This window comes from Rhinolophus sinicus, chromosome 14 (assembly GCF_057876585.1).
Source record: "Rhinolophus sinicus isolate RSI-liver-muscle chromosome 14, RSI-T2T, whole genome shotgun sequence".
Taxonomy (NCBI): Eukaryota; Metazoa; Chordata; class Mammalia; order Chiroptera; family Rhinolophidae; genus Rhinolophus; species Rhinolophus sinicus.
In genome coordinates this window covers 177,989,929-178,062,017 of record NC_142514.1, presented here as the reverse complement: position 1 = coordinate 178,062,017, position 72,089 = coordinate 177,989,929, and the positions used below count along the sequence as shown (strand labels likewise).

Here is a 72,089-nt window from a genome sequence, read left to right as displayed (position 1 = left end):
ATTATTTGTACCTTTTTCCTGAGATGAACTTCTGATTTCAGACTCACATTTCAAGATTGACTTTTTCTTCTCTCAAGGAACATGGTAAGTTTTTATAGTCAATATACTCTTTTAGTGATAAATGCAATTCATGCAGAAGCAATGGGGTAGCCACACATTTTGTGATTTTTTGAGTTCAGATCTCTGGCTGTTTGAAAACTTTTTCTCAAATTATGATACAGACCTAGCATTCAAACGTGAAAGCATTTCATTCAGCAGATAATACAGTAATAATTATGAAGTGTCATGCTGCTTTCCTTCAGAGGATGAGCAAAATCCTAGGATAGATGATGCTCTCATTGAGTAGATGGTAAACGCATCCTGTTCGCTATGTATAGGCCTGTCCATGAAGGGGTAACTAACACAAACGATGAAACACCATGTTTAAACTCCAGAAGGGTCATCAGGAAACTACCAAAGTTCTTGCTCGATTTTCAGTATCATTCCCTATAATGTCCCTTTTAATTACTTGCACATTTAGAAAATCTAATAGTGCAACGATAAAAGTCACAGGTAATGGTAACAGCTGGAGAAGGGTTTGAATCTTTTTTTTTCCTTTTTTTATGTTTTCTTTTTCTTTTTCTTTTTTTTAATTAAAGATTATTGGGTGACAATTGAATAGAGTCAAACAAGGTAGAATTTTAGAAAGGTACATAATCTCTCAAGTCCTCCATTTTCTTAACTGTAAATGAGCTTATATGTATATGTGTGTAGATATGTATACACACACTCTTTTTCCATCTCCCCTTCCATTTATCTATTCATGCATCATCCATTCATTGATCCATCCATCCATCCTTTTTCTTTCTGTCTGCCTGCCTATCTGATTGTCTGCCTTGTCTGATTTCTGTCTATCTATGAGATAAACTAGCACATAAGCATGGTGTTAAAACTGTTACTGACTTCTAGATATCTAATTTGGGAATACATTCATTCCAGATATGTGACCTTGGACAAGTTAATACCTCTTCCTGCCCTTTTGCTAATTAATATACACAATTACGAGGTTGGCCCGTGATCTGTGAAGATACCTCAGCTTCAACAATCTCTTAGATAATTTACCTATTACATATTCTTTTTACATATTTTTTACATATTTTAAATAGATAATTTACCTATTACATATTCTTTTTTTTCTCATTATGACAGTCTAAATAATGACTCTCAAATATGCACACATTCTAATCACTGGAACTTGTGATCATATTCTCTTACGTGGTAAAACGTATTGTACACATGTGATTAAGTTAAAGATTTTGAGATGGTAATAGTATACTGGATTGTCTACGTGGGTCCAATAAGAACACACCAGCCATCATAAAATCTAGCAAATGCTAAATACAAAACTATAGCTTATACTATTATTTGAATGATGTGTTTATAAACACAAACACTGGAAATTCCACATACGTAAAGTAATGTGTGGAGGGGCCAAGAGGAAGATGGTAGCAAATAGTAGCTTCCCAGAAAATGGATGTCCTTCCAAAGATTTCAAATATATATAAAGATTTAAAATATTGTGCTTGCTCATGAACAATCTGCAGGGCTAGAGTCAACTCCGCAGACATAAATTTTCAAATCTCAGTATTTGTGATCCAACTAAGTGTTGACACTAATGACAGTAAGAATGAGTGTAAAATAAAGCATGAGTCTTTCAACACAAACTAAAATGTTGATCAAAAGGACAAAAATAAACAAGAGATCTTGAAGATCCCTGGGTTCTCACACAAACTGGTTGACAAAGCGACTAATGTAGGAGAGGTGGGACAGAATAAGAAATACTGGAAGAAACAAAAGATCTGAGTGAACATAGTGTGTAAAAAATGCAAATCAAAAATAAAGCTGCCGGACTTCAAAATCCACCCACACTTTGAACCTCTGCATATTTCCACAAACCTTTCCTAAACAGACACTATCATCCCATTCTAATTATAATATTATAGATAGCACTCATCAGGAATGCACTGAACACACACTGTGTGAACTGCTTGTCATGATTATTTCATTTAATTCTCACAATAATTCTGAGGTAGGTTCCAATATCACCTTCATTTTACCGATGGATAAAATGAGGCTCGGGAAGCTTAGTTTAGGACCAGTGACTCCCAGATAGTGAATGGTAGGGCTTATATGTGAATGCATACACACATCACCCTACAGCCCAAGATTTTACACCCAATTCTACAGCTTCTCTTTAGAGTTGCCTTAGTAGGCTGTATTTCATCTCTAATGCTGCATTTATGAATTACTCAACTGTGCAACCCCAAGGATTAAACTTGGTAAAAAGATTCAATTATTAAATGTAAATTGAATAAAATTAAAATCAATTCAAATTTATTGTAACATTTAGTTTGGGAACCATTCTGTTTGGGTCTAAAGCATGGCTTTTGTGTCTTAATAATCATGTAAATTTGAATAAATTACTCAATCTCTTTGTTGTCTAGTTACCTTATGTATAATTGGGCATAATAACTAATCAATCTAATGGGGATAATGAGAGTATTGAATGAATACACATGAGCACCATAGAAGTATAAGCTATTAAAAGACTCCAAAAATCTGGTTTTGGAGATCAATCCATTCCAGGTATGTGACATTGGATGGTTCATTACTCCTTCAATTTGGTTGACTCACATACAAAGTTAAGAAGTTGGGAAGATGATCCATTAAAATCCTTCCTCTACAAAACTCTATTATTGTATAGATAAGTTATCACTAAATTGTAATGTCATTCCCATGCAGTAGAAATGAGGAATATTGAAAATCTAATCATTGCTATAATAAAATAATGCTTATGCATTTTGATTTCTGTGCAACCCTTCTTTGTTCACCACTGTATTCCTTTACTTCATGTTGTTACAGTTATCTTGTGGTTCTCAAGTGACATCCATGAAGAATAATACAGAGGTGACTGATTTCATACTACTAGGACTAACCAATGTCCCAGAACTTCAGGTCCCCCTCTTTATAATGTTCACCCTCGTTTACCTCATCACTCTGATTGGGAATTTGGGGATGATCATGTTGATCCTGTTGGACTCTCGTCTCCACACTCCCATGTACTTTTTCCTCAGTAACTTATCTCTGGTGGATTTTTGTTACTCCTCAACAATCACTCCAAAGGTCATGGCTGGATTCCTTATAGGAGACAAGGTCATTTCCTACAATGCGTGTGCTGCTCAGATGTTCTTCTTTGTAGTCTTTGCCACTGCGGAAAGTTACCTCTTGGCCTCAATGGCCTATGATCGCTATGCAGCAGTGTGCAAACCCCTGCATTACACTACCACCATGACAACAGGTGTGTGTGCACGTCTGGCCATAGGCTCTTATGTCCTGGGCTTTCTGAATGCTTCTATTAACATTAGAGACACATTCTCTCTCTCTTTTTGTATGTCCAATGTGATCCATCACTTTTTCTGTGATGTTCCAGCAGTCATGACTCTGGCTTGCTTAAATAAAGACATTAGTGAACTAATTCTTGTTCTCCTCTCAAGCTTTAATGTATTTTTTGCACTTCTTGTTATATCTATTTCCTACTTCTTCATATTTATTACTGTTTTGAAGATGCACACGGGTGAGGGATACCAGAAGGCTCTATCTACCTGTGCTTCTCATCTTGTTGCAGTTTCCATATTTTATGGGACTGTCGTCATCATGTACTTACAGCCCAGCTCCAGTCATTCCATGGACACAGACAAAATCGCGTCTGTGTTTTATACTATGCTCATCCCCATGCTGAACCCTGTGGTCTATAGCCTAAGGAACAGAGAGGTCAAGAGTGCATTCAAGAAGGTTGTTGAGAGGACAAAATTTTCTCTAGGTTTCGTCTTAGTGACATAGAATCTACAAAAAGTTGTTTCATTCCTCTTAGATCTACTCCCTACAATAGCTCAGATGTTAATGGTCATTTGGGATATTAGAACAAAAGTTTGTCTAATTTATATTTTTAGTTGAATATAGTTCCAGTCATATAAAATGCAGACAAAAATAATGATAGTTTCATGTGAAGTGTATTTAATGAAGTTCATGCTTTTCTTGGCACATTTTATCTGAAGGTAAATAATTATAACAGCTTAATAAACTAATGCTTAAGTCATTACTGGGTGATTTGGAAAGAAAAAGCATACATATGCATGTGAAAGTTTTCAAAGGTAAATAGCCATATTAGAATAAAAGGAGGGATATGATTGTCATTTTCACCCTAATCATTTGAGTACCAACTCTTCACATTTTGTTTTAGAAATTGCACTGAAGTTAATAATGTTACTCATTTTTTGGCAGTAAATGTTTTGAAATAGTTAATGCCACTCGCTCATTTATACTTTAGTTAAGCTATATTATGTTTTATCACATTCCTACCATTCATCCCATTTCATTCACACTGTTTTATAGCAATACTGGACAGCTCCAACCATGCCCTTGTCTTAGCTTCTTTGTATTAGCTGGTTCCTCTGCATGGGATATTCCCACACTCATTTCAGATTGCTGATTAAATGTTACCCACCCAGGTTGGTTGTAGAGGCCTGCCATGAACTATTTTATAAAATAGTCACTCCCCTACCATGAACTTTTTCCCTAAACTTGCTCTTCACAGTCATCAACATTCAGCTCCCTTTCTTTTTTCTTTTTCTTTTTTTGGTATTTAATTCACCTGTTCATCTACTTCTCTCAATTTGAATGGAAAGTCCCTTTGAGCATTAGCTTAGTCTGCTTCTTTCACTGGAAATAAAGCTTTGAGACTTGATTTCAAAATCATTTTACTGAGCCTTAAAACAACTCCAGAAATTCCAAATTATATGGGTAGAAGTCAGGTGAAAAAGCTTTGTACACTTCAAGGGGAGAATACCACCGATATCTACTTATTAACAACCACAACTTCTTACAGGAAAATAGCAGTCTCAAAACACTCTCCACCCCTAACATTGAATAATCTTACCTTTTTTTTAAATTCTCCAAACTGCTTACCTGCTTAAAGCCAACCAATGATTGACAAATGTATCTGAAGACCATTTAGGAGGTCTCTCCTACTTCTGAAAACCATATCTCAATAAAACACTTGCCAATCATATGACTCAGTATTTATTCATTTTCCTCAATAAACCTACTCTTCTAACCAGCTTGACCTCTGCTGAAATGAAAGTGATTGATGATGGTTTCCTTTGCAGAAACTTTATGAACACACCACCTTTGTTAATTTTATGCGGGATATAGTTTTGTGTTTGGTATACTTCAGAATTGGTAATGAAGACATGACATCATAAAAATGGTGGCGTGAGGTGAGCCTCTTGAAATCTTCCCTAGAATTTACAACAAATTGAACAACTATAACTCCACAAAGGATTCCCTGTGCAGCAGACAGGCAAGACTCAGAGGCACACTACTGAAATCATCTAATGGTAGGCTGTAAACATAATGTGAGTTAGGTTCCCCTTTGTGCCTTCCATCAGGGGAACGCTCTGTCCAGGTGGCATCCGGACATTGACTCCCCAGTCAGCAGGAGTAAAATCAGGAAGGCCTCGCCAGCCTTCCTGGTTGAACAATAGCTGACCCACCCAGTGGAATGCATGAATAGGATCACGTAGGTTGCCCTGTGGCCATAGAAACCTCAGGTACATGCCGAAATTATGTCCCCTGCTTTCTACCCTAGATAATTACCCTGAAACTTGTGATTCATTGTCCCCATGCTTGCTGATTATAATTGCTATGGCCTAACATTCCTTTCACTGGTAATCTATTGGAAAAAACCTTATAAAATTAGTTTCCCAGGGGAGCCCTAGTCAGAACTCTCTGACGGGGATGCTCACCAGGCACACCTGAAGCCAAGATGCTGTCTCGGTTCCCCCAGAGCCCTGGAAACACTCTTCAGGTGGTGAGAACTCGTTACTCTTTGTCTTACTTTGCTTTATTCTGTCTATCTTACTTATTGCCACACTTAATAAATAGTGTTTTGCTCCTTAAACTCCATCTCAGTGTGCATGGTGAATGTATGTTCAACACCCAAATTCTGTGGCCACATAAAACATAGCCCCTTGCTGCTACATGGGCAAATTCCATGAACAGGGAGGAGGGAAGGGAGAAGTGCAGTGATGGGGCTGCGTGGGTGCAGACCTAGTTCATTGCTCCAAGCTCGCTGCATTCTGGACATACCACAGCTGAGGGAGAGGGAGAACTCAGACTGCTAGGGCTCCACTTATGGCCCACAGGGCTCAAGGGACAGTACAAAACACGGCTGAACCCAGTGCTCACGGCAGAGCCCACTGGGCAAACACTGAGGGAAGAAGGCTGAAAATGGAGATTTAAGCCCTCACTGCTGAGCAGAAAATGGAAGGCTTAGGCACTGAGATTAGCCAACCTCTCCCTACCCTCCCAGAGCTCACCCCGGCACCACCGGCCCAGTGATAGAAGCAGAACAGTAGCAGTGTCAGATCAAAAGAACAGAATATTTGCAGTTGTGAAAACTGTGATCTGCAGACACCGATTCATAGCCCAACTAGCTCCAGCAAAAGGGAGGGAGCCATGGAAGCAGGACTGGCTGTGGTGGTGGTCACTGCCATTGCTCTGGGCTACCTCTCACAACCCACCCTGCCTCTGTCCCCACTTATCTGGGTGGATCCCTACAGGAATAAACAGAGCTGCTAAAACACGTGGTCTATGAATCTGGTGCAGGAAGAGCTTTGGAACTTAAGAAGCTCTCCACATCACCCCACAGAGGTCGGAGCCCCATGACCCAGGTAAACTGTTCATAGAGGAGAAGCACGCCTTCCAGGGAACCCCCCCATTGTGTGAGAAGCCGGAATAGTGCAAAGAAAATATAACACTACAGTGTGAGAGAGAATAAAAGGCTGTGGTCAGAGAGAAAATAAAACATTCTACCAACACCTACTGGAAAACAAAAGAAAGACCTCCTTCTATCAAACTCTAGCAGAACCCACTCCTGAAGATGTCTAGGAAGAGAAATAATAAATCACTAATTGCTGTGAATAACCAAGATAACAAGACTGCTCAGAAAGAAAATGAAAAGTCTCCAGAAAATGAACTTAAAGATATGGAAATGTGTAAGTTAAATGACAGAGAATTCAAGATTGCAGTTCTTAAAAAACTAAACGAGATGAAGGAAAACACAAGACAGGCAGTTTAATGAACTCAGAAACACAATCATAGAACAAAATGAACATTTTACCAAAGAGATTGAAATTAAAAAAAAAAAGACAAATAGAATTTCTGCAGGTTAAGAACTCAGTAAAAGAAATGAAGAATGAAATAGCCAGCTTAGGTAGTAGAGTTCAGCAGATGGAGGAAAGAATCAGTGACATCGAAGATAGATGTCTGGAAATGACAGGGATGGAAGAAGAAAGAGACTTGAGACTTAAAAGAAATGAAAGAACACTACAATAACTTTCTGACTCCATCAGAAAGAGCAATATAAGAATAATAGGCATACCAGAAGGAGAAGAAAGATAGAAGGAAACAGAGAGTATATTCAAACAAACGGTCGACGAGAACTTCACAAACTTGTGGAAAGCACTAGATCCTCAAATCCAAGAAGCAAATAGAACACTTAATTGCCTCAACCCCAACAGACTTTCTCCAAGGCACATTGTATTGAAGCTGTCAAAAATTAATGACAAAGGAAGAATACAATGGCCAGGAAAAGAAGATAATAACCTACAAAGAAAACCCAACTGGATTATCATCAGATTTTTCAGCAGAAACTCTACAAGCCAGGAGGGAGTGGACTCATATATTCAAACTATTGAAAGACAGAAATAATGAGCCAAAAATAATATATCCAGCAAAGATATCCTTCAGCTAGGAAGGAGGAATAAAGACCTTCCCGGACTTACAGAAGCTGAGGCAATTTTCTAACACACAACCTACACTACATGAAATACTGAATGAGGCTATTCAAATCAGCATAAATAGGGATAATTTGTGACAACAAAAAATTAAAGGGGGGAGAGTAAAGGCATGAACTGGAATATGGGAATGGAAAAAGTCAGCATGCTGAAGAAAATAGAATACTGTAAATATGAAACTTTCTTTTACATAAACTTATTGGTAACCACTTGTATAAAAAAAACACAACCAGAACTAAAACATACAATGTAATAAAAGAAGAAACAGAGGAAAAAATCATAGAATACCACCACACAGAAATAAGAGACAACAACAAAAAGGCAAAGTAACAATGGAGACAGAGTCTTACCAGAAAATCAAAGATAGAATGAGAGGATATCCTCACATATCAATAATCACCCTAAATGTAAATAGACTGAACTCATCAATAAAAAGGCACAGAGTAGAAGATTGGATCAAAAAACTAAACCCAACCATATGCTGCCTCCGAGAGACACATCTCAGCTACAAGGACAAACATAGACTCAAAGTGAAAGGGTGGAAATTGACACTCCAAGCAAATGGTATCCAGAGAAAATCAGGTATTGCCATACTGACATAGGTGAAACATACTTCAGGATAAGAAAGGTAAGAAGAGACAAATATGGACATTTCATAATGATAAAGAGAACTATACAAAAAGAAGACATAACAGTCATCAATAGTTATGCCCCCAATCAGGGAGCACTGAAATATACCAAGCAACTACTAACAGAACTAAAGGGAGAACTTGACCAAAATACAATTATAGTACGGGACCAAAACACATCGTTGACAGCTATGGATAGATCATCCAAACAGAAAATAAATAATGAAATAACAGACCTAAATGACACATTAGATGAAATGGACATAATTGACATTTATAGAGCACTTCGTCCTAGAACATCAGACTATACATTTTTTTCTAGTGTACATAGAACATTCTCAAGGATAGACATACATTGGATAGACATACAACCAGCCTCAGCAAACTTAAGGAGATTGAAATCATACCAAGTATATTCTCTGATCACAAGGCTTTGAAATTGGATATAAACTGCAAAAAGAAAGCAAGAAAAAAAAAACAAATACGTGGAGATTAAACAACATACTTTTAAAGAACAACCGGGTCAAAGCAGAAATAAGAGGCGATATCAAAACATACATAGAAACAAATGACAATGAAACTACATCCTACCAAAATTTTTGGGATGCAGCAAAAGTAGTTTCAAGAGGGAAATTTATATTATTACAGGCCTATCACAAGAAACTAGAAAAATCCCAGAGAAATAACCTTACGTTACATCTTAAAGAACTGGAGAGAGAAGAACAAATGAAACCCAAGGTCAGCAGAAGAAAGGAAATAATAAAAATCAGAGCAGAACTACATGAAATAGAGAACAAAAAGACAACGGAAAAAATTAATGTGACAAGAGCTAGTCTTTGAAAAGATTAATAAAATTGACAAACCCTGTGCTACACTCATTAAGATAAAAAGCGGAAAGTCACTAATAAGCAAAATCAGAAATGAAAGGGGAAGTTTTCACGGATGCCACAGAAATACAAAGGATCATCCAAGAATACTATGAAGGACTATATGCCACCAAATTCAATACCCTAGAAGAAATGGACAAGTTCTTAGAAACATATAGCCTTCCTAGGCGGAACCATGAAGAATTGGAACATCTAAACAGACAGATCACCAGTAAGGAAATTAAATAAGCCATCTGAAACTTTCCCAAAAGCAAGAGTCCAGGTCCAGATGGCTTCACTAGTGAATTCTACCAAACCTTCAAAGAGGATCTAATATCTCTCCTACTCAAACCCTTCCAAAAAATTGAAGAAGAGACAATACTCCCCAACTCACTTTATGAAGCCAACATTACCCTGATACCAAAAACCTGGTAAGGACAACATAAAAAAAGAAAACTGGAGACCAATACCGCTGATGAATACAGATTCAAAAATCCTAAACAAATTCTAGCAAATCGAATGCAACAATGCATTAAAAAGATTATTCATCACAACCAAGTGGGGTTCATCCCAGGGGCCACAAAGATGGTTCAACGTATGCAAATCCATCAACGTGATACATCACATAAAGAAAATAAAGGACAAAAATCATATGACTTCTTTATCCATTCATCTATCAAAGGACACAATGGAATACTATTCAGCGGTAAGAAAAGATGATATAGGAACATTTGTGACAACATGGATGGATCTTGAGAATATAATGCTAAGCAAAATAAGTCAGACAGAAAAAGCAGAGAAATATATGATTTCACTGATATGTGGTATATAAACCAAAACAACAAAAGAACAAGACAAACAGATGAGAAACAAAAACTCATAGACATAGACAATAGTTTAGTGGTTACCAGAGGGTAAGGGAGATGGGGGGTGGGAGATGAAGGTAAGAGGGATCAAATATATGGTGATGGAAGGAGAACTGACTCTGGGTGGTGAACACACAATGGGATTTATAGATGATGTAATACAGAATTGTACACCTGAAATCTATGTAATTTTACTAACAATTGTCACCCCAATAAATTTAATAAAACAAAACAAAACAAAACAAAAATCATATGATTCTATCAATTGCAGAAAAAGCATTTGACAAGATACAACATCCATTTATGATTAAAACACTTAATAAAATGGGTATAGAAGGAAAATACCTTAACACAATAAAGGCCATATATGACAAGCCCTCAGCTAATATCATAAGTAATGGTGAAAAACTGAAGCCCTTTGCTCTACGTTCAGGAACATGACAGGGATGTCCCCTATCACCTGTGCTTTTCCATAGTGTTGAAAGTCTTCGTCAGAGCAATCAGACAAGAGAAAGAAATAAAAGGCATCCAAATTGGGAATGAAGAAGTTAAATTGCCACTCTTTGCAGATGACATGTTGCTATATATAGAAAACCCTAAAGACTCCACCAGAAAGCTATTTGAAACAATCAACGAATACAGTAAAGTTGCCAGCTACAAAATCAACATACAAAAGTCCATTGCATTCCCAATACTAATATTTGAATCTCAGAATAAGAAAAAAAAAATTCCTTTTGCATTTGCAACAAAAAGAATAAAATACCTAGGAATAAACTTTAAAAAAGGATGTGAAAGACCTATATGCTGAAAACTATAACAGATTTTCAAAAGAAATAGAAGGAGACACAAAGAAATGGAAAGACATTCCATGCTCATCAATTAGAAGAATCAACATAGTTAAAATGACCATATTACCCAAAGCAATATTCAGATTTAATGCAATTCCCATCAAAATCCCAATGGCATTTTTTAAAGAAATAGAAAAAAAATCATCAGATTTGTATGGAACCACAAAAGACCCCAAATAGCCAAAGCAATCCTGAGAAAAAAGAACAATACTGGAGGTATCACACTCCCTGACTTGCTTGTACTACAGGGCAACAATAAAACAGCATGGTATTGCAGAAAAACAGACACACAGACCAATGGAATAGAATTGAGAACCAGAAACAAACCCACATAAATATGGACAGATAATTTTCAACAAAGAAACAAAAAGCATACAATGGAGAAAAGACAACCTCTTCAATAAATGGTGCTGGGAGAACTGGAAAGCCATGTGCAAAAGAATGAAACTGGACGGCTATCTTTCACCATGTCCCAAAATTAATTCAAAATGGATCAAAGACCTAAGCATAAGACCTGAAACAATAAACTGCATAGAAGAAAACATAGGTACTAAACTTACGGACCTTGAGTTCAAAGAGCATTTTATGAATTTGACTCCAAAGGCAAGGGAAGTGAAAGCTAAAATCAACGAATGGGACTATATCAAACTTGAAAGCTTCTGCACAGCAAAAGAAACCATTGACAAAATAAAGAAGCAACCAACTGAATGGGAGAAGATTTTTGCAAACAGCACCTCCGATAAGGGGCTAATATCAAAAGTATACAAGGAACTCATACAAGTCAACAACAAAAAAACAAACAACCCAATAGAAAAATGGGCAGAGGACCTGAATAGACATTTTTCCAAAGAGGACATGCAAATAGCAAATAGACATATGAAAAAATGCTCAACATCACTAATCATCAGAGAAATGCAAATAAAAACCACAATGAGATATCACCTATCCCAGTTAGAATGGCTATCATCAACAAGACAAATAATAACAAGTGTTGGAGAGGCTATGGAGAAAAAGGAACCCTCATACACTGTTGGTGGGAATGCAGACTGGTGCAGCCATTATGGAAGGCAGTGTGGAGGTTCCTCAAAAAATTACGAATAGAATTACCATATGACCCAGCAATCCTTCTCCTGCGTACTTAACCAAAAAACCTAAAAACATTTTTCCATAAAAACATGTGTGCTCCAATGTTCATTACAGCTTTATTTACGGTGGCCAAGACATGGACACAACCAAAATGTCCTTCGATAGATGAATGGATAAAGATGTGGTATATATACACAATGGAATACTATTTGGTGGTAAGAAAAGATGAAATAGGACAATTTGTGACAACATGGATGGATCTTGAGATTATAAAGCTAAGCAAAATAAGTCAGACAGAAAAAGTAGAGAACCATATGATTTCACTGATATGTGATATATAAAACTGAAAACAAAATAACAAGACAAACAAATGAAGGAACAAAAACTCATAGACATAGGAAATAGTTCAGGTGTTACCAAATGGTAAGGGGGGAGGAGGGCTCTAGAAGAGGGTAAATGGGGTTCAATATATGGTGATGCAAAGAGAACTGACTCTGGGTGGTGAACATACAATGTGATATATAGATGATGTAATACAGAATTGTACACCTGAAATCTATGTAATTTTACTAACAATTGTCACCCCAATAAATAAATAAAATTTTTTTTAATTAAAAAAATAAAGATATGGAGAGGAAAAAACAGAAGTGGTAATGAAGAACAATGAATAATAAAAAGCCATTCAAGTGGTTGGAACAAGGGGTCAAGGAAAACAGTGGAAAATTGAATTATGCCCAGAGGAAAAAAAATCAGGTCTCATAAAGAAATATCTCCCATTACCAGGTTTAAGGGGCTTTTGTAATGTAAATTCATCAAGATTTCTAAACTGGCCAGTGTGTCTTTCATTACTTTCCGTTAAGGTGGGAGGTTTATCTTTTCTAATTATCTTTACCATGGTCCAACAATATTTATTTACTTGGTGTGCATGTAGAATGAACTAATTTTATTTTTGGTTTATAAGTTGCTCGACCATAAGGAGCCGTATCTGGACTAGATGGAGAGGATCATTTAACTTATTCAATAGCCTAGATGTGAAAGTTCTATAATAATTACTTGAACTTTAGGTTGTCTCCCTGGTTGGAGGTGAACGATATGTCCTCTGTATGGAGGAAATACAAACAGATATTTGCTGATCAAAGCATTACACTAAAACAAAACAGGTTAATTGTTTTCTAAGCTATTTCCTTTTTAGTCCTGAGCGAGGCTCAATTTCTCAGCCTTCAGTAAGTTAAGTGAGACAATGTGATTGTGTTCCTGTCAGTGAAATATGAGTGTGTCGTATGTGCCACTTTCAGGTCTCTCATGAAAGCTTCCGTGTGAGCCTCTGCTCACTCTCATTCTTTGTCATCAGCTGGATAGAGAGGATTCAGACCACAAGAGATAGTATAACCACTAAACAGAAAAAAACAAGGTCACTGAATCTCCGTATGATTTCCCATAGCACAACTAATTGAACAACCTCTATGACCATGGCCCTGGAATGTTGGAGTTTTGCTTGTATAGCAGTTAGTATTATTTACACTAACTAATATAGAAAGTTTCCCAAAGGTCAATCTATATGCATTGGGAGTGAGTCAGGAGTGAGGGGCTATACAAATGAGAAAAACTGTCAAACTGCTCTAACACAATTTAATTCCACAATTGTTTATTTGTGAATCTTCCTCCAACTTCCAAATCATAACGGAAATGGCTGACACAAATAAAATTAGCGCAGTGTTTGGAGATGGAAAAGAGCTCAACTTGAATTCCATTTCAACACGCGTTTTGATATAAAGCAAGTCAATTAAATGTTCTGAACTTCAACCAGGGAAAGTAATGCCTACCTCACAAAATTATGTACTGATTAAGCCAGAACATATACTGAATAAGCCAGAATATAGCACCGTGCTTTAAACAAAATGGATGCTCAAAACTTTCCTCTCTTCTCCTTTCTTCTCACCTCTCATTTTTTTACCTTTCCCATTTCATTCCCTACCTTTCTTTCATTTCTCCTTTATATTGTCACTTTTCTCCATATAACTATTGAAAAACAGTTATATTGGTTTGTATTTATAATTACTGTAGCACTAAATTGTGAGTCCTCTGAGATCAGTCATGTCCTCTCATTTAGGTCTGTATTCTCAGAATCTAGTCAAATGTTGATTACATAGAAAAACTCAAGTGTCTAATGAAAATGCGATTCAGTTAATGAACAAACTTACATTGGCTGACTTCCTCAATATTGACTCTGTCATCTGTTCCTTCATATTTTGATCAAAATGTATAATTGTATGTTTATTTCTGCATGTATTTACTTCTTTAGTTTTTGTTCCCTGAAAAAATTAAAATTCTGCAAACACTGAAAAAAATTTCTGATTTCTATTCTGATAAAAATTCATGTCTAGAAAAGAGTTGGGGCTCAGTGAAAGATTTTAATGAGTGAATAAATTAATGATAAGGGGAAGTGAAGCAAAAGACTCATCATTTGTAAAAACAGAACACAGAGAACAAAACATGTTAGGTCATTCGGCAGTGAGAAATTAAACAAAAAAATTCAATTGTTTAAAACTACAAAGATTTTATATTAGTTCCTTATGGCTGCTGTAATAAATTACCATACACTCAAAGGCTTAAAATAACATGGATTTATTTCTCACAGTTCTGGGGGCCAGATGTCAGAAGTCAGTTTCACTGGAATGAAACCATGGTATGTCTCCAGGAATTCTAGGGGAGAATCTGCCCCTGTATGTTGCATCCTCAGGTGACTTCCAGCATTCCTTGGCATGTATCGACATCAGTTCAATCTCTGCTTTTGTGTTCACATTAGTTTCTCTTCTTATTATCTAACTTCTTTCTTTCTGTCTCTCTTTAATTAATATGAAATTTACATAACATAAAATGAACTACTTTAAAGTGTACAATTCAGTAGCATTTAGTACATCCCCAATGTTGTGCAACCATCACCACTATCTAATTCCAAAAGATTTTTCACTCACAAAGGAAACCTCGTACCCAGTTAGCAGTAACTCCTCCTTCTCCTCGGCTCCCCACCCTTGGAACTAATACTCTGCTTTCAGACTATGGATTTACTTTTTATGGAAAAATATTATAAATAAAGTTATACAATATGTGACTGTTATGGATTGAATGACTGTGTTCTCCCAAAACGCCTATGTTGAAATCCTACCTGCTAATGGTATTAGAAGGTGAGGACTAGGGCACGTAATTAAGATTAGATGAGGTCATGGGAGTGGAGCCCTCATAAACGGGATCTGTGTCCTTAGCCCCAAGAGAGCTTATTTATGTGCTCTGCCATGTGAGGATACAATCAGTCAGCCATTGGCAACCAGAATAGGACCTTCACCAGAACCTGATCATACTAGCACCCTGATTTCAGACTTCCGGCTTCTTTACTGTGAGAAATAAATATTTTCCTTATTACCACCAAAATTTATGTTGTTTTGTGATAGCTGCCCTAACTGACTAAGACAGTGACATTTTATGTCTAACTTCTTTTACTTAGTGTATGTATACCGATCGCCATATGGCACCTTCCCCTTTTATTCAGAGCAGTGCACTGATTGGCTGGGATGCTGGATGTACACTCCACTCCGGGCCTTCCTTCCTGGGAAGATGTCTCATTGTTGTGGACTTAATCTCACAGAGACATGCAGGCTGCTGCAAGTCTCCTGCCCCTTCTCTCTAGGACAGTGCACTGAAATGTTGGGATGTTGCATGCCAGCTCCACTTCTCTCCTTTTATGTTGAAATGGAAGTTTCAGGACTGTGCACATTCTTTGAATCCTGACACAAGATGCAGGCTGCTAAGGGCCACAAAACCCTTTTCCTGGGGGAACGCATCAGAGATGCTGGGAGGATGCGTGCAAGCTCCACCTCTCTCCCTTCTTCCTGGAGGAGAAATATAAGTATTGTGCAGTTTCTCTCAATCTGGCAGGGCTGGGCAGGCTGCCAGGAACCTCACTCCTTTTCTTTGTTCTTTATTGCCCCCAAGAGATTCTAACGATATGGGTTGCTTCTGTCTCTGAGTGATGTGAGACAGAAGTAGGTCTCTTGGGTGGTATCCCACAAGGCTGGTGATATCAGATGCATGCCACATTGCCTCTTTCTCTTGAGGAGATATCAAGAGCCACATAGATCTTTTTTGGTGCTGAGCTGTGCTAGCTTGGAGGGAGGGAGGGAGCACTGTCACAGGTAAAATGAAACTGCTCTTCTTACCCATTTCATAGCAGCTTTACTCGTTTTTGTGCTCTTCTGAGATGTGGCAACTTCTGAATTGAATTCTGAAGCTCCCATAAAGTTATTTGAGCCCCAATATCTTTGTTTTATTGATTTTTCTGGTGGGGGAAGAAGACTGGGACTTCCTATTGTGCTATTTTGCTCTACAAACTCTTTATGTGTTCTGTATATCAAAACCTTATCAGATTATGATTTGGAAATATTTCCTCCCATTTTATAGGTTGTGTTTTCACTTCCACTTTTGTCCTTTGATGCACAAAAGTTTTGAATTTTGATGAAGTCCAAGTTGTCTATTTTTTCATTTGTTGCTTCTGTTTTCTGTGTCATACCAGAAAAACATTCTGAAATCCAAGGTCATGAAAATTTACCCATATGTTTTTTGGGTGTTTTTTTTTTTTGTATTTACCTTTCATATTTTGGTTTCTCTTCTATTTTGAATTGATTTTTATACATGGTATGAATAACAGATCCAAACTCATTCTCTTTGTGGTGACAAAGACACATAATGTGAGATTTACCCACCTTACAAGTTCTAAGTGTATGGTACAGCATTGTTAATTGTAGGCACAATGTTGTAAGCAGATCTCTAGAACTTATGTATCTTGAATAACAGAAACATTACAATCATTGAACAGCAGCTCCTCATTTCCCCTCCTCAAGCCCCTGCCAACCACTATTCCACATTCTGCTGTTATGGGTTCGATTACTTCAGATACTTCATTATAAGTGGATTCGTTCAGTATTGTCCTTCTGTGACTTACTTCACCAAGATAAATATCCTCCAGGTTCATCCATTTTGTTGCAAATGGCAGTATTTTCTTATTTTAAAGCTGATTAATATTCCATTTTATGTATATACCACATTTTCTTTATCCATTTATCCACCAATAGACATGTGGTTGTTTCCATTTTTTCGCTATTGTGAATAATGCTGCTGAGAACATGGGAGTGCAAATATCTCTTCAAAGCCCTGATTTCAACTCTTTTGGGTAAACACCAGAAGTGAGATTTCTGGATTATATAGTACTTTAAGTTTGTTGAGGGATCTACATACTGTCTTCTATAGTGGATGCATCATTTTATATTCCCAACAATGTACAAGGGTTCCAATTTCTTCACATCCTCACCAAAAGGTATTTTTTGTTTTTTGATAATGGTCATCCTAAAAAGTGTAAGTAGTATCTTATGGTGGTTTTGATTGCATTTCCCTGATAATTAGTGATGTTGAGCATTTTTTTTTACATACCTACATGTCTTCTTTGGAGAAATGTCTATTCAACACTTTGCTTATTTTTTTTATTTTTTTAAAATTAATGTTTATTGGGGTGACAATGTTTAGTAAAGTTACATAGGTTTCAGGTGTGCAATTCTGTAATACATCATCTATATATCACATTGTGTGTTCATCCCCCAGAGTCAGTTCTCTTTCCATCACCATATATTAGACCCCGTTTACCCTCACCTACCACCCTCCTCCCCCATTACTCTCTGGTAACCACTAAACTATTGTCTGTGTCTATGAATTTTTGTTTCTTCATTTGTTTGTCTTGTTCCTTTGTTGCTTTCATTTTTATATTCCACATATAGTTCTCGACTTTTTCTGTCTGACTTACTTCGCTTAGCATGATAATCTCAAGATCTATCCATGTAGTTGCAAATGGCAGTATTTCATCTTTTCTTATGGCTAAGTGATATTCCACTGTATATATGTACCACATGTTCTTTATCTAATCATGTATGAAAAGACACTTTGGCTGTTTCCATATCTTGGCCATTGTGAATAATGCTGCAGTGAACATAAGGGTACATATATTTTTACAGGTAAATGTTTTTGGATTTGGGGGATAGATACCCAGAAGAAGGATAGATAGTTTAATACCTGTTTTCCTCAAACTCTTCCAAAAAATTAAAAAAGAGGCAATACTTTCTAACTCATTTTGTGAAGCCAATATTACTCTGATACCAAAACCCAGTAAAAATAACACACAAAAAAAGAAAACTACAGACCAATATCTGTGATGAATACAGATGTAAAATCCTAAACAAAATACTAGCAAATAAAATACAACAATACATTAAAAAGATTATACATCACAATCAAGTGGAGTTCATTCCAGCGGCATAAGGATGGTTTAACATATGCAAATTGACCAATGTGATACACCGCATAAGCAAAATAAAGGATAAAAATAATGATTATATCAATAGATGCAGAAAAAACATTTGACAAGTTACAACATCCATTTATGATTAAAACACTTAATAAAATGGGTATAGACATAAAGTACCTCCAGAGGGTAAGGGGGGTGGGAGATGAGGGTAAGGGGGATCAAATATATGGTGATGGAAGGAGAACTGACTCTGGGTGGTGAACACACAATGGGATTTATAGATGATGTAATACAGAATTGTACACCTGAAATCTGTGTAATGTTACTAACAATTGTCACCCCAATAAATTTAATAAAATAAAATTAAAAAAAAAAATTTAAAGGTTGAAAGTGATCCCTGAAAAATTTTCAGCTTCAACACTGTGTAACTCTATAGGTAATTTGTGTCTTAAATCTTATTGCCTAGTTCATACTTTAGATCTGGAAATCTTGTATAAAATATTACTATAATAAAAAATACATATAATAAGAAATGAATTTCACTTCAATCTCTTACGCATTTATCACTCTGTTCCCTTATTTCTCATTGCTACAGGGCCTCCTGTGATTCCCAAACATTCATGGAGAACAACACAGAAGAGATTGAGTTCACCCTGCTAGAACTATCCAATACCCCGGGACTGCAGGTCCCCCTCTTTATCCTATTCACTCTCATTTTTCTCACCAGTGTGGTTGGAAACCTGAAAGTGATCCTGTTGATTCTCTTGGACTCTTGTCTCCACACTTTCATGTACTTTTTCCTTAGTTACCTGTTTGTGGTGGACTATGGTTACTCTACAGCTCTCACTCCCAAGGTCATGGCTGGATCTCTTATAATAGACAAGGTCATCTCCTACAATGCATGTGCTGCTCAGATAGATATTCTTTTTTGTGGCCTTTGACACTATGGAAAATTTACTCTTGGCATCAGTGGGCTATGATTGCTACACAGCAGTGTGTAAACCCCTACGTTACACCACCAACATGACGACAAGTGTGTGTGCACATCTGACCATAGGCTTCTACGTCTGTGGTTTCCTAAATGCCTCTATCAACATTAGGGACACATTCAGTCTCTCTTTCTGTGAGTCCCATCTGGTCCATCACTTTCTGTGGTTTTCTAGCAGTCATGTCTCATTCTTGCTCTGACAGACATATTAGCTGGTTATCTTGACTCCTCCCTGTTCATATTTGTCACCATCTTGAAGATGTACTCAGCTGAGGGATAGCAGAAGGCTCTACCCACCTGTGCTTCTCACCTCACTATAATCTCCATCTTCTATGGGACAGCCATCTTTACATACTCCCATCCCAGCTCCAGTCATTCCATGGACACAGACAAAATGCATCTGCATTCTATACTATGCTCACCCCCATGCTAAATCCAGTGTTTTATAGACTGAAGAGCAAAGAGGTCAAGAGGGCATCAAAGAAGGTTGTTGAGAATGCAAAATCATCTCTAGGCTTCACCTTTAAAGCTGTAGTATCCACAATGACCTAATTTCATTCCTGTCAGATCTTCTCCATGCAATAACTCACACTTGACAGCCTACACCTCATTTAAATTACTGAGGTGATACCCTTTCCTCTTTAAAAGTCTGTCACCTAGGAAAAAGAAAATATTATGTTCAGATATATAATATCTGAATGAGGATGACCAAGGGGATCTTAAGAATTTTTAGATGCTTGTCATAAACCTTAATTATGTTTTATTCGTTTATGTGTTCAGTTTCTCTACAACATGCCAATGCAAGCATAGATGTAAAACAGGGCTCACACAAACCCATGAATAGAAGCACATGCAAAGATCCCATGTGTGCCCATACACAAGAGTGGACGTTTGTTAAAGGAGTTGGATGAAGTATGGCTAGTTTTTAATTAAAAAGTTAAATAACTCTGGTATTAAAATGTAAATGTATGTCTAACTTTTTAATTTCTCTTGTTTAAAAAAACTATTCCAGGAGTCCAAAATGAAGAAAACCATGACCTGGATAGTTTAACTAAGGTATTCTTTCCATTGGTATATTTTTTAGAGATATGTGAGTATAGCATCTTAAAGGGGTTAATATTTCTGTCTTTAGTAAGTCATTTGGTAGAGAAAGTATGGTCATGTGATGATTTTCAAAACTAAGAAAACCAGAGTACCAAAAAGAGCATAGATTGATAATAAAGGTATTTCTCATTTTTTGTGTATATAGACTACCAACCTTTAAACTGTGTTTTAAAAAAAGCATCAAATAACAATAATGGTATTCTTTTTTCCTCTGGAAATACTATGAAAGCTGTCTAATTTCACTCATTCATGGATACTTCAATTTTAGGTAAGCTCTACCATGTCTTACCTCTCTCCTACTCATTCACTCCAGTTTATTCATACTGAGTTCTTTGCTTTTCCTAAACAACTCCAAGCATGCTCCTGCCTCAGGGTCTTTGTACTTGTTGTTACTGATGCTCAGAAAGCTCCCTCACTTCCATCAGGTGTTTGCTTAAATGTTACCATATCATAGTCACCCCACCCCCTGATGGACAGTGTTCTCTCCTTGCTCTCCTTGCTTTATTCTTCATAGCCCTGATCAGTACTCTATTATTATTATTACTATTATTATCAATTTATTTGTATATTCACTTGTTCATCTATCTCTCTACCTAGAACGTACACTAAACTAGAAGAATGACTTTGCTTCTTTACTAACATCTTCCTCCCAATACAAAAATTATGGCCTAGTTCAAACGAATTTCTCAGTAAACATTTGTTAAATTAATAAATCAATTAATTGATTAAGTCGTGAGTCCAGCAGTCAAAATACTTGAACCACTGATAATTTAGCTCACTACCTATTGTAGAATACTTTAGAAAAGAATTTTGGAGCATTTCATGAAACACAATTAGTGAAAGGATGAAAAATATTACACCATGGAAATAGTAACGAAAAGAGGGCTTGGATAACTATATTAATATCAAACAAACTAGACTTTAAATTAAAAAAAAACACCTTTACAGAGACACAAAAGGATTTTATATGTTGATAAAAGGATGGCAAAACCAATCAATAAGGAAAGAACAATCTTTTCAAGAATGGTATTGGGACAATTATATATCCATATCCAAAGACATTGTCTCACACTATATACAAAATTTAACTCAAAATGTATCAAAGACCTCAATGTAAGGGGTGAAACTATAAAACATATAGAAGAAAATATAAGTATAAATCCTTGTGTCCTTGGATTATTCAGGAATTTCTTACAAATGACACTAAAAGCACAAGCAACTAAAGAAAGAATAAATAAATTTTATTTTATCAAAATTTAAAAGTATTTGCATCAAAGACATTATCAAGAATGTGAAAAGACCACCCACTGAATGAAAAGAAATCACCATTATTCATATATCTGATAAGGAACTAGTATTCAGAATATATAGGAAACATTACAACTCAATATTAAAAAGATAAACAACCCAATTTAAAAATGGAAAAGGTATTTGAAGAGACATTTCTCCAAATAATCACTAACTTCCAATAAGCACAGAACAATATACATAGCATATTTAGTCACTAGAGAAATGCAAATAAAAATCATAATAAGGTACCACTTTACAACTGATAGAATGGCTGTAAAAAAGAAATCAGAAACAACAAATTTTGGAGAGGTTGTAGACAAATAGCCTTAATAGCTTGCTGGTGGAAATTAAATATGGTGCAACTGCTTTGGAAAACTGGTACTTCTCAAAAAGTTAAACATAGAGTTACCATATGACCCAGCAATTTCACTTCTAGGCATATACTGAAGAGAATTGAAAACATATGTTCAGAGAGATCCAAGATGGCAGAGTAGATAAACACCATACCTGTGTCCTTCCATGAACACATTAAAATTACAACTAAATTATATAACAATCAACTCAGAGAACCATCTAAACTCTAGCCAAACAGAAGTCCTATAACTAAAAAGGAGCCACATCAAAACTGGTAGGAGGGCCAGAGACACACAACAGGCCCGAAACCTCCTTGTGGAAGTTAAGAATCAGGAGAGATATCTCAGCCGCGAAGGAACAAGGGACCCCAGGCCCCCACATCAGGGTCCCCAGCGCAGAACACTAATACTGGGAAAAGGAGCTCCCACAACATCTGGCTGTGACAAACTGTGGATTTTGACCATGCAGATGGGACAGAGGCAGCGGGAAACCCAGGCGTCTTCTTAAAGGGCCCACACACAGACTCACTTGCTCACAGGCACTTACCTTGAGCTCTAGCGGAGGGAAGGTGACTCAGGGGGGCCTCGGAGATATATGGAGGACAGACTGAGGTGTGTGGCTGCAGGGGAAGGACTGGAGGACAGTTGGCATTTTCCTGGTGAGAGGTCCTCTAACTCGAGCAACCAGCAGGTGGTCGCCATTTTTCCTATTTTGAGCCCGCCCCCACAGGCCAGATCTGAATTTGATTGGCCTGGTGAGCTCTGCTGCTCCACCCTGCTGACTCATCTGGGACCCTACTCCATGCAACTCATACACCACCAGAGGCACTTTCTGTGTAAGCAGACAGTCCCTCCCACATTGCACTTTCTTGGAAAACTATAGGAGTCCATGGGCCCCAGGTGACAACTGGCCTCGGTGTGCTCTGAGAATTGCTGAGTGGCTCCAGGCTCAGCACTGGCACCAAACCAGAGTCTACATTAACCTGGTGACCACAACGCCTCCCACTCTAGTGACTCCCTGAGACCTTGCCTCACCCAACTTGTGTATCACAGGAGGCTTTATCAGTGGTTGAACCTTAAGGGAGCCTGCAGGTGGCAGCAGGCCTCCGGATGTCTGGCTTTTTGCAGAGTTACCCCAGGCCTGGTACTAGTGGCAGCTGTCCTCGAATTGCTATTTTGCCTCTCCCAGGGGCCTCCGGGTTTAGCACAGGTAATGACCAACCACAGATCACTTTGTAGCTCCTACTAAGGTAGCCCCTGGCCAGTCATAGGCTGTGGCTGACATGCCTGCACCGGAGCCCCTCCCAAGTGGACCCAGAACCAATATACTTGGAGGTTGGCTTCAGAACACAGCAGAGAACTACTCAATTAGTCCTGGCACACATGAAGGGTAGTCTCAAGAGACACCAGAGCCCACTGGGCCAAATCCCACTCAGTGGGGTAAGCTTCAACCACAGCAACCCATAAGCTGTAGATGTGGCCAAAACCCACAGCCAGTCAGTCTTACAGTCAGTCCCACCCACTGACGTGCCAATAGCAATCGAGGCTCAACTATAACTGGAGGGGACACACAACCCACACACAGGACACTCCTGGACAAACATTTCAATTGTCCACCCAAAAATTCATACACAAATGACATAATAGTAAAAAGAGTAAAAAATGAAAACAATCTAAATCAATCCAAAACAAATCCAATGTCTATCTATTGATGAATGGATAAATGATATGTGGTATATCCTTATAATGCAATTTTTCAGCAATAAAAAGAAATGAAGTATTGATACATACTAAAAATTGGATGAACCTTGAAAACATTATTCTAAGTGAAATAAGCCAATCACAAGTGACCACACATTGTGTGATTCTATTTGTATGAAATTACATACTGGGTAAATTTATAGAGACAGAAAGTATTATAGATTAGTCATTTCCTACGGCTAGGGTAGGGGTGAAAGGAAATGGGAGTGACCAGTAATCAGTACAGAGTTTCTTTTTCAGGAGATGAAAAAGCTTTTAAATTGATTGTGCTAACAGTCACACAACTCTGAATATACTAAAATCATTGACTTATAAACTTCAAATGAGCGAATTTTACAGTCTTTTTGTTTGTTTTTGCTGGTGGAATTTGTTTTTTTTAATTAAAGTTTATTGGGGTGACAATTGTTAGTAAAGTTACTCAACAAGATGCAAGAAAACACAGAAAGGCAGTTTAACGAAGTCAGAAACACAATAAAAGAACAACATGAACATTTTACCAAAGAGAATGAAATTTTAAAAAAGAACCAAATAGAATTTCTGGAGATTAAGGACTCAGTAAAAGAAATGAAGACTGAAATAGCCAGCTTAGGTAGTAGAGTTGACCAAATGGAGGAAAGAATCAGTGACATAGAAGATAGAAATCTGGAAATGACACTGATGGAAGAAGAGACTTGAGACTTAAAAGAAATGAATTTTATAGTTTGTTAATTCAAACAATAAAGCAATAAACTTTAATGGAAAAAAAGAATAATTGATAAGAGGACAAGTACTCAATGATCTGTTTTAAAAAAAGACATACTGACAATGAAACACATGTAGCTTATCGTATTTGTTTCTGTATTAGACAGGACAGACTACATCATGCTGCTGTGGCAAAGCCCCAAAGCCCAATGATTTGACATAACAAAGGTTTATCTTATTTCTGCTACTACACGGGCATCACAGGTTGTCCCAAAAAGCAGAGGTCTCTCTGCATGTCTGCATTCAAGCACCCAGGCCAATAGTGGCTTTGCCATCTGCAGCTACACCCACTGGAACATGCAGCCTCTTCAGTTACCATGGCAGAGGTAGAAGCATTAGACAGTTGACCACTGGATTTTCTGTCCTTCAACCCAGAAATGACACACATCACTTCCTCTCCAGCCCCTTATACACAACTAGTTCATGGCTCTACCTAGCTGCAAGAGGGCAAGGACACGTGTAGAGTAGATGTAGTGTCTGAGAACTTCTATTTTTGTTCCACAGGATATATCAATTGTTACTGATGATAAAATAGTAATACTTAGATTTATTGACCTCTTGATATGTGCTAGACATCATACTCAGCTTTGTGTGTATGTCATCCGATTTAATCTTTAGGACTCTCTTATGAGGGATATGCAGTGTTATTATGCCCCTTTTTATAAGTGACATGCTGAAGTTTGGAGAGATTAAATAATTTGGCCAAGCTCACCCTGTAACAGATGACAGAATTAAAATTTGAAGGCAGGACAGTTGACTTCACAGCTCAAACTTGTAATAGCTAAGCTTGATTCCATTGATAAAAGAGAGATAATTCTTCCTGGATGTTTGGGGTCAGAGATGACTATGCAGAGGAAAGAATGGATCCATCTCCTTAGTTCTAAAAATAAGGAAAAATATCTCCCCAAAGATCCCCAGACCAGCTCTGTAGTAGTAAGACAAATGGGTATTTTGTTAGAAGAGAATTCCTGGAGAGATTTCTAGGCTTTTAAGAAAGAACTAGATATGAGAAAGCCTACATGAGGACCTAACACCCCCTAAACCAGAGATTTGGGTGAGTTTTAATTTTTGTTGCCTAACTTTTCGGTGGCTCTGCAGATTTGCTCATTGGAGTTTCTTCCCTCTAAGCTTTCATTCCCCCATGTCTTCATCAGCACTCTCAGCTAAAATACAAACATTATCCTCTGATATCTCCCATTAGGTTCAGGGTCAATCTGGGATCAGGAGCCTCCTGAGATACCCACTCACATGACACTAAATGTTTCCCCCGAGATTTGCTGTGCGAGAAGGTTGTTGTCTCTGCCTTGATATTTGCAAGAGCACAAACCTGTCTCCACTCCACAGGTGGGGAAGGGGTTTCTCCAGCATGATGTTGTTCTGAATGCAGAAGTCTGGTCTATAAATTAGGCATGACGGTTTTCCATACTCTCTCCTTTGTACCCTCATTTGCCTGTTCTTAGGACAAAAGTAAGTATCAAGAAAACATATCAACATATCCTCATAGCCACTTAGAATGGGAAGGGGCTTTAGAAGTTTCGACAGTTTTTATTTTGCAAATGAGGAAAATAAAGGCCAATGATGTTAAACGGCTAGACCATAGACACCCTGTCAGACAGTTGTCTCCTCACTCCGAGCCCACTGCTCTTTCCACTCTACTACTGTGTTTCCCTGAAAATAAGACCAGGTCTTATATTAATTTTGCTCCAAAAGATGGATTAGGGTTTATTTTCAGGGGATGTCATCCTGAAAAATCATACTAGGGCTTATTTTCCAGTTAGGTGTTATTTTCAGGGAAACACGGTATGCTGCTTTACAGCATCCAGATTTCCACGTTCATTACAATCAGATGTGTTGTATAAACGGCTGGGGTGATGGTTAGACTCCAGAGGAAGATTGCACTTTCTGATTTTCTATTTAGAACATGCTATATAGTTGGAGCAGTGCAACTATTATAGCTCCCTTTCTGAATTTCAGAGGTTATAGAACTGGCAACATCTATTTGGGGATCTCAGTTGAAAAACATTTCCTTCAGGAATGTCAGAGTTTGGACATTTAATATTGCTGGCTGAATATCTCACCGTAACCAAGAAGAGATGAGATAGACTATGAAAAGTAAGGGCTTGGATTGCCTGATTTTAAAATGTTAGTATCTTTTATGCTTTTCAAAAAACTTTCATATTCATTGTCACCTTCACATCAGAGTAGAATAGCAGCCTATGATGGAGATAGAGGATGTTTTTCATCTTGTGAATTAAGAACATCTGACCAAGTGGCAGACCTACACCCAGCTGATTATCGATAGAAGAACTAGGATTAGAATTAGCCTTGTGTTTTTAATATAATCCTATCCACACTCCTACGCCTCTGAATCTCTGGATCAAAAGGAGCTGTTTTGTGTCCTTTGTACCTACAAATAGTACTCGTATAGATAAGAATTTAGTCAATACATTAGTCGTTCTTGGTTTATCATTGGGATACAAAATTATCTTATTTTTTCAAAAGTAAATATAATCAGATTCACATGTTTATGCATTTGGCTCAAATCTGGCAACTCCAGCAAGCACAGAGGTATAAGAATGGATACACCAGTCTGAGGAGGAAGTAACTTCAGGGTCAGTAGGGTGTCCTGGAATATTTTGGGTACTTTTATGATCAATTTGTAACACTTTATATGTACTTTTATTATAGCACTTATCAGTTTTGGGGAGTTAGTTTGTAGATCCGGCTCTCTCTACCCCTTTAAAAAGTCAGGAATTATGTTTTTCATTTTGTACCACCAGTTCCTGGTACAGTTGGTGTACGTACAAAACCAGCTAGGAGGAGAACGCGAAGAAGAGGAAACTAACACTGAATACACTCCACATGCCAGGCATTCTGTTAGTAGGGTTCCATATGTCCTTTAATTTCATCTCTGTAAAACAGATACATTGGGTATTACATGGACTGGGTATTTCGTAGACAATGAAACTGAGATTCTCAGGCTGTAAGTAATGTTCACATCCCATCTAAATTGATAATGAGTGAATGACACGTCTGTACAATGGGGATAAAAAGTAAATTCTTGTATTATATTATACCTTAGGCTCTTCTTCTAAGCAGTTGTATTATAGCTAGAATCTGACACATTTTTTCCTGTTTCTTTTAGGATTCAATCCTATCTGTCTTATTTCTACCAATTACTTTTTCACATCACACCCTAATCGAAATTGTGATTGTGCCATGTATTTTACTAATTAGTAATACCTGTCTGCTTATAATTGCCTGTTTACAACGTTGTGTTTACCACTTCATACTTTTATCCATGATGTGTTCTCCTGCCTGATATAATAGTAGCAGCAGTAGTAGTAGCCCTCATGAATTAGAAAGAGTAGTGTGGGTGTCCCTAAAGCTTGGCTCCAAATCACTGTATATCTTCAGCTATTATTAACAAGCTGTGAGGCATCCTTTAGAGATGAGAAATCTATGTGACAGGGCTTGTTAACATCACATGCCAATGACTGACCAAATGTTTCCTGTATTTTACTTTCTGTTGTTAAGCTTTCTATGTATATCTTAGACAAGGGTGCTTGCAAGATATGACAATGGGTCCTCTGTGGTTTAATGTAATAAAGTATACCATGCAGCAAGCAAGCTGAAATGTGTCCTGGAGTCATAATGTGGTAGCCAGTTAGCAGGGAAATTCCAGTGTCCTACCATACTACTTCGAGATGGATGGCCTCATTCAACCCACTCAAAACCACCAGTTAGTCCAACTTCTTGCACACGGACTCCTGATCTTTACAGAAAGCTGATAAATGTAAGAGACTCTCTTGACACTTCAGTGCCCATGATAATCATCAAATAGCATTACCTTATGTTTGCTCATTTTGTCATAGGTGTGTCTCATGATGATTCCCAAATGACTTTAATGGAGAATATATCAGAGGTAACTGAATTCATTCTTGTGGGGTTAACAGATGCCCTAGAGATGCAGCTCCCACTCTTCATAATCTTCTCAGTCATCTACCTCATCACTCTGCTTGGGAACCTTGGGATAATCGTGTTGATTCTGTTGGACTCTCAACTCCACACTCCCATGTACTTTTTTCTCAGTAACCTCTCCCTGGTGGACTGTGTTTATGCCTCAGCTGTCACTCCGAAGGTAATCATGGGGTTTCTCACAGGAGATAAGGTCATCTCCTACAATGCATGTGCTGCCCAGATGTTCTTCTTTGCAGCTTTTGCCACTATTGAAAGTTTCCTCCTCGCTTCAATGGCTTTTGACCGCCATGTAGCAGTGTGTAAACCCCTGCATTATACCTCCACTATGACAAGTACTGTGTGTGCCTTACTGGTCACTGGCCCCTACATCTGTGGACTCTTGGAATCTTCCATCCATGTTGCCTTCACTTTCCACCTCTTCTTCTGTCATTCCAATGTCATTAATCACTTTTTCTGTGACATTCCCCCACTGCTGGTTCTCTCTTGCTCTGATATCAACACAAATGAGATTGTGCTCTTCACATTGGCAGCATTGAATGTCCTTTTCACTCTCTTGGTTATCTTGACCTCTTACCTGTTCATTTTTATTGCTATCCTGAAGATGCACTCAGTTGAGGGACAGAAGAAGGCTTTCTCCACCTGTGCCTCCCACCTAACCACTGTTTCCATTTTCTATGGGACAATCATCTTCATGTACTTACAGCCCAGCTCCAGCCATTCCATGGACACAGACAAAATGGCCTCCGTGTTCTACACCATGATCATCCCCATGCTGAACCCTGTGGTCTACAGCCTGAGGAACAAGGAGGTCAAGAGGGCCTTCAAGAAGGTCATTGGAAAAGCAAAGCCTTCATTGGGTTTTGCCTACTAATTACAAACAGCATGAAAACCCCATGAAACTTCTATTGGGCATCTAGTGCCTATAAATAATGTTTGAATTTTTATTATTATTTTTATTAAAGTTTATCTGGGTGACAATTGTTAGTAAAGTTACATAGGTTTCGAGTGTACAATTTTGTAATACATCATCTATATATAACATTGTGTATTCACCACCTAGAGTCAGTTCTCCTTCCACCGCCAATATTTGATCCTGTTTACCCTCACCTACCACCCCCACCCCTACCTTCTGGTAACCACTAAACTATTGTTGTGTCTGAGTTTTTGTTTCTTTGTTTGTTTGTCTTGTTCCTTTGTTGCTTTCAGTTTTATATACCACATATCAGTAAAATCATATGATTCTTGACTTTTTCTGTCTGATTTATTTCGCTTAGCATAATAATCTCAAGATCCATCCATGTTGCTGCAAATGGCACTATTTCACCTTTTCTTATGGCAGAATATTTCCATGTTTATATATACCTCATCTTCTTTATCCAATCATCTACCGAAGGACACTTTGGTTGTTTCCATGTTTTGGCCACTGTGAATAATGCTGCAGTGAACATAGGGGTACATATATCTTTACAGATAAATATTTTTGGATTTTTGGGGTAAATACCAAGGAGAGGGATTGTAGGGTCATATGGTAATTCTATTCTTAATTTTTTGAGAAACCTCCACACTGCCTTCCATAGTGACTGCACCAATCTGCATTCCCACCAACAGTATTTGAGGGTTACTTTTGCTCCACAGCCTCTCCAGCACTTGTTATTATTTGTCTTGTTGATGATAGCCATTCTAAAAGATGTTTTCTATTTGTATTACTCTGATGATTAGTGATATTTAGCATGTTTTCATATATCTATTGGTCATTTGTATGCCCTCTTTGGAGAAATTTCTATTCAGGTCCTGTGCCCATTTTTTAATTGGATGGTTTGTTTTTTTGTTGTTGAGTTGTGGAGTTCCTCATATATTTTGGATATTAGCCCCTTATTGGAGGCATTGTTTGCAAAAATATTCTCCCATTCAGTTGGTTGCCTCTTTATTTTGTTGATGGTTTCTTTTGCTGTGCAGAAGATTTTTAGTTTGATATAGTCCCATTCATTTATTTTAGCTTTTACTTGTCTTGCCTTTGAGGTCAAATTCATAAAATCCTCTTTGAACCCAAGATCCATAATTTTAGTACCTACATTTTCTTCCATGTAGTTTATTGTTTCAGGTCTTTTGTTTAGGTCTTTGATGGATTTTGAGTTAATTTTGGTACACGGTGACAGATAACTGTCTAGTTTTATTCTTTTGCTGATGGTTTTCCAATTCTCCCAGCACCATTTACTGAAGAGGGGCCTTTTCTCCATTGTATGTTTTTGGCTCCATCGTCAAAAATTATCTGTCAATATTTATGTGGGTTTATTTCTGGGTTTTCAATTCTATTCCTTTTACTTGTGTATCTGTTTTTCTGCCAATACCGTACTGTGTTGATTATTGTTGCTCTGTAGCACAAGCTGAAATGAGGGAGTGTGAAACCTCCAGCACTGCTCTTTTTTTTTTTTAGGATTGCTTTGGCTATTCAGGGTCTTTTATGGTTCATACAAAGCTGATGATTGTTTTGTTCTATTTCTTTAAAAAATGCCCTTGGGATTTTGATGGGGATTGCATTAAATCTGTACATTGCTTTGGGTAATATGGCCATTTTAACTATGTTGATTCTTGCAATCCATAAACACAGAATGTCTTTTCATTTCTGTATGTCTTCAATTTTTTTAAAAAGTGCTTTATAGTTTTCAGTGTATAGGTCTTTCACATCCTTGGTTAAGTTTATTCCCAGGTATTTTATTCTTTTTTGTTGCAGTTGCAAAAGGAATTGTTTTTTAAATTTCTTTTTCTGAGATTTCATTGTTAGTATATAGGAATGCAATGGATTTTTGTACATTGATTTTGTAGCTGGCAACTTTATTGTATTCATTTATTGTATCTAATAGCTTTTTGGTGGAGTCTTTAGGGTTTTCTATATATAGCATCATGTCATCTGCAAAGAGTGACAATTTAACTTCTTCATTCCCAATTTGGATGCCTTTTATTTCTTTCTCTTTCCTGATTGCTCTAGTGAGGACTTCCAACACTATGTTGAAAAGCAGAGGTGATAGGGGACAGCCCTGTCATGTTCCTGAATGTAGAGCAAAGGGCTTCAGTTTTTCACCGTTACTTATGATATTAGCTGAGGGCTTGTCATATATAGCCTTTATTATGTTAAGGTATTTTCCTTCTATACCCATTTTATTAAGTGTTTTAATCACAAATGGATGTTGTATCTTGTCAAATGCTTTTTCTGCATCAATTGATAGAATCATATGATTTTTGTCCTTTATTTTGTTTATGTGGTATATCACATTAATCGATTTCTGTATGTTGACCATCCTTGTGCCCCTGGGATGAACCCCACTTCATCATGATGTATAATCCTTTTAATGCATTATTGTATTCGATTTGCTAGAATTTTGTTTAGCATTTTTGCATCTGTATTCATCAGAGATATTGGTCTGTAGTTTTCTTTTTGTGTGTTATCCTTACCAGGTTTTTGGTATCAGAGTAATGTTGGCCTCATAAAATGAGTTAGGGAGTATTGTCTCTCCTTCAATTTTTTGGAAGATTTTAAGTAGGACAGGTATTAGATCCTGTTTGAAGGTTTGGTAGAATTCACTAATGAAGTCATCTGGTCCCGGATTCTTGCTTTTGGGAAGGTTTTAGAAGACTGATTCAATTTCCTTACTGTTGATCTGTCTATTTAGATTTTCCAGTTCTTCGTGATTCAGCCTAGGGAGGCTATATGATTTAAGAACTTATCCATTTCTTCTAGGTTATTGAATTTGGTGGCAGATAGTCCTTCATAGTGTTCTAGGATGACACTTTGAATTTCTGTGTCATCCGTGGTAACTTCCCCTCTTTCCTTTCTGATTTTGTTTATTTGTCTCTTTTCTTTTTTTATCTTAGTGTATCTAGCCAAGAGTTTGTCGATTTTATTAATTTTTTCAAAGAACCAGTTCTTTCTCGCATTAATTTTTTCTATTGACTTATGTTCTCTATTTCATTTAGTTCTGCTTTGTTTTTTACTATTTTCTTCTTTCTGCTGACTTTGGGTTTCATTTGTTCTTCTTTTTCTAGTTCCTTAAGGTGTAATGTGTGGTTGTTTACCTGGGAATTTTTTTCTTTCTTGAGATAGGCCTATAGTGATATAAATTTCTCTCTTATTACTGCTTTTGCTATGTCCCAATAATTTTGGTATGATGCATTTTCATTCCCATTTGTTTCTATGTATCTTTTGATCTCTCTTATTTCTTCTTTGACCAGTCGTTGTTTAAAAGTATGTTGTTTAATCTCCACATATTTGTGGGTTTTTTCACTTTCTTTTTGCGGTTGATATCCAATTTCAAAGCATTATGATCCGACAATATGCTTGATATGATTTCAATCCTCTTAAATTTGCTGAGGCTAGTTTTGTATCCCTATATATGGTTTATCTTGAGAATGTTCCATGTACACTAGAAAAAAAATGTACAGTCTGATGTTCTAGGATGAAGTGCTCTATAAATGTCAACTATGTCTCTTTCATCTAATGTGTCATTTAGGGCTGCTATTTCTTTATCCATAGCTGTCAATGATGTATTTAGATCCCCTACTATAATTGTGTTTTGGTCAATTTCTCCCTTTAGTTCTGTTAGTAGTTGCTTGGTATATTTCAGTGCTCCCTGATTGGGGGCATAAATATTGATGACTGTTATGTCTTCTTGTTGTGTAGTTCCCTTTATCGTTATGAAATGTCCATATTTGTCTCTTGTTACCTTTTTTATCCTGAAGTCTGTTTCACTGATATGAGTATGGCTACACCTGATTTTCTCTGGATACTATTTGCTTGGAGTGTCAATTTCCACCCTTTCGCTTTGAGTGGGTGTTTGTCCTTTAGCTGAGACGTGTCTCTTAGAGGCAGCATGTAGTTGGGTTTAGTTTTTTTGATCTAATCTGCTACTCTATGCTTTTTTATTGGTGAGTTCAGTCTATTTACATTTAGGGTGATTATTTATATGTGGGGATTTCCTATCATTCTGTCTTTGGTTTTCTGGTACGACTGTGTCTCCATTGTTTCTTTGCCTTTTTGTTGTTGTCTATTATTTCTGTGTGGTGGTATTCTATGAATATTTTCCCTCTGTCTCTTCTTTTATTACATTATATATTTCAATTCTGGATTTCTTTTGAATGGTTACCATTAAGTTTATGTAAAAGAAAGTTTCATATTTAGAGTATTACATTTTCTTCAGCATGCTTACATTCTCCATTCTATATTCTGGTTCAGGCCTTTACTCTCCCCCCTTTTATGTTTGGATTTCACCAATTATCCCTATTTATGCTGGTCGAATAGCTTCCTTCAGTATTTCTTGTATTGCAGGTCGTGTGTTAGAAAATTCCCTCAGCTTCTGTATGTCTGGAAAGGTCTTTATTCCTCCTTCATATATAAAGGATATATTTGAAGGATATATTATTCTTGGCTCATAACTTCTCTCTTTCAATAGTTTGAATATTTGATTCTACTCCCTCCTGTATTGTAAAGATTCTGTTGAAAAATCAGATGATAATCTAATGGGCTTTCCTTTGTAGGTTACCGTCTTCTTTTCCCTGGCTTCCTTGAGGATTCTTTCTTTGTTGTTAATTTTTGATGGCTTCAATACAATGTGCCTTGGAGAAGTCCTGTGGGGTTGAGGTAATTAGGTGTTCTACTTGCTTCTTGGATTTGAGGATCCAGTGCTTTCCACAAGTTTGGGAAGGTTTCATCGACTATTTGTTTGAATATATTCTCTGTTCCTTTCTCCCTTTCTTCTCCTTCTGGTATGCCCATTATTCTTATATTGCTCTTTCTGATGGAGTCAGAAAGTTCTTGTAGAGTTCTTTCATTTCTTTCAACTCTGAAGTCTCTCTCTTGTTCATCTGTGTCATTTCCAGATTTCTATCTTTGATGTCACTGATTCTTTCCTCCAACTGATCAACTCTACTACCTAAGCTGGCTATTTCAGTCTTCATTTCTTTTACTGAGTTCTTAATCTCCAGAAATTCTATTTGGTTCTGTTTTAAAATTTCAATCTCGTTGGTAAAATGTTTATTTTAGCCTTTAATTGTGTTTCTGAGTTCATTAAACTGCTTGTCTGTGTTTTTCTTGCATCTCACTGTTTTTCAGAACTGCAATCTTGAATTATGTGTCATTTGTCACATATTTCTATGTCTTTAAGTTCATTTTCTGGAGACTTTTCATTTTGTTTCTGAGCTGCCTTGTTTCCTTGGTTAGTCATGGAATTTAATGAATTATTGTTTCTCTTCCTTGATATCTACAGGAATGAGTTCTGCAACAGGTTGATAGAAAGAGGTCTTTCTTTTGTTTTTCTGTAGGTGTAGCTAGAATGTTTTATTTTCTCTCCAACTGCAGCCTTTTATTCTCTTTCACAATGTAGTGTTATATTTTCTCTGTACTGTTCTGGCTTCTCACACAATGGGGGATTCCCTGGAAGGCGGGCTTCTCTTCTATGAACAGTTCTCCTGGGTCACAGGGTACCGCCTCTGTGGGGGGATATGGAGATCTTCTGAAGTTCCAAAGCTCTTCCTGCACCAGATTCAGAGCTTGTGTGTTTCAGCAGCTCTGTTTACTTTTGCAGGGATTTGCCTAGATAGGAGGTGGTGGAGGCAGAGTGGGTTGTGAGAGGTCACTGTGAGCAATGGTGGTGATTACCAGCCCATCTGTCTTGCTTCTTTCACGAGAATTGCTGTGAGTCTGTGGCTGCAGGGCTGCAGTCCTCAGAGTTGTAAATATTCTGTTCTTTCAATCTGATATTGCTATCGTTCTGCTTCTAGCACTGGGAGGGTGGGGGTGGGGCGAGCTCTGGTAGGGTGGGGAGGGGTCAGCTAGGCTTCGTGCCTATGCCTTCCATCCTCTGCTTGGCAATGAGGGCTTAAACCGGTGTTCTCACTCATCTTCCCTCAGTCTTTGTTCCAAGGTCTCTGCCGTGAGCATTCAGTTCAATTGTGTTATATGCTGATCCCTCAGGGGGAATTGTGGGCCGTAAGGGGAGGGCTAGGAGTCTGAATATTTCCCTCTCCCCTGACTGCAGTAGCTCTGGAATGCAGCGAGCTCTGAGCTGTGCGCTCTGAGCTTCGAGCTCCAGTCTGCAGCCCACATGTTCGATGTTTCCACACTTCCCCCTTCCCTTCATCCCCACTCACCCAATTTGTCCACTTTTAGATTATGCTAACTGCACATCTCTTAGTCTTGCCTGTATGCCATGCTGGGAGTCCTTTCTGGAATCATAGCTGTTCAATTTGTTCCAGATTTCATGCTGCCATTTCTGTGATGTAATCGTTTACTTTTCAAGTCCTCATGGACGTCAATCCGAATCCCATAATGGAGGATAAATGCTGACAAAAATCTTGTGTAAAATACAGGTTCATCATCAACTTTCTTGAATACCATGCTCATCTGGTTGTTGTTTATTGCTACTGAAAGTGCTTATTGCAAAATATGAAAGGGCTACCAAATAATAAAATATATTTCTGTGGTTTTATATCATACAAAAATTAACCAAACTATGGTAGCAAAAGCTTTCGGACTATCATTATATGCTCTCTTGCAATGCCTCTTAGTCCCTGTCTTCTGCATATTTTTCATTTATTCTTACATGCCTACCAATGGATTACCTGCTGGCTTCATGTGCTGTGCCATGAGCCACACCACAACTAGTTGGTACACCAGTGGCTGCTAGAATATTTGTCTCACCATCACCCTAGACTGGAGAACTGAGCCTTCCATAATACCTCAGATCTAAGCCACCCAATTCTTCCCTATGTTTCCATTCCAGTGGGTGGTTAGTCTTTTTCCAGTATGTGTTTTATTTTTTCTCAATTATTGCCACAACTTTAAGCCTAGGTGGATAAGAAACTCAGCTATGGACAAGGGGAAGTTATTTGCCTAGAAGTACAATTTGGCATCCACAGTTCAAATGTTGGGTTTTGTTTTTCATGATCTCAGCCCTAATGCTGACAGAGTTAAGATATTTTTAAAAGTATAACAATGTATAGTCCCCAATTTTTATTCTGCATTTTGATAAAAGTTTTAGGAAGTCCCATGCCATTAAATTTCTTCAAACTGTCTAGTGCCTTTAGAAGCAACTACCCACCACACCACCTTGAATTCCTCATGCCTTACTTACCATTCACTGTGTGACAAAAGTAAAAGCTTTGCCTTTATTAGACATCACATTTCAAGAGACCACTGTTCATGAGTTATTGGTTATTTAACTCATATATCATACTGTCCTATATCAGAATAGGACACAATATCAGTGTCCTATATCATACTATTAGATATATTCTCACTGTTTCAGGAGGAAGAAAAACAAAGGAATTGGAGGTCCAGACTGTAGAGAATTGTCACTTGAAATGTAGATGTTAGAGTCTTGGAGACATAAGGAACCATTTGAGAAGACATAAGTGGAATAGTAGCCAAAAGTAAGCACCTCTCCCCCTGCTACTCTAATCTGTACCAACAGGAAATTCCACTGGGTTCCCCATTCTTTTCATTATCTTCCTCATAATGAATTGGCAGGTATCCTTACCAAAAAAGAAAAAAAACACCCTCATCATCCCATTAGCATGATTCCCAACTATAACCTTTCACAAAAAGTAAAAATCAGTATCAGTGACCACAGAGACAGAAGAATAAAGGACTGGGGAACTCAAGCATAGTTGATTTGGGGAATGGGAGGTCAGATGTACTGATTAGTTTATTTACAAATAAGCTATATTTCAGCTCTGTGGTATCAGAGAATAGCCCCTGAACCCTGAAAATTTGATGGGTGGACTAAAGAGGGAGAGGGAAAGAAAAGAGAGGTAGAGGGAGCCATCCAAACAAACGTCACCAAACCTGAAGTTTCCCTACAGAGCTGGTGGTTCTTGCCCACTTCCCAGGTGCCACTGAAAGCCACCTACTGTCCATTCTTAATGGCAAGAAGATGGATCAGGGTGAAACACCATCACCCCTTGGGAACTGGATTTTACCAATGACTTTTCTTAATGCAACTGTTACTTCTTTTTTTCTCAGAATATAGATCAAGGGGTTAGGCATGGGGATGACCACAGTGTAAAAGACAGACACGATCTTGTTCTCCTCTGAGGGTTTTCCTGAGTTACTTCTCTGGTACAAAGAAGAGGACAACAGTGGTGAGTGGTAGCTTCAGGTGGAGAAGGTCTTGGCTTGCCCGCCAGCACACTTCACCCTCAGGATGGCTCTGATGAGGAGCATGTAGTAGACCAAGGTGATTATGACACTGACCAGGAACATCAATTTGGTAAAAATAAAAGAGAGAGAGAGAGAGAGAGAGAGAGAGAGAGAGAGAGAGAGAGAGAAACAATCTCATTTTGTCACACAACTGCAGGTAAACTTCAGCAGGGGTGGGAGATCCCAGAAAGTGATCTGGCTGCTGTCACAGAAGGAGAGGGTGAAGGTGCATGTGGTCACAGGATGGCCCCTGACACCCCACAGACATAGGCCACGGCCAACAAGTCCCTGCAGGTGCCTGGAGTCATAGCCACGTTGGGTTGCTAATGCCAACAAAGAGGTCGTAGGCCATCACTGGCAGCAGGTAACACCCATGCTGGCACAGGTGGTGAAGAAAAAACCTGGGCAGCACAGCCGCCATGGAAGATGACCATCTTGCCTGTGGTGAGGGTGGCCAGGGTCTCAGGGCTGATGACAGGGTATAGCAGGCATCCAGCAGGGCAACACGGCCCAGGGAAAAGCACTTTGGGGTGTGGAGTTGGGTATACATTTGGATTAGAATAATCACCCCCACGTCCCCCAGAAGAGTGACTAGATAGAAACTCAGAAACATCAGGAGGAGCAGAACTGCCAGTTCAGGGTGATCCGTGAAAGCCGCAGGATGGACTCCATCACAGTGAAGATTTCTTTTGGCCATAGACTCAATGTAGCTAAGCGGCCTGAGGAAGAGACTGGAATTGGAGATTCTAGAAATGAAGGCCTTTGCTATCTTCAGTGACAGGTGTTAGGTGAACATCTCAGATAGTCTCTGCTCAGAGAGAGAAGAAAATGGTTACCATATTACAAACCCACAATTAGCAGTTACTATGGAGAGCTTTCACCTATCTCTGTAACCCTCCTGAAATTGGACCTTGGATTAGTATTTCTTCCAGTTTGCTTGCTTAATGTCTGGGGTTCTCTGTAAGGTCAGAGAACCTTAGACTATCAAGACTGGAAGGGACCCACCTGAAGTCTTTCTATTCCAGAATGTTACCAATAAATTGTCATATAATCCAGGTATACACCAGGGCTGCCTCATCTGGCTTCTGACACTGTGCCAGCATAACTCCAGGCAAGGCCAGTTGCATGGACTGTGGTGCGTGTGGTTCCTGCAGAACCGTCAGATGTAGGGCCCTGTGTTAATCCTTTATGCGATGGTGACTTTCTGGGAACTCTACCTTTGGAAAATTCTCCCTGTTGGGAAAACCACATTCCTCTTTCTGTATCTTCTACACATTGATATTATGTTGAGTATGTCCCCTCTCCCCCAAGGCAAGACAGTGGTAACGCCCACTTTTACCCAATCTCTTCTTCAACGTAAACATTTACGGTTATTTCAACAATTCCTTGTGAGTGATTACATAATCTACTTTTGATCTCCTATAAACAAGGTCATCATGTGTCTTGGATCTCTCTCTTGAGCAACCACGAGAAAAAAATGATTCTGTGGAAACCGTTAGATTTATGGAGCCTTTATTCTGTGTTGGACGTTTCCACATTAACTTAGTGATCCCTTTCAATAATCCTGGAATAGCCATTATGAGTTTCGTTCTTGAAATGCGTTAGCTGAAGATCAGAAAGTTAAAGAGGCTTGTTAAAGAATAAATTGCAAGTGGAGAAGTCAGGATTTAGACCATGGTATCATCATTCCATGACTGTTTCACCATCTTACACTAGTCCTTCTTACCATCTACTTTAATGTTCAGCTTCTGTAGCCAGAAGTGGTTCACAGAAAGAGAGTTTATAGTATTTGGTAAACCAGTTTTCTGTGGAAATCAGATTGATTCTTTACTTTCTGAAAATGGAGTGAGTCTTTTGTCAGCTACTGATTGGTCTGGGCTCTGCCCTCTGGGATGATGCCTCTGGGGGAGGGGGAAGGTATGGAGTCTACCCCCTCAGGGATGCTACTCCATCTCGGATGCTAAGACTCACTGTAAGACTCACTGGGAGGCTGGTTGGAGTCAGGGTTAAAGACTCATTTGTGAACTATGCGTTTCTCACTAGCCATAGAACTTCCACAGAACACCAGGGCTGTCTGTCAGTTTTGATCCTGGCATTTCCATGGCTCATAAGGCAAAACCAAAGTTCTGGTATTTCAGACATAGACAGCAGGTTCACCAAGTTTCTAATAATTAACACCTCCAACAAGGTGTGGGCATAGATGCCTATACAATCTATCAACTGGCAGTGGCATGGTCATGGACCCCCCTGGTTTTTCCCATTGCTTTTCTCTCCTTTGATCTGCTTTCTCTGAACTGGACCTAATGGAAACTGAAGATGGAAGGAAGTTCTAGATCACTGAACTTAAAGGGATTCTTGGGACTTAAGAACAGGAGTTTCAACATCTTTCTTCCAGAATATTGCTATTACTGTGATTTTTCTGTGCTCCAACTGTATGCTTCTTTCTGTCCCTCTGTCAAATGAATTTACCATCATTTTTATCTTCTCTGTTTCCTGATAACTCTGATTTGTACACAGTTGTGGCTTATCACCCCATGGAGGTCCATCACCTTTACTTTCATTGAAAAAATGAAAAATTATTTCATTGTTCCTTAATTCTAATACGTTAAAAAGAGAATTTGATTTTTCAAGCTGTCTTTTTTGGGGGGCCAGTCCAAAAGTTAAAAAGATGAAAGTATGTAGCCAGCCTACAGATTAACTGTCTGCTGTTTCCAAAGCTGGCAGCTATGTGATACTAAACATAGCTTTCACGCCTTCAGCTGGGCTGTGAATGGGGCTGGCATAATGACATCTCTTTGAGACCTGTCCTAACTGTTTCCAGATCTCAGTATGGAACTTTGTAGTATAGACATCCTGAATTTGCATTCATATCTATTATTCTGTTCCTTAACTCAGTAGCTTTTCTTTTTTTAGGGATGATTCTCTGTACTTAGTTAGCCAGAGTCTCATCTCCCTTCTTTCCACAGGGATGGAAATTTAGAGACACAGAATCCATGCTTTATGGCATGCTTAAGTAGATCTTCTCCAAGGCCTCTTTTCTTGCTATACCTGTCTCTGAATCATAAGACTGCGAATGTACATTTATTTGCGGCTCTTAAAAGATTACTTAGAATATTTCAATACTTGAATTAAACAACCAGAAAATTCAGATTTCTGAACAATCATATGCTTTATAGACTTATAGCAATATCCCACTGCTTAGTAGGATTTTTGCTGTCATGATTGGCTAATCACAACACCTTTTTTGCTAGAATAGTCATAACCTTTCAGTTTAGCCTTGGACATGTCCCACAACACTTGCATAATTTAGTTCACACAGGCTGAGAGAGACACCATCATGCCCTAATTGACTTTTTATACTTAGAGAGATACATTCTTCAGGTAGCTCTCTCTTGGATGGCGGTAGCTACAACTTGTATCTATTCAAAACATGGATTGTTCCAATGGGACCTCACAATGAGAACATTCCTTGAAACTCTGAGCTATGAGCTGTTGTCTGTTTCTGTGGCCACAAATGTTCCAATGCCCAACATTTGAATGTGGCCTTATGTCAGGGGATCATCTGGGTGATTGGTTTCTCTTTCTCTCAAGTGTTGAGGGTCACTGTGTACATAGCCTTCAGGATGGGCTCAGTGAGGACAGAGACACTGAAAATGGAGGCTCACATGCTCCTCTCCACACTTGTTGAAAGTATTCATGAACCTCACCACAGACCCCAGAATTTATAGACACACAGAACCCTGGAGTTGGAAAGGACCCTGGCAACGTAGTTCTGGGATTTTCCATCTCTTCCTCTCAGAGGCTTCAGCCTTCTTCAAGATACCTCAAAGGGACACAGCAACAGAAAAAAAGGGTGAGGGGGAGCTGAGCAGGTGGGGAGCTGCCAACTCAGCCCCAGCTTCACACAAAGCAACAATTCTTTTAACTCCTGTAAACAGCCAGGTGCTTCATTTCATTTTGTTTGGAAAGGGGGCTCAATGTTAAAAAGATATTTGAATGCATCTGGTCTACTTGTTCTCTTCATTTGGCAGACGAGAGAATTGAAGCCCAGAGAAGTAACCTTTACTGGGCGTGTTAAAATACACTCGGTCGGTGGGACTGAGGATCAGTGTGGCTCTCATTCTCTCAAGGGTCAACAGAGCTGTCTTGTCTGGGACAGGCCTTATGGCTGATGCTGACCTCAATGCCCTCCTCCCATCTCAGCAGTCACAGAGAATAGGGCCCTGTCAGCCCAGCTCCATGTAGGTTCTGAATAAATCTTTATTGAATGACAACTGCACGGAATCTTTTTCAGCTTCCATTTGGCTTCTTAGCCAAGAAAGTGCAAGTACATAAGCGTTTGGGATAAGTAAGGGCCTCTCTTTGCTAAACGGGTTTTTTTTAATCTTGTCACCTCCTACCACTTCACCGACCTTTGAATGTCTCTTTACATAACTTCCAAGTTCCTAAACAGGAAAACCGTCTGTTGTGGTTCCTGGAGAAAGAGCCTAATGAATAAGGCTATTTTCCCTAAAGTGATTCTGTACCAGAGAAAGGACGATTGTCTATAAAATGGTGTTCAAAGGTGATATAAGATGGAGGTAAGAGCAGAGTTCTGAAGCCAGATTCCCTGAGCTCAAATCATGGCCTGGCTCCTGTGACATTGGGCAGCTTATTTTAACTTCTCTATGTCTTAGTTTCCCCATTTCTAAGTGGGGACAATAATTGTGCCTACATCATAGGGTTGCTAAGGCATCACATGGTTGTTATATACATAATCGAGTACTTAGAATAGTGTCTGATATAAAATAGGTGCTCTGTAAGTCTTAGCTATTATATTATTATTATTATTATTATTATTATCATTTTGTTATTAAGAGCTAGGACAACAGTTTTTAGGTCCTTTAGATTGTAGCAGTCTCGGTCAGATTACGTAGTAGACTGTGGGTCTATGGTTAAGATGGTTATGTTTCAACATGGAGACAGGGATTTCTTGGGGATCTACAGAGAGCCCTAGAATTTAGCCTGGAACATAACTCAAGACTTGGAAAGATATGACAGGGACTGGGTTGTATTGCTGCCTCTGCAGCATCTTACATTTGCTCATTTTTCTCCTGGTCTTTCCCATTAAAATGACTCAGCCATTTTCTCCATATCTGATTATCATTTGTGAGTCTCATTTCTCAGCTGGTTTCATCCTTTCCCATATTTTTCAGTTTAAATCCTCAAAAGAGGGAGAGATAACTTTATTGGTCCTGATTAATAGTCATTGAATAACTCTAGGACATGCCATGGCTCTCTATTCTGTTCATGCATTGATGGACCCTGGGTCAGGGGCTTATTCTAGTCTGATTACCTGAAGGGCAAGTTCAAGTGCTAGAACAATGGTTACCTAAGCAAAGGACTATGGGTGGGTAAGTTTCTTTCATAATGAGAGTATGATAGAAGTATAGAGGAGATTGAGATCCAGTCTTTTCTTTATTCAAGGGTATAGATATATTCAGTGTCTACATGGGCACATCTACTGCAATATGCTGAACCCCTATCCATTAGAGTTCCATAAACATGGACTCTGCTGAACTTGATGACTAAACTTGAACTAGTCCAAAAAGAGGAATTTACTGCAGGATCCCAATGTGACTTAAGGAATTAGGACAATTACTGTAGCTGTCCCTCAATACAATGGGAAGTAGGGCATGGAACACGGCAGGGCTCTTTCTTAGTCTTTTGCTATAGATTCTCTTTGAATAATTGCTTCATTTTTGTCTCCCTATTGACTTCTCTACCTTGGTCAACCGGGTCTCTTATTCTGGATCTCTCCTAAGTATCCAACCTCATAACGCCCAAGGAAAATTTTTTATTAAACCTAACATGGGTCAGGTTCTTATTTCTGAACCAATCAACTGCAGGCAGGTTGGTGAGACATTTTGATGGTTGTTCCCATATGGAGGGGCACGGAGGATCAACATCTTATAACATCAAAGATGGATACAGGGGTTCATTGGGTACACCAATATACATTCCATAAAAACACATCCCTTGGTTATCCTTGACTATGTGGGATATAGATACACGCACTTCTCCCCCCAGTTAAATACCCAAGTTCATTTTATTTCTTAGGTGAAAAGGATTGAGTGATTCATCTTCCTCAGTTCATTGTCTTCCACTGTCATTTGTTTGTGATCTATTTCATTTTTTGTCAATGGCCATGGCATTGTGGCAAGGCCCAGGGTTGATATCAGAAAGTTAGGAAAAGGAAAGGGAAAAGAACAATACAAGTCAAGCAACTGATTTGTGCTAGAAGATTTCTTATTCTTCACCTTGTTTAATTTTTACAGTATGCTCTTGAATTAGGTGTTGTTATCTTTGTTTTAGACCTGAGGAAATTTGGGACGTGAGAAATCAAACAATTTGCCCTAGGTTTCACAGTGAATTAGTGGGAGAATCAGGATTAAGATGCAAGACTTCAGATGTGGGGTTGAGTTCAGCAATGAAGAAAACATATTCTCCCCCGCAGGGTTTTACAGTCTGGCCCAGGAGTTATAATTACCTTCCGCCCTCACCAAGCACACTGCCAGAGAAGATAATATGTGGTTCAACTTTCTCCTTATATCTGCCTTTGCTGTTCCTGGAAATGGGATGCTTGGTAAGAGAGAACTGTTCATGACGCAGGCAATGGGGGTGAGGGAGAGAAACAATGTACCATAACCTTCAGAAACTAGGGAGTTGGCCTTGAGGGCAAATCCCCAAAGGCTTAGTTAATCTTAAAGAGATCAGAGTGGCATTAAAGCAGGAAAAATAAAACCAGTGAGTGATCAAGTAGAAAGGCAATTTGCAAATTCCATTGTTCCAGCATGAGCAAAAAGGAAGACTCCAAGGGGCTGACCTGAGTCCCTAGAATAGTGAAGAAGAAAGCCTGTTTCTCAAACACCTTCTTCCCCTTGACTGTTCAGAAACTCAGTTATTTCTTATACAATACTCCCTGTTTACTGAGATAATCAGTCACTGACCTGTTAAAAGGGAAAAAAAATAAAAAGACTACTTAGCATTATTTACAGGGATCCCTAGATATAACCTTAGACACAAAGAAAAAGGTAGTAGCCATGGGAGCAAAAATAAGAGACAAAATGGCAAACCCAAGTATGGATGCAAAGAGTAATAGGGTAGGAAGAGATAAACTGAAGATACCTTGGGCCTCTGAGATTCTATGTTATAATGTCAGTGTAGTATGAGGCTTCTGGGGGCTAGAGATTGACCGGAGGTGGGAGACGGGGAGAAGAAGAAAGTACCACAGGGTTTCTAGAAAAAAATGTACTGCCTTTACAGTTTTTCTTGTGCGCCTGGTGGCACCTGTCTACCTTCCCTCTGGTTGTGGGCACAGGTTGCATATGGTGCTGGTGTCTGTTAGAATACATTGATCTGGGAAGAAAATGGACTAAAGGAGAGGCCTGCTCACTCAGGTCTACATTTCCTGGCACACCTGCAGTCTACCTGTGACCTTTTTGAAGGCCGCTTTCACATCCTTGTTCCTCAGGCTATAGATCAGAGGGTTCAACATGGGGATGATCACAGTGTAGAAGACAGACACGGCCTTGTCCTCCTCGGGGGATTTGCTGGAGCCAGTCCGCAGATACATGAAGACAAGGGACCCAAAGAAAAGGGCCACAGCGGTGAGGTGGGAGGCACATGTGGAGAAAGTCTTGGCCCTGCCACCTGAAGACTTCACCCTCAAAATGGCCTTGATGATGAGCAGGTAGGAAATCAGGATGACCAAGGCATTGGCCAAAAGCACAAAGTTGCCAAAGAAGATAATGATAATTTCACTGCTTGTTGTGTCACTGCAGGCAAGCTTCAGCAGGGGTGGGAGGTCACAGAAGAAGAAGTTGATCTGATTGTTGTCACAGAAGGAGAGGGTGAAGGTGCATGTGGTCCGCAGGATGGCCCCTGACACCCCACAGACATAGGCTCCCACCACTAATGTCCAGCAGATTCTGGGATTCATGGCCACAGTGTAGAGCAGTGGGTTGCTAATAGCAACGTAGCGGTCGTAGGCCATCACTGCCAGCAGGAAGCACTCTGTACCTGCACAAATGGTGAAGAAGAAGAACTGGGCAGCACATTGGCCAAAGGAGATGACCGTCTGGCCTGTGGTCAGTGTGGCCAGGATCTGAGGGGTGATGACTGAGGTGTAGCAGGCATCGAGCAGGGAGAGGTGGCTCAGGAAGAAATACATTGGCGTGTGGAGTTGGACATCCAGTTGGATCAGAATGATCATCCCCACATTCCCCAGAAGGGTGACTAGATAGAAACTTAGAAACACCAGAAAGAGGAGCATCTCCAGCCTGGGGTAGTCAGTGAAGCCCATGAGAATGAACTCGCTCACTGTGGTGAGATTAATCCTGGCCATGGATTTAGTATGGACTTTTGATGAGAATGAAACAAAAATAAGTCCCAGAATTGAAGGACAGCTTCTTCCTCTCTCTGGTAGAAGTTAGGCTTATATATCTGGGCCAAGTTATAGAGTTTGTTTTTGAGGAGTCCTGTACCTGGCTGATTCTCCTTGGGCACCTGTGTTCTTCTCCTGTAGTTTTAGAGCTGAGTCATGAGTTGGTGTTTCTGATTCAGATGAATTCTGGTTTATATTTGGAAATTTCTGTGAAGATAAGAGACACATAAACTCTCAGATTTGGGAAGAATCTATTCAGCATGTGTTGTAATCCCCACTGGATGCTGGAGTCTCCTCTACTGCTTACTCTCCACGAGGTCATCTGGTTGCTGTGTGAGCCTCCGACTGTGGACAGCTCTACCTGCTAATTCTCTTTTTCAACCAGAACACTCTATCTTGCACACATTGGTTTAGTTTCACCCCTTCTCATGAAAACTTTTCACAAGATGGAAGATGATGAATATGCTCTTTATGTTGACAATGCCTTCATTTTACCTGTTGATATATTTTCCTAGTTATATAATTATTCATGAGGTCAAAATTTGATTAGTCACATTATATTAAAATATGTTGTTTGAGGGTACAAACTTGCAAATAGTAGATATAAGTTCTGTCATCTAATGCACAGTATAGTGATTATAACCAACAATACTGTATTATAAACTTTAAAGTTACTAAGAGAAGATTAGTTCTTAATTATTCTCACCACGAAGAAGACATGATAGTTATGGGACGTGATAAAGGCGGGAGCTTACGTTATGGTGGAAACCATATTGTAATACATAAATGTGTCAAAGCAACACGTTGTACACCTTAAACTCACACAATATTATTGCCAATTGTATCTCATAATATTAATAAAAAGATACCTAAAACTCTTTCTTTCATTTTAATCTTTACCGCTTTAATCTTAGGCCCAGGGCTTCCTCCAGCTCTAATCAGGGGTTACTAGTGGGAGTGAGTCAACGACATGTCATATAAAACATGGCCTCCTTGGGCTGTTCCCTCCGCCCAACTCCAGCAGCGTGGTCTGCATGACCTTCAGGCAGTTGTTATTTCCCCCTCCTCCTTCTTTTCCTTTTTCTCCTTCTCCTGCTGTTTTTTCCCTCCCCTCCCCCTCTCCCTCCCCTTGCTTTTCCCCCTCCCTTCCCTCTCCTCCTCCTCCTCCTCCTCCTCTTTTCCTTCCTCCTCCTCCTCCTTCTTCTTCTTCCCAATGAGGAATTTGAATTTCTGGGAGGTGAATTTGTCCTAGGTCATCATGTTCAACAAGTGGAGGATCTGAGTTCTAAATACTAATGACTTGATGGAAAATCCTGTGCTGTTTGCTATGAATTTGTTTTGCTGCTTTTCTACATTTTACTGCATCTTTGTGATTTATGGAATCAAAGAAATATCTCTGTAGTGCTTCAGACGACTAGATCCTTCCTACGTTTAAACCATGAGAAATTGTCCTAGTCTATTTTCTGTCCATCTCATGACAAGATCCCAGGGTTCCCTCTGACTTAGGAACAAGACTGTCCAATACACACGGCCAGAGACGAGGAGGCAGATCATCGGGCTGCAGACACACCACACGGGGTTGGTGCCACGTGCGTGCCAGGCCTGCCTCATGTGTTAGCCCCTCCAGCAGGCCCCCAAGGTGGGTACAGGCTTGACTGTTAAAGGATGGCCAAAGTGAGGCTCAGAGAGGTTAAGGAAGTTGCCCCGCTTGCCACACACCTGGGAAGAAATGGAATCAACACTTGAATCTGGGGTTTTCTGACTCCAAATTCTGTGTTCTTTATGCCACAACATGCTGTTCTCTTAGGGGAAGAGAATTCTCCATTCTACAGACCCAAGTCTCCCCTTTGAGAATCATAGCACCTCTAAGATGATTAGGCAAAGACTCAACTTCAGTGGGAGAAGAGGATTAAGTTTGATTTAGGAGTTATTTTTGTTTGTTCATGTCGTTTCTCTTTTCTTATTTTTGGACTAAGATAGACTTAGTTGGGCCGTATCTCTCCTTTGGTATGTTCTTGAGAAAATTGCTTAACCAAATTAGAGTCTCAATTTTCTCAATAATAAAATGGAACATAATAATGATTTTTGGAAACTTAAAATGGATTTTTACCTAATGTGGTAGAGTGTGCTTATTTTACAGAAAGACAATTTCCAGACTATTTCCCAGAAGGAAAAATTTCACAACATAGCTGGTGACACCCAGTTTTGTATGAGCTTATTTAAGACAGGTTTTGGGTTTGCCAGCAGCTTGGACGGGCCCAGAGGAGAGGGCAGCAACAGACTCCCTAAACCGAGAGCAGTTTACAAGAGGGAAAATAAAGGTCTACGGCCAGTAGACATTTTAAGAAGGCCTAAGGACACATGGGCTGACATCCTCACTCGTAAAATGTTTTGATTACAATAATTAATGTAGAAAAATAAGAGATCTCTGGAGGGAGTGAAGAAAGAGAACCCGTCTTACCTGGAAGAACCCTTCAGAGTAGAGATGGCCCCTAAACGCTGTGCTCACTTTAACTGGAACCTTCTCCTGAACTCTTCTTGCTCTTGCTTCCGAAAGTTGAGTTTACTGGGGAGAATGAAGGAGCTCAACAAAATTAACTCTCCTCCTCTCCCTGGGATCGAGGTCTCCAAACGTTACTGTCAACATTTACCCAGCTCTTGTCCTGAGTCAGGGAGCACACTGAGCTCTGTAAATGCTTTATTTCGTTCTAACTTGACAATAACATTATGAGAGTGGAATATTCATCTTTATTTTACACTTGAGGAAACCAAGCCTTAGAAACATTAAGCATTTTGCCTGAGGTTTCATATCTAGGAAGAGTAGATGTTTAGGTCTTAATCCTGGCTCTTTGACCCCAGGATTGGGGTGCTGAACCGCTGTGTCGTGTTGCCCGTCCTAATACTGGTAGTCATTTATTAAAGCACCTGCTATGTGCCAATCAGGACATTAAACATTCTACATACATTATCTCATAATTCTCACAATGACCGTATGATAGAGGTATTATTTTATCCTGGAGGAAACTAAGACTCTGAATAGTTAAGGGACCTGGCCAGGGTGACATGGTTAGTTAGTGAAAAAGCCCAGATTCTAACCCAGGTCTGTCTTATTTCAAAGCCAAAGCTATAGTACAACATATGATCAATCCCACCTCCAGCATAATTGCAAGAAGTACCATCATTTACAGTCAAGTCTCTTGTCTAAGCAATGCAGTCTAATACTCCATCCTTGCCTCCATGAAATTGTTTATATTTTCTAAAATTTACCTAGTGACACATAAGCCCACAGAGATTACATCTGTCTGTTTCAAAAAAAAATCCAGTCTTGTATATTTCATACAAGAGCTGAAATTCTAATCTGGACACAGTCCCATTAGATGACAAGTTTTTATGACAATGGCCAGACTCTCTGCCCAGTTTCACCTTCCCTGGTTTGTGTGGACCTTACTTCAGAGACAGTATCCTCTCAACATTACCAAGGATACAATGACGTCTTAATTACCTGGCAAAAGGATCCAGCTGGATTTCTTAGGTTTGGAATCGAGGTAATCAGATCATTTAAGCATTTTGGAGAAAGCAGCAAAGATGACTCAAATAGTTGAATGTAGCTGACAGATTTTAGGTTCTTTGTTACCAAGAAAACCAGCGGGATATTTAAAGTACTTTTGGAGATGGTCTTGTGGGAGGGATGCAGTGAGCACAAATGTTGTTCCTGAATCATGAATCAGCACCTGGGACAGCCCCCAGGGCTCCCAGAAAAAGCCACTCTTGTCCTGGAGAACACACCTCAGCAGGGCTCATTATCTCATCCTCTCCACACAACCGAGAAGACTGAAAACTTGAAAACAAATCTTGTGGGAATTCATGGCAACTCCGAAGTCTCCTTAGTCTCAAAGCTCATTAGCAGTTTCTGTAGGGAATGGACGTGTTTCCTCTGCCGGTGACCATTAATGTCCTGCTGTCCCAGTTAGGCAGTGGTAGTGCCAGGACTGGAACTCAGATCTGAAGACTTGTGTGAAGTTTCTTTATCTGCCTTCATCCTTGAATCTGATGTCAAGTCTCATCTCAGGGGCTGTAATGTAGTTGCATTGTCTGCTCAAAATTTCGTAAGGAAGAATGAGTACTGGTTCAGAAGTGAATGAGGGTAGGGTGGTCTAAACATGATTCATTTGAATCTGTATCCTGAGTAGCTATTAGTAAACCTTCCTTGAAGCTCTATTTCCAGAGCTTCTCTGAGCAGCTTTCTCTGGCTCTTTCAGCTCTCACCTCTTCCCTAGTATCTGAAACCCATATTTCCTTTGTTATAACCTCACAATTTGGCACTTAATTCCACTTGCCTTATGTTGTTCATGGCTGTCCCTGGGTGGTTAGTCTCATCTCTGCAGCTAGATTGTGGGTTTCTGGAGAACCTGTCTTGCTTCCTCCTAAGAACTTGTGTTCTGCTTCAGAGGAATCACGCCTCTGGCCTGTATGTGTTCGTTCGTCCACTCATCAATTAGAATCAGAACTCTTTCAGCAAGAGGCATCTCTGAGAGGCCATGTGCCATATTCACGCCAGAGTTATGTAGCTGGGATAAGACCCTTTGATAATTAGCGAGCACTTAACCTGGCCAGTGTGGTTTTTGCAATTGCAGATGCCAGGTGATGCAAGAATATTTTACAAAGCAGGGAGGCAGCCACAGATCAAGACTTCTGGCAGCACAGAGAATTCTATCTTCCAATGCATTTTTGACAATATTTGTTATCATTTCCTGTAATTAAATACCTATTGAAATAACTGTGGTGAGAGTATGTGTATTGTATTGCAAATGTTCCCTGGAGGGGTTTAAAGGAGAGAGTGGCCACTGGGAAAAGTAGAGAATAAGGAGAGAGAATATGCCAGTCATTCCCTGAGGAACTTGTGGAAGTGAATGATTGTAGAATATTTATTACCTTCCTCCCTTTGTAACAGATTGGGGGAATCTGGAGTGCTTTGATGTAATACACAATTATTATTGTTGTTGTTATTAATATTAAGCATTTTTGCCTAGAACTTTTGTTTGGACTTTTGGGAAAAGACGTGTCTTAGGTTGGGTTCCTTTAAAAGACCAGAGACAGAGATTTTTGGGCAATTGTTTCACTGAGAGAGTGTTCACAGAAGAAACCTGTAAGGGAGTGAAGGAAACAGGAAATAGACAAGCAGAGATGTAGTTTCAGTTGGAGTCTAGCTTTGATCTGCTCCTTAGGGGAACTCTGGAGCATGAATTATACCACACACTCAGTTCTGCCTCAAGGCAAGGGCTTTGGTCTTTTGTAGCTCATATCAATTATCCATCAAGTGTGGACTGCCCCCAAGAGGTGGAGGTGTAACCCCCCAGGCATTCCTGGGAGAAGTGGATCCCTTCGCTGAGGGCAATGCTCCAGAGGAGGCTGTAGCTGTAAGCAGTGAGCAGCCAACATCACAGCAGCTGCAGGTGGCTGTACCGACCTGGTAACTGGGATACATAAGGATGCTCTTGTTTCCTGAGAGACATCTGAGTATTTACATCAGAGGCCTCTGAGGGTACTATGTGCAGTATAGACAGCCCGAAGCGGAGTTAAGAAGTGGATCAAGGAAATCCCTATCAAAATTCCAATGGCCTTTTCACAGAGACAGAATAGACAGCCCTACAACTTGTACAGAACCACTAAGAACCCTGAATAACCAAAGTAATCCTGAGAAAGAAGAACTATTTTAAGCTCTAACAATCCCATGTCTGAATATATATATATATATATATATATATATATATATATATATATATATATATATATATATCTCCAAAGGAAGTGAAGTCACTATCTCATAGAGATATCCCCATGCAAACCCCACCCCCATATGTTCAGTGCAGCATTATTCACAATAGCCAAGGCATCGAAAAACAGCTAAGTGTCCATCAATGGATAAATGGATAAAGAAAATGTTACACACACACACACACACACACACACACACACACACACAAATATTAATCAGCTATAAGAAAGAAGAGTATCCTACTATTTGGATGATGGATGGAACATGAGCGCATTATACTAAGTGATATATGTCAGAGGAAGACAAATACTGTATGATCTCATTTATACATAGAATCTAAAAAAGTCTTACTCAGAGAAACAGAGAGGAGAATAATGGTTACCAGGGCCTGGAAGGTGGTGGAACTGGGGAGATGTTGGCCAACAGGCACAAACTTGCAGTTAGAAGATGATTAATTTCTGGAGATCTGATAAACAGCATTGGGATTATAGTTAACAAGTTTTATATACTTCAAAGTTGATAAGAGACTAGATCTTAAATGTGCTCACCACACAAAGGAAATGACAACTATGTGAGCTGATGGAGATATTAGCTAAGGCTATTGTGGTAATCCTATTGCAATATATAAACATATCAAATTAACACATTGTATACCTTAAACTTATACAATATTACTTAAATCTCAATGTCAATTATATATCAATTTTTAAAAAAAGACTGTGGCCTGATCATTTGTATTCCTGGAGCAAATCAGGCCTGATTTGTATTCCTGGAGCAAATCAGGCCTGAGGATGTCCAGGTCAGGTCACGGGTTTTCAGTTACATGGGTTGATAGGTTTCATTTTTTTAATGAGTTTGTTTCTGTTTTATTTGTTAATTTTGTTCTTAGATTCCACATATGAGTGAAATCACATTGCGTCTGTCTTTCTCTGTCTGACACTCCACTCATTACAATACCCTCCAGGTCCAAATCTGTTTATTTATAAATTTGTGTATCTATCTATACTTCTGTCTGGGTGAAGAACGTTGTATAGCTTTAGTGTTCTAATGATTATATAGGAAACCCACACTTAGAAGACTTTTTCCCAAATTCGTTAAATGTCAGGTCTCCCTTATATGATTGAGGACAAAGACTATATTTTTTTATTAGTTTCAGGTGTACAAAACAATGTACTAGTTAGACATTTATACCCCTCACAAAGTAATAACCCCCTCCCCCAACCTATTACCCCTCTGACATTGTATATAGCTGTTACAATTCCATTGACTCTATTCCTTATGCTGTACTCCACATACCGTGGAGTGTATATATATTAAATTATATATATATGTGTATATATATAAAATTATATATAATTATATATATTAAATTATAGTTGACATTCAATATTACTCAGCTTCAGCTTCAGGTGTACACTGCAGTGGTCCGGCATGTACACCATCCATGAATCAGTCTCCCTAATAAGACAAGTGCCCATCTGACACTCTACAAAATCTTTACAACATTATTGATTATATTCCCCAAACTGTCCTTCATATCCCTGTGGCAATATTGTGGCTACCAATTTGTGTTTTCTAATCTCACCTTCTCCCTCACCCCCACCCCCCTCCCATCAGCAACCATCAGTTTTTTCTCTATATCTCTGGTACTATTTCTGTTTAGTTTGCTCATTTATTGTATTCTTTAGATTCCACATATAAGTGAGATCATACGGTATTTGTCTTTCTCTGTCTGACTTATTTCACTTAGCTTAATATTCTCTAGGTTCATCCATATCGTTGCAAATGGTAAGATTTCATTCTTCTTTCTGGCCAAGTAATACTCCATTGTATAAATGTACCAGTTTCTTAATCCAGTCATCTACCAGTGGGCATTTTCAGTTGTTTCCACGTCTTGGCTACTGTGAATAATGCTGCAATAAACATAAGGGTGCATACATTTTTTTCAAATTTGCATTTTGGATTTCTCTGGATAGATACCTAGGAGTGGAATTGCTGGGTCATAAGGTAGTTCCATTTCCAGTTTGTTGAGATACCTCCATACTGTTTTCCATAGTGGCTGCACCAATCTGCAATCCCACCAACAGTGGATGAGGGTTCCCTTTTCTCCACATCCTCGCCAGCACTTGTTGTTTGTTGATTTATTGATGATGGCCAGAGTGAGGTGGTAGCTCTTCTTGGGTTTTATTTGCATTTCTCTAATGATTAGCGAGATTGAACATTTTTTCATTTGTCTATTTGCCATCTGTATGTCCTCTTTAGAAAAATGTTTCATGTCCTCTGCATATTTTCTACTGGAGTTGTTTGTTTTTTTGGTGTTGAGTTGAATGAGTTTTTTTTTATAAATTTTGGATATTAACCCCTTATCATATGTATCATTGATAAATATCTTCTCCCATTCAGTAGGATGCCTTTTTTTTATTGATGGTTTTCTTTGCTGTGAAAAAATCTTTTTAATTTGATGCAATCCCATATATTTATTTTTTCTTTTACTTCCCTTGCCTGAGGGGATATATCAGTAAAAATATTACTAAGGGTAATGTCTGCCAATTTACTTCCTATATTTTCTTCTAGGAGTTTTATGGTTTTGGATCTTACATTTAAGTTTTTAATCTATTTTTAATTTATTCTCATTATGGCATGAGGAGGTGGTCCAGCTTCATTTTTTCTTTTTGCATGTGTCTTTCCAGGTTTCCCAGCACAATTTATTGAATAGACTGTCTTTACCCCAATGTAAATTCTTGGTTCCATTGTCATAGATTAAATTGCCACATAGGAAGTAATTTATTTCTAGGCTCTCTATTCTGTTCCATTGATCTATGTGTCTGTTTTTATGCCACTACCATGCTGTTATGATTACTGTAGCCTTGTAGTATGTATTGATGTCAGGTAGCACGGTACCTCCCACTTTGTTCTTATTTCTCAAGATTGCTGTGGCTATTCAGGGTGGACACAGACCATATTTTAATATTTTTTTATATTCTCCCCCACAGCTGAACTAAGATTTTAGCGTCTAGCATGTGCTCAATAAACACTAGCCAGCTTCTTGGCTCACTTGACAGTGTTAGCCTGACGCAGGCAAACCAGCCTTGCAATTGAGATATGTTCACAATCCCATAGTAGTTCATAGGCGGAACACCTTACCCAGAGATGCAAAGAGGATAAGAATCAGGAATGCTTCTTGGATAATTAATTCCTGAAATGATTCCTGGGCTTAAACCTGTAGAAATTAGCTAAGAAGAAAAGAAGGAAAAGTCGTCTAAGCTCAGGGACTTTCCATGATTTCGGGAGTGACAAGAGAATGGTCAAGGGATTTTATATATATATATGAATAATACAAAGAGACTCAGTCTTTTCCATCATTGAGCTCATATATTACTAGGGGAGATAGAAGGTCATCAAACAGCACACAAACACATGTGAAATGCAGCAGTGATAGTTGCAATGATGAAGGGGTACATGAGATTCCAAAAGGAACATTCCAAAATGTGCTTTTGACCCTGACACGCCCAAGGCCAGGAAACTTTTCTCTGAGGAAATTGTAATGGAACTGGGATGAAGGATAAGCAGGAGTGACTTCAGTAAAAACAAATGAGAAAGGGCACTGTAAGCAGAGCGAACAGCATGTGCAAAGTCCCGGTGATAGGAGGAAGAATGGCGAGGAAAAAAGACTGCAAGAGCGACAAGCTCACTGGGACCAATAGTCAGGAGGAGGCTAGAAGTTAGTAGGAATCAGACCTTCTATGGCCTTGTAAGTGATATTGTGGGTCATTTTTGTCATAAGAACCACATTGTTCACTAAAAAGCAATTGAGAACAATGTGGCTGGATGAAGCTTGATGTAAAGGAAAAAGAATATGCTTTAGGGTCAAACTTCACCTCAGCTACTTTCTGCATCTATTCTTGGACAATTTACTCAAATTCTATCTGTCTTTCACCTTCTATGTTTACCTGTAAAATAGGGCTAACACTCACTCAGCAAAGTTCTTATGAGGACTAAATAGTAATGTGTAAATGGGATACCAATAGTTCCTCTTTCTTAGAGTTGTAAGGATGAAATTAGTTCATATGTGCAAAGTGTGTGCAATATAGTAAATGCAACATAGGACTTAGCGATTGTAATTATTATAATGCTGGGCACATAGTAAACAATACCTTGTGCTTTCTATTCTTTCCACTCCCTTTTTCCTCCATTTATTGGTACTGAAATACTTCAGAAGTCTCTGAATATCTCAGGTAGCTCAGCCCTGCCTGGCTGATGGGATCTGACTACCTGTCCCCCTACACACACACACACACACACACACACACACACACATCAAAGAGTTTCATTAATCACTCTAGACACACGCAGAGGAATTGCCCTTGAATAAATGGGGCACATTGGGGCATACATTCACACACAGACTTATTAAAATTATATACACATGACCAGCTAACATTTTTTCCCAGGAATAAGCTAATTCTTTAAGACCTATAGGAGTATCTCTGCTCAGGAAGAGTTAAGCAAAGAAAGAAGCCATAGAAAAGAAAAAACAGTTGATAAATAGTCCCTAGGGCTCTATTTAGTATAGAGCACTATAGCAGATCTCATGGAAGCCAGATAAAGTATAAAATATGGTCTCAGTTCTCCAGGGTGATAATAATTTGGGACTTGGGCAGAATCCAGCTATGATAATCTAGTGGGAATGAACCTCTTGCAACAGGAAGCTCAAGTGACCTTGATTAGGAAAATTTATATTTCTCAGGAAGTTATTTCAAGTACTGAGAAGGTTCATAAAGGGTTTAATATTGATCTTTACTTTGAAAAGCATACCCTAGATCCTCTGTTGACAGGGGATCCCAAATGTAGAGACCGTTTTGGTTTGGACTAATTATCTGATAACAGGGAAGGAGGTCAGTAATCACTACACCACCTTCTTCTGGGAGATGGAACTGATGAGACAAGACCCTAGAAAGCAAAATAATTTACTCCTTTCATGATTTTTCACTTGGGAAGGTTACATAAAGCTTCAGCCCTACTGAGTAGTCTCTCCAGACTCATGCCCTCCTTTCTCTATCCACCAGAGCAATCAGGTGTCACCTGCTAGGTCCTGTCTTTTATGACTATAACTGAAAAGGTTGGCTCAGTACACCCCTCTTTCTCCGCATGCTGAAGGTAAGAGAAAGTCATTTTCTACCTCCTTCTAGACTTACTGCATGCCAGGCACTTGCTGATGCTGGAATAGCAACGCAGGTGATGGCTTTACAAGTAGAGACTTGTAGATTTCAGAACTACCGGTAGTTCAGCCTGTGACTTAAGAGTGTTCCTCTGAATTCACTTGGAAGGCCTATTCTTCTGATTAAAATGGTAATAACTAATCCCAATCTATGAAATATTGAGGAATGACTAAAATGAATTTGGATAAGGTTTAAGGATTAATGGAAAACACTTTCCTCATAAGGTACCTCAGTTAATCCTCTGCTATGAAACAGATATTAATATCACCCCCTTAATAGATTCCAAAAGAGCAGGGAAGAGCTAACATTTTAATGTAATTTAACAGGTTTCATACATCAAACCAAATGTTCTAAATACTTTATCTCATTTAATCTCATCACAAGTCCATTAGGTAAGTATTATTATTTACATCTTTTAAACATGAGGAAATAGAAATTAATGTGAAGTGATCTGCCCAGGTGACAACACTATTAATGGTAGATTGAGATTCTACCTCGGTTCTGTTATTGCCAAGTATACTAACCCCCTTTTGTATACAATGCTAGTTAGAGAACTGGAGAGCCGTTCCAGCCCAGACTCTCTGGATTTCCAAAATGCACAAGGATAGAGTTTGTCATGAATCCTTGCCAGCTGGGGCGGGTCTGGCTGGAGAGATAAGGAGGAAGATGAGTACATGATGTGGGAGGTGACTTAGAAGCCCTCAGATGGGTTTGGAATCACGCACAGATGCCAGCCTGGGGCAGATTTCTGGGGATGCTGCTGCAGTGCTCTTATCCTGCACCATGTCTAGCAACAACTTGGAACTGCAAGTTGATGATCTGTGATATAAGTGTCACTGTCTTGGAACCATAAAAGACACTACTTCATTTATCCAGAATATGGACCCCGTTACTCCACCTACCTCTCTTCTAATTAATTTCCATTTTACAAATCGAAGCTTAAACTTTACTTCCTCTAGGAAGCCTTTTCAGAATTCCTTAATCACAAACTGCCAGAGCCCCTTGTTGAACAATCTTACAACACACTATTTTTCTTTATAGCACAACATCTAATCACAGTTTTAATTATATATATATATATATATATATATATATATATATATATATATATATATATAAATAAATAAATCTGGCATATACATATACATATGCCAGATTTTTTTTAATTCAAAGTGTCTGTCTCTCTCACTAGGATATATAACCACTTGGGCACAACTGTGCCATTTTGATCACCATTGTATGTGGACCTTGGCACCTAATAACAAATAAGTGTGAGTGACTTAAGGAAGAATAGTTATAATGTACAGTCACAGACTGAAGACTTTTTAAAATGTCACTAGAGCAATGAACAATGTTAAAGAAATGATGAAGGATGCTCTGCCTCTCTGAAAATGAAAAACAAAATCATTCTAGTTTTAGCATCTGGGGAGCTACCTATCAGTCCAAGTATGAGACCTTGAATACAATTCAACACGAGCTCATGAATTCATTGTATTTTAATTAGACTGAAGAAATGGACTGCCTATGAAGCGATTGGGGACACCCAGATATTTTACAGCTGGCCATTCCTGTGATCTGGCCCACGTAGGACACTTTTAAGTCAGTTATTTAAAATGAGAGCATTTCCACAGCTAAAATTGTGATATGTATCAAAACCATGTCACATGAGAAACAGAAAAAGTAAACTGGAAAAAAAACTTAGGGCTGCATAACAAGAGCTCTTTAGTTCCCAAAGTGATTCACGTAGAAACGGCCTCATGGTATAGAACCGAATAAATATGAGAAGTTGCACAGAGGCAGATTCCAGACATTATGAGAAAGAACTTTGAGAATCATGCCATCCAACGATGGAGCAAGCAAGTCAGGAAGTAATGAGGTTCTCTAAGCATTGAAGGTAAACTGTACTAGAGATTTGAGAATCTAAAGGGGACTGAACTAGGCAATTTCTGAAGTCCTTTTCAGCACTAAGATTCATGAGCTATAGATAACTATAATAAATATTTTATTATATATCCTGGAGAGCACCATTAAGATTATATGAATGGACTGACTATAATAAAATTCTCAGAAGTCATTAGCACACAGATTTCAAAGCCCTCCACCATAATACAGGTGGTAGACTAACCTCAAATGTCTGTTTATTGGAGCCTTATATATACTATGTCCATGAGTAATGGGATTTTTTTCCACAGCCCAAATGTTGAATGCCAAGTTGTTTGTTTTCTGTAAGGGCTCTTAAACAGGTGACTTTATTATGAAATAAAGGTGAACAGAGAAAATGAAAAAAAAGTGTAAATAACACATTTTTCGCAATCTATTTATCCATACGACATCTACTATTGCTGTCTATACCTTATACGTTAGGCTTGGTGATATAGGGAGATAAAAATATAAATAAGGGAAGATAGCTGCCTTTGAACTTACAGATAATGACAGTTATCTGTTATTAGTCTGCTATCACTATGCAATAGGCATTGTGGTAGATGTTTTACATTATGATCTTATTTAATCCTCATAACAACCTTAGTTATACATAATAATAAATAATACAATTATTATCCCTGTTTTTCAAATAAAGAAACTGGGGCTCAGAGAAAGCATATATTGCCTAGCATCATGGAACCAGGGAATGGGATTATTCAGGCCACATCATTTAATTTCAAAACTGATTTCACACTGATACACTGTCCCTCCTCTGCATGTTGTAATACAATGTTAAATATGCTAAGTGACATTAGAAATAATTTAAAGCATTATTGAAGTTCAGAAGAGGAAAAGAGAATGAATGAAATGGACACTGCTTGTTAGCTATTGAAAAAACAACACAGAGCCGTTCATGCCTTAAGTGCTCTTAATATTTAGGACAGACAATCTCTAATCACATTTATCCCTATGCTTGTGACACCAAGGTGGATTTACGTGAACGATTTTTACTGGATTTTTCTTCAAAGCTCATAATAAATAATAAACATTAAAATTGGGCAAGTTGAAACAAGGTCACACGTTGCCTCTTTTCCACCTTCTTGAATATGAGTTGGTCTTGGAAAAGAAGTGGAATGGATGCCCTTTGACAGTTATATCTGTTCATTAGAGGGAAGTTGGATGGCTTTTCCTGGATTTTACTTCAGCTCCTACAAGAGGAAAAATAAATGAAGACTGGCTTGGTCTTTCCTATTCACCCCCAAACTCATAGGAAGGATTCTTAGATCTCCAACAGTTTATGACCACATATTTTCTTATACTACCACAAGCTAGGATGAGCCCTGTGATAAAACTGTTTCCTTCAAGTCCTACACTTCTCCTGATTGGCTATGGATAGAGAAACCAAGAGCTGGGAGGGCTTTGTTTTCTGAGGCTTCTCCCTGACACTGTCAATCTCAGGCCTATTGGCTCTTTGCTCATGGGCATCATTTTCTTTCTTCATTTTCCATCATATCACTAGTTTTTCAGCGTTGCATTCATATATCTCTGAGTTAATACCTCAGAAGGTATTGTGTATAAATAAACGAATGAAAAAAATGAATGAATAGCTTCCCACCCTCACCTTAATGATCCCTTGTCTCAAGAATTTCTTGACACTTTCTTCTGACTTTACTGAAAGTATTTAGTTTTCATTGCATTTCAATTGAAAATAGCTTTGAATTCCACAAACTTCCTCTGAATCCTTTCCTCAAAAAAATTCTCATGTGATTTAGTCCAACTCTTGGCAGATAGAAATTAAGCTGCAGATATTTATGCGAACAGATTTAGTAGAAGGGGAAGAAACCAGAAAATTAGTCCTAATTCTTCTAGTCTCTAACACCAGCGCTGATTAGATTAGATCATGGCTCATAGTGTGAACTAGTAGATTGTCAGCCTGATTGTTCCTTCTGTCTTTGTAACTCACACCAGAGAAAACCTGTTAGTTCAATGACCTGGGGAAATCGCTCAGTGTTGATGGAATTTGTGTTCCTGGCCTATCCCTCCCACGCTGAGCTGTGTGTCTCGTCCTTCTTTGGAGTCAGCCTGGTTTATACACTCATCATCAGTGGGAATGTCCTCATTGTGGTGGCCATCCAGACAGAAGCCCGCCTACACACGCCCATGTACTATTTCCTGGGCAGCCTCTCAGGGATAGAAATATGCTACACTGCTGTGGTGGTGCCCCACATTCTGGCCAACATCCTACAATCAGAGAAGACCATCACCCTGCTGGGGTGTGCCACTCAGATGATTTTCTTCATCGGCTTTGGCAGTGCCGATTGCTTCCTTTTGGCTGTGATGGCCTATGACCGGTACGTTGCTATTTGCCAGCCCCTGCAGTACCCTCTCATCATGACTATAACTCTTTGTGTCCGCTTGGTTATTGTCTCTGTGGTCATCGGTTTGTTCCTGTCCTTACAGCTGGTGGCCTTCATCTTCTCTCTGCCATTCTGTCGGGCTCGGAGTATCGAGCACTTCTTTTGTGATGTGCCACCAGTGATGCGTCTTGTTTGTGCCAACAGCCACATCCATGAGCAGTCCGTGCTGGTGGCAGCCACGCTAGCCATTGCCGTGCCTTTCCTTCTCATCGCCACCTCCTATGCCTTCATTGTGGCTGCTGTGCTCAAGATCCCCTCAGCAGCTGGTCGCCACCGGGCCGTCTCCACCTGCTCTTCCCACCTCACTGTGGTCCTGCTGCAGTATGGCTGCTGTGCCTTCATGTACCTGCGCCCCAATTCTAGCTACTACCCCAAGCAGGATCAGTTCATCTCACTGGTGTACACATTGGGAACCCCACTGTTCAATCCACTTATCTATACCCTGAGGAACAGTGAGATGAAGGGGGCCATAGGGAGAGTCCTTACCAGGAATTGTCTCTCCCAGAACAACTAGAGAAGTGTTTGACCTATCAGACAAGGATTTGGTTCCAGCCCATGCAAAACCCCAAGGCAACTGCGCTTCCTCTCAGTTGATGTTTAAACTGATCTTTAAAAACGGTATAAATTATCTGGATACTGTTTAGCTGTATGTACCAGAGACCTTTAAAATATTTCTACCCATTTTAGTAGACTCAGTAGTTTTTCTTCTAAATAAGAAATTAACAAATAAGCATAACGTAATATAAAGTGATAAGTAAAAGACTGCATTTCAGGTATCAGCTGGAAACAGATGTGTCATTCAATAGATTTTAAGTTAAAAATGTAATAAAGGGATTATATGCAGAAGTCTGAGTGAGACAACCAATGAGGGATGGCAACACTCTTATATACTAGCAATAGCAGGAAGCCATTATGACCCCTAGACCTCACAGGCAAAAAAAAAGATACAGTATTGTCTGAGACCAGTGAGAGCCAGATTTATCAAGAGAAACAACCTGGTAGGAACTGTGGCTTCAGGAAAAAATTTTTAAAAAGCAACTATTGACAGAACTATGACAATGCAAGGAGACAGCAGGGAAATAAATACTCCAGCCTCTCTCCTCTTGTAACCTCCCATCTCTTGTCCTGTCTTTCATTGTCCAAACCCAACAGGAAGCCAGAGGGCAAAGGAGACTGAATGACTCAGTTATCAGAAGTTAGCTTTTTGGGACAAGGCAGAGCAGAGACGGACCTTGAGAGTTAGGGACAAACAGAATAATCAGAAAAAGATTGCTTATTATAGAATTTATATAAAGATGCAAATGTGTTAACAATGCAATTTTCTCGTAATAAAATATTTGCTAAACAATTATTGTATGAAATAATTTTTTCTTTGTGGCTATCCTTTTACTTATTCATTCATTCGGTAAATTTTGAGCACCTGAACTATGCCAGGCACTAACCTTCCAAACAACAATACAGAAGGGTCTTATAGTTCTATGATCTCCAACATTTGGGTTTATTCACATCCATTCCCATGGCCACATGTTAACTCGCTTTTTAAGCCTTTAATTTGTTTTCAAATACTGCAGTGATTGGCTAACATTGAGTGCTTACTGTGTACCTTTAAATATATATATATATATATATATATATATATATATATATATTCTCTTAATTTTCAAAAATCCTATGAAGTAAATTATCATTATTATATTGCAATGGTGAAACTAAGTCACAGAGTTTAAGTAGCTGGTGGGGGATCCTGCAGATATGTGATGGAATTTGTAACTTAAACCCAGTGGTTCCAGCTTTGGAAGTAATGTTTATTCGCATTTCCATGATAAAATGATAATGAGTACCTTTTCATAGACTTACTGGCCATTTGGCTATCTTCACTTGTGAAGTATTACTTTAAGAATTTGCCAATTTAAATTGGGTTGTTTTATTTTTTTCTGAGTTTATTGTATATTCTGGATATAATTCCTTTGTCAGATATATTTATTGTTAATATTTTCTTCCTAATTTTGACTTAAACCTCTCATTGATACCTTTGGATGAGCAGAATTTTTTAAAATGAAGTCTACTTTATCATTGTTTTTATTTATGGTAATGGCTTTTGGGTCCTATTTAAGAAATATGTGCCTTCCCCAAGTTTGTGAATAAACTTTCTTATGCTTTCTTCCAAAAGTTTTATAGTTTAACACATTCATGTCTATGACATACCACAAGTTAATTTTTATGTGTTGTATAAACTAAGGGTCAATGTTCATATATTCCATATGACACATAGTTATTTCAGTGCCATTTATTGAAAAGATTATTTTCCTTGTTGAATTTTTGTACCTTTGTGGAAAATCAATTGAATGTCTGTGTGTGTGTCTTGTTGTGTGTATGTATGTGTGAAATTAATTCTGGGCCTTGTAGTCTGATCCACTAATAAATTTCTTCTATCTTAATGGTAGCACCAAGGGTCTTATTTATTGTATATTTTTAGTGTCTTGGAATCTAAGAGCATAAGCCTTCCCAAATTGTTCTTCATTTCTTAGATTATCTTGCTATCCTAAGTCATTTTTATTTCTTTGTAAATTTTATAAAAAGAAGTAAGGAGATCTTATTTTGGATTACATTGACTCTTTTTTTAAAGATTTTTATTAAAACATAGCTAACATACAGTATTAGTTTCAGCTATACATCATAGCTATTCAACAGTACCCACCTGCCACTATATAGTGTTATTACCACATTATTGATTATATTCCTTATGCTAAAGAAGTGATCACCATGACAAGTCCAGCAACAATCTGACATGTACTATGCTATCACAATATTATTAACTACATTTCCTATACTGTATATTACATCCCCAAGACTTATTTGTTTTATATCTTGTTACATTAACTCTTTAGAGATCAATTTGAATATAATTGATATCATAACAATATTGAATTTTCTAATCCATAAACTTGGTATTTTTTTATTAATTGGTCTTAAGTTTTCTTTGTAATGATTTATAGTTTTTGGATAGATATCTTTAACATTTTTTCATTAAATTCACACCTAGATTGCTGTAGTGTTTTAACACTATTGTAAATGTTTTTTCTTACTTTAGCTTTCAGTTGTTTCCTTTTAATATATAGAAATACTACAAAAATATACATTGACCTGTAGTATCCCATTACTTGGATAAATTCACTTACTAATTCTAGTAGTTTCCTATGTAACATAAGGTTTCCTATGTAAACAATCATGTTTTCTGTAAATAAAAATAATTGTACTTCTTCCTTTTGAAGTTGATCGTTATAGAGTGCCCCACCCCCCAAAGAATCCTGCCTCCTGCTCTCTGTGCCCTTATGTATAACCCTCCCACAACAATTCTGAACTTGTATCGTCCAATGTGACATCAGCAAACATGATAAAATAAAGGCTTGATAAGCACTTGCACATTGGGGTTGCCTTCTTTGAATCATGAGACCACCATGTCATAAAGAACAGCCCCACACAAAAAAAGAATATGTTGATTGAGAGGCCCGACTGCCCTAGGTCAACTCTTTTCCCTGGACATCTCTCCATATGATTACACTTTCATGAGTGATCCTAAAGCAAGACCAGCAAGAGATGACTCTGTCAACCCACAAATTTGTGAAAAATGATAGATAGTTGTCATTTTAAGCTGCTAAGTTTCATAATAATTTGTTATGCAGCAATAAATAATGGGTACAGGCATTGGTACCTAAAAGTGGGGTGTTGCCATAACAGAAGCACAAAACATGTGGCATAGGTCTGGGCATAATCTGAGGCTTTAAAAGCAGCCAGGAGGTTGTTGGTAAAGTTGGATACATGGCAAACTGTTAGGGGGGTCTGGACAGATGGCAACCCATAGAGTGAAACCCTTAAAGGATTCATAGAAAATACAAAAAAGTTAAGATATCTGTGCTGATTTGCATTGTATTGTATTGTACTGTATTGTATTGTGTTGTGTTGTGGTGTGGTGTTGTGTTGTACGACACTATATTGTATTATATGATAAAAGCACAATCAAATGGGACTAAAAGGGACATGGACAATCTATACTGAAAAAGAGATCCTGGACTCCCAATTTTATATGGACAAGAAGCCAGCTAAGAAAGCTCCTCGGCCAGCCCAGTGGCTCAGGTGGTTGAAGCGCTGTGCTCCTAACATGAAGGTCATGGGTTTGATTCTCACATGGGCCAATGAGCTGCACCCTCTACAGCTAAGATTGTGAACAATGTCAATTTAAACAATGACAATGACAATGACAATCCAAATAACATTTTTTAAAGACATAGAACAAAAAAATCATCCGATTTGTATGAATTACAAAATACCCCATATAGCCAAAGCAATCCGGAGAAAAAAGACCAGTGCTAGAGGTATCACACTCCCTGACTTCAGCTTGTACTACAGAGCAACAATAATCAAAACAGTACGGTATTAGCAGAAAAACAGACACACAGACCGATGGAATAGAATTGAAAATCCAACAATAAATCCACATAAATATGGACAGACAAATTTTTACAAAGGAGCCAAAAATATACAATGGAGAAAAGACAGCCTCTTCAATAAATGGTGCTGGGAGAATTGGAAAGCCACGTGCAAAAGAATGAAACTAGACTGCTATCTGGCACCATGTACCAAAATTAACTCAAAATATATCAAAGACCTAAACATAAGACCTAAAACAATAAACTGCATAGAAGAAAACATAGGTACTAAACTTGTGGACCTTAGGTTCAAAGAGCATTTTATAAATTTGACCTCAAAAGCAAAGGAAGTAAAAGCTAAAATAAATTAATGGAACTATATCAAACTAAAAAGCTTCTGCACAGCAAAAGAAACCATCAACAAAATAAATAGGCAACCAACCAAATTGAAAAAGATTTTTGCAAACAACACCTCCAATGAAGGGCTAATATCCAAAATATATGAGGAACTCATACAACTCAACAACAAAAAAACAAACAATCCAATTAAAAAATGGGCAGAGGACCTGAATAAACATTTCTCCAAAGAGGACATACAAATGGCCAATAGACATGAAAAACTGCTCAACATCCCTAATCATCAGAGAAATGCAAATAAAAACCACAATGAGATATCACCTCACACCAGTTAGAATGGTTATCATCAACAAGACAAATAGTAACAAGTGTTGGAGAGGCTGTGGAGAAAAAGGAACCCTCATACACTGTTGGTGGGAACACAAATTGGTGCAGCTGCTATGGAAGGCAGTGTGGAGGTTCCTCAAAAAATTACGAATAGAATTACCATATGACCCAGCAGCCCCTCTCCTGGATATCTACCCAAAAAATCTGAAAACATTTATCTGTAAAGATATATGTGCTCCGATGTTCATTGCAGCTTTATTTACAGTGGCCAAGACATGGAAACAACCAAAGTGTCCTTCGATAGATGATTAGGTAAAGAAAATGTGGTATATACTCATATATATTCCTATACACAATGGAATACTATTGCCATAAGAAAAAATGATATAGTGCTATTTGCAACAACATGGATGGATCTTGAGATTATTATACTAAGCAAAATAAGTCAGTGATGGAAGGAGAACTGACTCTGGATGGTGAACACACAATGGGATTTATAGATGATGTAATACAGAATTGTATACCTGAAATCTATGTAATTTTACTAACAATTGTCACCCCAATAAATTTAAAAAAAATGAATGTCAACTATAATTTAATATATATATACAGTCACAGGATGTGGAGTACAGCATAAGGAGTCAGTGGAACTGTAACAGCTATATACGATGTCCGAGCGGTAGTATATTGGGGGAGGGGGGTTATCACTTTGTGAGGGGTATAAATGTCTAACTATTGCTTTGTTTTGTACACCTGAAACTAATAAAAAGAAAAATAAAGAAAAATAAAACTGGGGGGAAAAAAGAAAATGTCAAGAACCATATGATTTCACTGACATGAAATCAATATAAAACTGAAAGCAACGAAGGAACAAGACAAACAAATGAAGAAACAAAAACTCATAGACACAGACAATGGTTTAGTGGTTACCAGAGGGGGAATGGTGGAGGGGGAATGGTAGATGAAGGTAAATGGTTCCAATTATATAGTGATGGAAGGAGAACTGACTCTGGGATTTGGAAAGGTACAAACAAATGAAAAGTCATGGTTTGGCTAAGAGTTAGGAATACAAATAGAGAGAGAGTTGGGAATATATATATACATGATATATGATATATATATGATATATATAATATATATTATATATATATCATATATATGATATATGTATTTTTTATATATATATCATATCTATCTATCTATCTATCTATCTATATATATATATATATATATATATATATATGTATCTTTAAGGATTAGGAACATATCAGCAAAGGGAAAACTTGATCAAGAGACAGAAGTAAATAGGATAAGAGAAAATAAAACCAAAGATCAGAAAGAATGATTATGGGATAATTCTTTATAAATTTTCTGCTTCTCAAGAAATAGATACAGTTAATAGGATTTTAGAGCTGGAAGGACCCATGGAGTCCAGCGCCTTATGTCACAGAAGAGGAATCATACATAAAAGCTTCACTACTTGCTTGATGTCACAGTTACCACATGGCAGCTCCAGAGCTAGACTCCAGATCTCCAGATGGCTAGTGCTGTTACATGAGTTCAAGCTGAAATGAATGTGTGCTTTCAACAGTGCTCACTGGGAGACATGTCTGGAACACAGCAGCAGTAAGTTCTCTGCGGGTGCAGGAAAGGAATGAAAATACTCACTTGGATTTCCCAGATAATAATTGTCTGTGGTAGCCACACAGAAGAGTTGCCTATTAATCTTGCTTAGTTGATAAACGAGGGAAATCATTCTCAAATATTTTCCCTAGTTGGCTTTAGTTTATGGGAACCACTAGTGATATTGCTCCTCTGTGGGGACCCATTAATTTTAAAGAGATTTCATAAAGAACACTAAATAATCTGACTACATCAGGCAAGACTGGACTCTGAAGGGATGTATCAGAATCTATTTTTTATCATAAAGGAGGAGACAGGTCTTCTCATTCAGGACTCGATTTAGGATTGTTCCATAATGTTATCCTTCCAAAGGATGTCCCTCTCATCCTGCTCCACCCTGATCAAAAATTTCTAAGAGGTATTTCTTCTTTTGAATATTAGCTTCCAAAGGACACTTCTCCAGTCTCATCTGGATATTATGGAGGTATCACATATTGTCTACTTGTCCTCTCCAAGAGATACTGCACAAAACAAACTTATGGATCCTCATTCCATTTTATCCTGTAAGAAGAGGATAGAGAGGGTCAGTGAGCTCTGGGAGAGCTCCTTCTAGTATTTTTGCATCTCAGCAAAAAAGTTAACCTGCTCTTTAGTGAATTTCCCTAGGCCAACAGACATATGAAAAAGTTCTTGCCACTTTCTAAAGCAGTTTTGGAAGTCCTCTTTCATGAGTGTCATTAGTTGCACTGTCATGGCTGCCTCAGTATCCTGAATCACTTTAACTTTGGGGAACAGCCAGAAGTCTCACAGTGCCAGATCCAGTGAATAAGGTGGATGAGGACATACCGTAATGTTTTTATTTGACAGAAATTGCCATACCAGAAGTGATGTGTGACACGGAGCACTGCCATGATGTAGGATGATTTACAGCACACTTTAAAACACAGCGCTCAACCGTAGCTCACACCCAACTGACTGCACTGAACAAGTTGAAACTTGTCACACACTGTTACTAAGGTTCAATGCACCACTTCCCGTATTGAAGATCCCTGCCTTTCCTTGGATGGCACTCGGCAGCAGCATTCACTGTATTTCGTAATCACAACAGAAAGGCTCCGTGTCACACATCACTTCTGGTGCGGCAATTTCTGTCAAATAAAAACATTGCAGTGTGTCCTCATCTACCTTATTCACTGGATCTGGCACCGTGCGACTTCTGGCTCTTCCCCAAAGTCAAAATGACCATGAAAAGTAAACATTTTGAATCAATTCAGAACATTGAGGCAGCCATGACAGCGCAACTAAAGACACTCATAAAAGAGGACTTCCAGAACTGCTTGAGAAAGTGGTAAGAACGATGGGATAAGTGTGTTCAAAGTGAGGGGGAGTATTTTGAGGGGGATTAATGGTAACGTGTCTTTTACTATAATAAATATTTTTTAAATTTACACATTCACCATATTTTTTTATCACACCTCGTAGCTTAGGAGTAGGAGGAGACGAGTGTCCAAAGCAGACAGAATAGATAATGCAAAGTCCCCAAAGCAAGAGAGACCGTGGAAAGAAACTGAAAATGGCTCAGCAGAGCTGGGGCAGAGAGTGCAACAAGAAGAACGGGAAAAGAACATCTACTAGAAGTCAGGCAGAGACTTAATGCACATTACTGTTAATTCTCACAATACTCTATACAGTAACCATAGTGTACCCTTTGTGGCCAAAATTCTGAGCTTCATAGAGAGTAAGTAACTTTGCCCATCATTCTAAAACTAGTAAACGGCAGATCCAAAAGCCATACTCTTGTTGAGAGGTCAAAGGTATCCTAAAGGTGTAATTAACCTGGGAATAGCATAGTGGTTGCCATTAGGGGAAACAGTTGGGGTTAGGAGAAGTTTTGAAGAATTCTCAAATTATTCTACAAAATATTTTGCTTCCTTTCTCTTTATGCATAACACCAGACTGAGTTTGGGAATGTTTTTTTAGCAGCACGGCCAGAATCACATGAAGTGACCTTTCTGCATGGATGTTTGCAGTCTCTTAACTAAGTTACATAGCCTTTGGTGTAAAGAAAGAGTGAGATATACTAAAGGCGTGTATGTTGACTCCATACTCTGCTAACTGATCAAAGAGAATGTAGATTCTGGCCTCAAATGTGCACATAACTAGCCATGTGCTTTTGGACAAGGCTTAAGCTTGGTGGGCCTTGGTTTTTGCATGTACTAGGATATGAGAGGATAGGACTAGATGCCTCTTGAGTTCTCTTACAATTCCCAGATACAGAGATTTAACTTTACGTGTTTTATAAATGAGCACACGATTGACCTATGACTGGGCTTTGCTATTGGGTTCATGGTTCCCTGACATTTTCAAAAGTGTTTTGGTTTTATATGCCGTGTTTATGGATTAGCAGTGTGCTAATCCATACATTACACACTGTAATACTGTTTCATCAGCCATTAAAGGGTAACTGCTACCAAGATAAGTATCTCAACATTATCAAACTTATTGGTTCAACAAGCACATCAATAGTTTAACTGCTTTGCTTCTAAGCATCCATTTATCAACTGAATCCATTTCAGCCGTGCCTTCCTTTACTGCATGTAGCAGACAAATATAAACAAAATAACCATTAGGCTGAGGAATCCTCAGTCTATGTGGAACAAAAGTAATTGCAGCATAAAGGAGATTTAACTACAAAATAATTCAGTTCTGTTCAAATCAAGCCAATTGTGGTGGGAATATGCTGGTGAACAAGACAGGCCTTCTTGCCCTGGTAGAGCTTAAATAGAACCCTGATTGAAATATTTATCAAAGTGGCATTGCCAGGAATTAAGTGCTTTAAGCATCAGCTCCCTGAGGAAGCAATATAGGAACCAGAACTCAAGTAAGTTTTATGGGTAGTGATGATAACAGGGTTGGGAGTTTATCTGAAAAAAGCTTTGGGGCCATGACTAAGAATAATAAATGCAGCTTATGAATTTGCATGGACTGTTAGGTGATAAAGAAATGAAGCTTTAGATGCCTCACATCATGCAACGGGATGATAAAGACTCAGAACAGAGGAATTTATTTTCACAGAGTTCTTTTGGACATGAAATAAAGAGCTGGCACAGGGAAGATGTCTATTATGAACTTTTTAGATGTAATCAACTTCTCACCCATTAGCCAGATGAAAACGTTGAAATGGCCAGCTGTTCCATTTGTGCCAGTGGACAGGTTACTTCAAGGTTAGTGGCCAAAAGAATTGAATTTAAATGACAGAATCAATTACTTAGGGTTGAAAACTTGAACATGAGAGAAATTTTCACAAAGACTGTGCCACACATCTTCAATGATAAACCTAAGAGCAATGATAATATTTATTCTTATATTTCATAAAAGCTAAAAAAAACCTTTCATGCTTTTTACTGCACAACAATTAGCCTCACAAATTCCTATTTTGATCAAAATGTATAGTGCAAAATGTGACCAGCTAGATTATTCATTGTATTTAATTTCATTGTACTTCAAATGTTTTGCTATTTCGAAAAAAAGCAAATGTGTCCTCCAAGTGTGAACATATGTCACAGCTGATGGTATTCAAGAAAATGTGCTATTCAAGACATTCAAGAGTCTTTCAAAATAACCCCAGAGGAGCTCCAAAAATGGTGTGAA

The 72,089-nt window shown here is 38.5% G+C and overlaps 4 protein-coding genes and 1 pseudogene across 4 annotated transcripts; 4 read left to right on the top strand and 1 right to left on the bottom strand.

Annotated features, from left to right (window-relative positions):
* Positions 1-2,922: 2,922 nt before the first annotated feature.
* On the top strand, positions 2,923-3,879 carry LOC109439635 (olfactory receptor 5B17-like). The gene has a single exon (XM_074337091.2). It carries the CDS (start codon positions 2,929-2,931, stop codon positions 3,877-3,879), a length of 951 nt encoding a protein of 316 aa, XP_074193192.2. The 5' UTR covers positions 2,923-2,928.
* Positions 3,880-19,156: 15,277 nt separating this feature from the next.
* Positions 19,157-20,076, top strand: LOC109439633 (olfactory receptor 5B2-like; annotated as a pseudogene).
* Positions 20,077-28,671: 8,595 nt separating this feature from the next.
* On the top strand, positions 28,672-29,625 carry LOC109439632 (olfactory receptor 5B12-like). The gene has a single exon (XM_019719924.3). The coding sequence runs from the start codon at positions 28,672-28,674 to the stop codon at positions 29,623-29,625; it is 954 nt and encodes a 317-aa protein (XP_019575483.3).
* A 15,731-nt stretch (positions 29,626-45,356) lies between these two features.
* LOC141572467 (olfactory receptor 9I1) lies at positions 45,357-46,330 on the bottom strand. The gene has a single exon (XM_074337166.2). The coding sequence runs from the start codon at positions 46,328-46,330 to the stop codon at positions 45,386-45,388; it is 945 nt and encodes a 314-aa protein (XP_074193267.2). The 3' UTR covers positions 45,357-45,385.
* Positions 46,331-61,273: 14,943 nt separating this feature from the next.
* On the top strand, positions 61,274-62,218 carry OR10W1 (olfactory receptor family 10 subfamily W member 1). Its single transcript, XM_019719340.3, has one exon. It carries the CDS (start codon positions 61,274-61,276, stop codon positions 62,216-62,218), a length of 945 nt encoding a protein of 314 aa, XP_019574899.3.
* The last annotated feature ends 9,871 nt before the right edge of the window (positions 62,219-72,089 follow it).

What these genes read in the sequence shown, in the direction of transcription:
- LOC109439635 (XM_074337091.2), top strand. Translation starts at nt 2,929, where the DNA reads ATGAAGAATAATACAGAGGTGACTGATTTCATACTACTAGGACTAACC.
- LOC109439632 (XM_019719924.3), top strand. Translation starts at nt 28,672, where the DNA reads ATGACTTTAATGGAGAATATATCAGAGGTAACTGAATTCATTCTTGTG.
- LOC141572467 (XM_074337166.2), bottom strand. Translation starts at nt 46,330, where the DNA reads ATGGCCAGGATTAATCTCACCACAGTGAGCGAGTTCATTCTCATGGGC.
- OR10W1 (XM_019719340.3), top strand. Translation starts at nt 61,274, where the DNA reads ATGACCTGGGGAAATCGCTCAGTGTTGATGGAATTTGTGTTCCTGGCC.